Source organism: Musa acuminata, chromosome BXJ2-7 (assembly GCF_036884655.1).
Source record: "Musa acuminata AAA Group cultivar baxijiao chromosome BXJ2-7, Cavendish_Baxijiao_AAA, whole genome shotgun sequence".
Lineage (NCBI taxonomy): Eukaryota > Viridiplantae > Streptophyta > Magnoliopsida > Zingiberales > Musaceae > Musa > Musa acuminata.
The window spans coordinates 9,410,952-9,481,915 of record NC_088344.1 but is presented as its reverse complement, the minus strand read 5'-3'; the positions used below and the strand labels follow the sequence as shown (position 1 = coordinate 9,481,915).

At 38.2% G+C, this 70,964-nt stretch overlaps 9 protein-coding genes across 11 annotated transcripts in view; 4 read left to right on the top strand and 5 right to left on the bottom strand.

The window, feature by feature from the left end:
• Positions 1-24, bottom strand: part of LOC135617103 (transcription factor MYB20-like) — a 1,360-nt gene extending 1,336 nt beyond the window's left edge. Inside the window, exon 1 of the mRNA XM_065117019.1 lies at positions 1-24. This exon is cut by the window's left edge and continues 196 nt beyond it. Coding sequence (XP_064973091.1) covers positions 1-18 — 18 coding nt within the window. The 5' untranslated portion in view covers positions 19-24.
• Positions 25-6,762: 6,738 nt separating this feature from the next.
• On the bottom strand, positions 6,763-8,560 carry LOC135616108 (GDSL esterase/lipase At5g37690-like). The gene is made up of 6 exons (XM_065115285.1): positions 8,236-8,560; positions 8,009-8,136; positions 7,804-7,930; positions 7,618-7,730; positions 7,292-7,541; positions 6,763-7,165 (listed from the first exon to the last, which is right to left on the bottom strand). Exons 1-6 carry the CDS (start codon positions 8,558-8,560, stop codon positions 6,939-6,941), a joined length of 1,170 nt encoding a protein of 389 aa, XP_064971357.1. The 3' UTR covers positions 6,763-6,938.
• A 1,258-nt stretch (positions 8,561-9,818) lies between these two features.
• Positions 9,819-13,146, bottom strand: LOC135617102 (uncharacterized). The gene is made up of 2 exons (XM_065117018.1): positions 12,418-13,146; positions 9,819-10,195 (listed from the first exon to the last, which is right to left on the bottom strand). Exons 1-2 carry the CDS (start codon positions 13,129-13,131, stop codon positions 10,040-10,042), a joined length of 870 nt encoding a protein of 289 aa, XP_064973090.1. The 5' UTR covers positions 13,132-13,146; the 3' UTR covers positions 9,819-10,039.
• A 2,723-nt stretch (positions 13,147-15,869) lies between these two features.
• LOC103991494 (uncharacterized) lies at positions 15,870-21,412 on the bottom strand. Of its 2 annotated transcripts, none has more exons than XM_009410975.3 (5): positions 20,586-21,412; positions 19,911-19,969; positions 19,686-19,814; positions 16,821-16,956; positions 15,870-16,435 (listed from the first exon to the last, which is right to left on the bottom strand). In XM_009410975.3, the coding sequence occupies exons 1-5, from the start codon at positions 21,285-21,287 to the stop codon at positions 16,124-16,126; spliced, it is 1,338 nt and encodes a 445-aa protein (XP_009409250.2). In that variant the 5' UTR covers positions 21,288-21,412; the 3' UTR covers positions 15,870-16,123. The 2 variants fall into 2 exon arrangements, with proteins under 2 accessions (XP_009409250.2, XP_018684021.2); XM_018828476.2 differs by having other exon boundaries at positions 16,336-16,471; positions 20,586-21,411.
• Positions 21,413-25,375: 3,963 nt separating this feature from the next.
• On the top strand, positions 25,376-27,155 carry LOC135583357 (nudix hydrolase 21, chloroplastic-like). 2 transcript variants are annotated; one of them, XM_065117017.1, is made up of 5 exons: positions 25,376-25,713; positions 26,231-26,336; positions 26,442-26,510; positions 26,613-26,741; positions 26,833-27,155. In XM_065117017.1, exons 1-5 carry the CDS (start codon positions 25,637-25,639, stop codon positions 26,938-26,940), a joined length of 489 nt encoding a protein of 162 aa, XP_064973089.1. In that variant the 5' UTR covers positions 25,376-25,636; the 3' UTR covers positions 26,941-27,155. The 2 variants fall into 2 exon arrangements, with proteins under 2 accessions (XP_064973089.1, XP_064973088.1); XM_065117016.1 differs by having other exon boundaries at positions 25,377-25,713; positions 26,427-26,510.
• Positions 27,156-29,674: 2,519 nt separating this feature from the next.
• LOC135617101 (plasmodesmata-located protein 7-like) lies at positions 29,675-31,859 on the top strand. Its single transcript, XM_065117015.1, has 3 exons — positions 29,675-30,538; positions 31,316-31,418; positions 31,527-31,859. The coding sequence occupies exons 1-2, from the start codon at positions 29,752-29,754 to the stop codon at positions 31,414-31,416; spliced, it is 888 nt and encodes a 295-aa protein (XP_064973087.1). The 5' UTR covers positions 29,675-29,751; the 3' UTR covers positions 31,417-31,418; positions 31,527-31,859.
• Positions 31,860-43,671: 11,812 nt separating this feature from the next.
• On the top strand, positions 43,672-44,462 carry LOC135617100 (uncharacterized). Its single transcript, XM_065117014.1, has one exon. It carries the CDS (start codon positions 43,811-43,813, stop codon positions 44,204-44,206), a length of 396 nt encoding a protein of 131 aa, XP_064973086.1. The 5' UTR covers positions 43,672-43,810; the 3' UTR covers positions 44,207-44,462.
• A 1,466-nt stretch (positions 44,463-45,928) lies between these two features.
• LOC103991844 (pectinesterase-like) lies at positions 45,929-47,910 on the bottom strand. Its single transcript, XM_009411386.2, has 2 exons — positions 47,040-47,910; positions 45,929-46,626 (listed from the first exon to the last, which is right to left on the bottom strand). The coding sequence occupies exons 1-2, from the start codon at positions 47,908-47,910 to the stop codon at positions 45,929-45,931; spliced, it is 1,569 nt and encodes a 522-aa protein (XP_009409661.2).
• Positions 47,911-53,392: 5,482 nt separating this feature from the next.
• On the top strand, positions 53,393-55,418 carry LOC103972728 (pectinesterase). The gene is made up of 2 exons (XM_009387070.3): positions 53,393-54,296; positions 54,516-55,418. The coding sequence occupies exons 1-2, from the start codon at positions 53,420-53,422 to the stop codon at positions 55,205-55,207; spliced, it is 1,569 nt and encodes a 522-aa protein (XP_009385345.2). The 5' UTR covers positions 53,393-53,419; the 3' UTR covers positions 55,208-55,418.
• Positions 55,419-70,964: the final 15,546 nt, after the last annotated feature.

Here is a 70,964-nt window from a genome sequence, read left to right as displayed (position 1 = left end):
CAGCAATGGTGATGGCATGGCGAAGCCACCAGCTTCACCTTCCTTTATAGCGCCCTCGCTCAACCTTGCACCGTGCTTCGCAGTCCAAGTCGAAGGGACACGTGTTAACTGCGGATGGACGATTGCTTGTTCTCACGTGGGAACTTGGTTTTCGGATAGCGCCCTCCCATCTGCCATTGCTTGCTTGGTCTGCAAGGGCCCAAGGATGCGACTCAAAAGGCTGCCGCTACATTACGATTTCTCCTCAAGAGATGGTCAAAATTTTCTTCAAGAAATCAGGAAGAATACATGCTATTTTTACCTGATAACTTCACCTAACATAACCATTCCACTCCAAGTCCATCTTGCTATTGTTTTCAAAGTCCTTCTGGTCTCTTTTGGTCTCTCTGTTCTTTATTTTAATTTGATCATACTTGGGATGGATGGATTTAGGATGAATGGAAATTGTATGAACCAAGGTTCACCATACCGATGTGTACCACCCGGTACGGGCGGTACATACCGGTCCGAGAGGCGACCGGTACGCGGACCGCCCTCTACCGGACGGTACACCAAAAAAAGTATATATATTTCGACCGTTACCGCCCGATACCACTCGGTAACGGTCGAAATCGACCGGTACCACTCGGTAACGGTCGAAATCGACCGTTACCACACTGTAGCAGTGCTACAGTGCTCCAACGGTCAAATTGACCGTTGGAGCCATTTCTCCTTCTATTTAAACTAATCTTCTCTCCCCTATTTCATTATACTCTCTTAAACTCTCTCTCAAACATTTCTTTTCTCTCATAAACTCTATAAAACAACGATTTGTGAATTCAATCGAGGTAAATTTGGGAAGATTAAGAGGAAGAACTTTCTAATCAAGAGGTATGTATTCGTTTTCTTTAATTAAAGAGTAATTAAGTTATTTAATGCTGCGATTAGTTATTTTAATGATGATTTAATCAAAATTTGTTTGATTTTATATCAATTTAATGTCTTTAATACCTATTAGGGTATTTGTCATGTTTATAGTGGTGAAAGAGAAGTAATTAGTAAAAAAATTAACTATATTAATCATATAATTAGTGTAGATAAATGATAAGTTTATCATAATTTGAATTTTGAATCATATTGGATTAAAATTACATATTTAATGTTTCTTTTATGTGTTTAACATATATATGATGGTAAAATAAGTTTAATTATGTTTTATTAAAGTTATTTAATACTATAATTAGTTATTTTTACGATGATTTAATCAAAATTTGTTCGATTTTATGTGAATCCAATATCTTTAATATCTATTAGAGTATTTGCCATGTTTATAATGTTGAAAAAGAAATAATTAGTGAAAAATTAACTATATTAATCACATAATTAGTGTATCTAATGATTTTAATACTTCTTTTATGCACGTAACATATTTATGATAATAAAATATGATTAGTTATGTTTTAATAAAATTACTTAATATTGTGATTAGTGATTTATGATCGATATTTGGTCAATTTAATATGTTTATACTTTATAGTTTATTTGATTTAAATTTGATAGGATCATGGCACCAAAGGAACAGTCACACGATGATGCATGAGTTCATGCCCGAAAGCTAGATGGAAACCGTCATCATTGGCAATGTATTTATTGTGACTACATTGGTAAAGGTGGAGGAATAACTCGAGTAAAAATGCATTTGGCTGGTGGGTATCCTGACGTTGCAAAATGCAAGAAGGTTCCAACGGAGATCCGTAAATTATTTCAAAGCAAGATGAAACAAGCAAAAGAAGATGCATTAAAAAAGAAGGCAAGAGTTGAGGAAGAATATCATAGGGCTACACAGGAACCCGTTTATGATCAGTATGAGGGTTGCGGCGATGAAGTCGACCCGGATCTCACAACTGGGATTCGTGCATCATTGGAGCATCAGCATACGGTCGATGAAGCAATGAGGCATCGACGACCTGACTCACAATTAGAGCATGGCAGTGGTAGTGGAATCCAGAGGTCAACCAGCATGAGGCAACCAACTGCTCCTTCTCAGTTAGGCCGAACTAGTAGCATGAGGTATGGTGGACTCCGTGGTTTTATGAGAGGTCTTGGCAGGAGGTCCGCACCAGATATTGTTGATATTGATCCGCAAGCCTATCCCCCACAAACAGCGAAACAGACACGGATTGACGATGCATATACAAAAGAAAAAAAACGGGATATTGGGAAGGCAATCTCAAAATGGTTCAACTTTCATAGGATTCCAGCCAACACAGCCCAAGGTCCATATTATTAGAGCATGATCTCCTCTATTCAAAAGTCTAGCATGGGGATCCAACCTCCAACACCGAAGGAGATTCACGGCGTGTACTTAGATGAGGAGGTGGCAGAACTAAAGGATTGGATCAAATCCTTCAAGAGGCAATGGGATGAATATGGGGTGACATTGATGTGTGACAGTTGGACAGGACCAACAAGAATAAGTATCATCAACTTTCTTGTTTATTGCAATAGAAGAGTGGTGTTTCATAAGTCCGTTAATGTTTCTGAAAAGATCCAAGATACAAACTACATTGAGAGCTTGATGGACACTATGGTAGAGGAGATTGGACCACAGTATGTTGTCCAAATAATAACCGACAATGGAGCGAATTTCAAAAAAGCCGATTTGCAATTGATGGAAAAAAGAAAAACTTTGTTTTGGACTCCATGTACAGCTCATTGCATAGATCTAATGCTAAAGGATATTGGTGAGTTGGATGCGGTCAAGAAATGTGTAGCTCGAGCACAATCAATTACAAAGTTTATATATAATCATCATTGGGTCCACGCATTAATGTAAAAGTATGTAAATGGTGAGATACTTCGACCTGGAATTACTCGGTTTGCTACAAATTTTATTGCATTAAAATCATTACAGCAAAAAAGACATGGCTTGAAGGAAATGGCTAGCTCACAAGAGTGGTCTGAATCCAGATATTTGAAATTGAGTGATGGAAAGAAGATAGAAAAGGCCATTTTTTCATCTAGATTTTGGGAGACTATAGCAGAAATCATAAAAGGTGTGGAACCACTTTATATTGTCCTCCGTAAGGTCGATATGGACAAGCGTCCACAAATGTCGTATCTTAAATATATGCTGATTTCAGCAAGAGAGGAGGTCAGGAAAGCATTCAAAGATGATTTTAAGGTCGACCAATACGTACGAATCATTGATCGTCGGACCGAAGTTCATATGGATCAAGATATCCATAATGTAGGTAAATTCATATTCAAAAATACTTAATTTATTATTATTTAGATAATAAATTATCATACTAACAAAATTATGTTTTGCAGCGTATTATCTAAACCCGGCAATTCAATATCGATATGCTCTCGGAACGCAAAATAATTTCCTAACGACACTACGAAATGTTATATATCGACTCTTGCCAAACACTACCGAGGCAGCCGATGCTCTTATGGAGGGTCGATTATTTCGAGAAACAGTTGGTTCATTCTCTGACGTTGTAGCTATATCATGCCGTTACACTATGGATCCTGGTGAGGAAAAGTTATGCATATTGATTATCAATTATATTTAATGTTAATTATTTGTTATGCTAATAAAATCTTATTTATATCTTTTTGCAGTCGAGTGGTGGTTACAATTTGGAGGCGATGCACCACATTTAAGGAAGGTTGTCGTTCGTGTACTTTCACAGACAACAACATCTAGTGGTTGCGAACGTAATTGGTCAACGTTTGCATTGATTCATACGAAAGTCCGCAACAGACTCTCCTACAGACGGTTAGAGAAACTAGTATATGTCCATTATAATATGCGGCTAAAATTACGATGTGCTGAGTTGGATAAGGAGCCAGAGGAACCAGATATTGATCCCATTGACCTCCAATTCTACAACGAAGATTCAGAGCCAATGTTAGATTGGGTTGAAGCAGCAGAGAACCAAGAGGATCCTCTACTTGATGAGGCGGGAGATCCTCAGCGTCCTTCACGTTTTATCACCGAGGCAATAGAAGAAGAAGAAGCACAACCCCAACAGGTAGAAAATCCCCCTCGATTACAACATGGTATGAGTCAAACTGCTCGAGGAACTACCGATACCCAACGGTCACACTCGTCCGCCCAACGTGCAAAGGCAAAGGGGAAGGCAATAGCATCAATTGCATCGTTGGAAAGAATCGAGTCGGGCGACGAGACACCTTCACAATCACATTCTCTTTCTCGTTCGGTCCAGAGACATGACAGCAACACGGACAGTAGTGCCTCAACAGATGATGGCGGTGATACCGGGCAGTCGTTGGTCTCGTCTGCACAACTTGAGAGTGGTGAATGGATTGAGGAGCAATATTTTACACATGCCACTCAAGATTCAAATCATGGAACTCGACAAGGTACTGGTCAAGTTTATGCGCGAAAGGGAAAGGAGAAGGGGAAGGGGAAGGCAGTGGATGAATATGAACAAATGCGACAGAGCATACATGATATAGACACAGAAAGAGACTCATCGTATTCACAGCCATCGTATTATGAAGAATCATATGGGCAACAACAGTATGGTGATAGTTGGTCATCCTTCTCTGAGCAACAGCATGATACAGAACAACACCAATATATGCCTCAAGAGCTGCCTCGGACAAATATGATTTATGACGATCAATCTACGATCAGTACCACATTGATGCATCAATGGCATACGGTGTATCAATACACTATGTCATGGGATCAATTTCATGATTGGGTCCAACAAACGTATCATATTGATATGTATCGGATCGAGGACCCCGATCCACCACCCGTGGAGGCTCGTCGTTCGTTTTGGTGGTAGAATTAACAATCAGGTATATCTAGATATATGATTATTTAATTCATTTGAATTTTAGAGTTTATATTGTAACAAAATAGTCTAACAATTCAACTGATTTTTCTATAGATATTTCAATCTATAACGAGCTGAAATACGAACCTCGAACAAGACTACCTCAAAGCCCGAAAAAGATATGTGATGCTATTTTTATCTAATTTACATTGATTTTGCTAAACTTATACTATTACTATATTTATTTGTAACTTAAAAACTCTATCCTAACTTTTTTTTTAATTTTCAGGTATTTTCGGAGGGATAAATCGGTGAAATCAAGTGTACCGAGCGGTACACCTCGGTATACCGCTCGGTACGCCGTACCGTACTGTATCGAGCCAGCGTCGAAACGCTAGTATGGTACGGTTCGGCGAACCTTGGTATGAACATTGTTCCCACCTGACAGAGATAAAGAACGGACTGACGTCATCCTCTACCAAGTTCCATGAGAATGCAAAGAGAGGGAGTGTAAGAACACCCTTTTCATGCATTTCCAGATATTTGAAGTACAGGGCATCTTCTCAAACATGCAGATACCAAAGTCTTTCTTGCAGATGATAGATGAAGTGGAGATTTTGTTGATCGACTTGGACAAGTGGTTGCAGTTTATGAAATTGGATCTCTGATGTGTTTATTGCTTAGGAACCTAACTCCATTAGGGTGAATGAGAACTTGGAATCCTCTCACATGGCTGATTTCTTTCTTTCTTTCTTTCGTTCTTTCAGGGCAGACAATGAAACAGGAAAACTATCCTTTCTCGTATGTTTGATCCATTAGAATTACCTCAATCGAATTACCTATGGCTATTTATTTTGGTTAGCACTGTTGCTACTACTAAATATACTCATCAGCATCCGCGGAATAGAGGCACTTATCCATTGGGACTTGGAATTGTTTTTGGATGTACCGAAAGTAACAGCATTTCTGCTGGAAATTGTTTCAATGGGAATTTCCTATCTCACCAGATTGGCAACAATTGTTTTCGACGGTGTCCCATTTTGATCTGGTTTTTGTTCTTCAAACTAATCCGCACACTGAGTTCGTCCTTTTCTTTAGGTCGATAAATTTTGATTTGGATGAATATATATATTCTTCCAAATTAAAATCTTCATCCGTTTGACTTGAAACTTAGACGATGAAGGTTGGATTTAAAAGCGAACTCTGGAAGCGATCATATGTGGTCAGTTGTGGTGATGTTAGTGATGATAATGATGATGGTGGAGGTAGATGGGCACAGATAGAGGTGGAAGTGGTGGTGAAAGAGGTAGAACAGTGGTGCTCAGTAGTGACAATATGTGGTCACATGTCGTTGACAATGTGGGAGGATTCTCACTCTAGATTTGGGTCCCGAGAGTGTAGGTAACGTCAACCAGTGGAAGTGACAATAAATATATGCAAAATCTATCCACAAGACAATAAATCAAAAAAAGAACAGATCCGTGAGTACAGAAATTGAAAGATATTATTTTATTTTTTACATTTTTACATACAACAAAGTACAGAAATCATATTTTTACGTACAACAATGTAATACAACTAATTTACGTGAGTTATGTCTATAGTCCATGTCAAAAAAATGTTGAGCAGATTTCGTTTTCTCTAAGAACATCATGCCACATTTTCGCTGTGTGTGTCAGATCTCTCTATTTCTCCTATTAAAGTCTTCATGGTTTAGTTCTTCTTTGGATCAATTGGGCCAAAAGACTTACTTTTAGTAATGACCAATAATCATCTTATTATTGTTGATTTCTTGCAATTTTCAATTACATTTTACAATAATGATTTCTAGAAAAGAAATTCTAAGGATTCCACATTTCAATTTTATTAGATTCTATGGATATGTAGACCCAAGAGAGCTTACTGAGAAAAAGAACTTCTATAAACCATAATCAAGATATCAACTTGTAACAATCACCAAAAGTTCCACAGCGAAACATATAATTTACTATTAAAACTATAGTGTTTTTAACATATTTTAAGCCTTTTGTAGCACAAAAGTAATTCCCTTCTATGACTTGATTACGCTGCAAATTATAACCAGGACTTGAAGTGCACAAAGCCCTGTGAATTGAGGTGACCTCGCAACATAATGGCTAATCAAAGAGGGGAGGGGGAAGGAGCGATTCCAAACGCAGGATGAACTCGACCAACGTCTGGATCAGCGAATAGTTCATTGGCGATCACTTCATTTGCTGCGTCGGTTGGGTGATACGCATCCCAAAACACGTACTCCTTGCGATCGCTGCAGAGTCTCGAGTTCGGCAAGCAGAGGCCACCGACAGTGGTGTCCACATTGCAGCAAGACGTGTGGGAAACCTTGAATCCTGCACCAGTGCGAACAACTACAAGTCATCTCTACATCTTCATCATGCGACTGACTTCACCGAAGCATTGCAAATATACTTCACGTCCATGAATCATCAGATGCAATTACTATTGTCTTCTTTTACCATATTGTTCTGGGTGGTTGATGAGATCCAAAACGATGTCGTAGCAGTCTGCAAAAGCCATTTGGGCACCAGGCAGCTTGGAGTTGAGCCCAACGAGTAGCTTCTTTACGCGCGAGTTGAACTGCAGCACGTAGTCATTGACAAACTCCAAGCACTGCCCGTCGGCCGCCGTCGCCCTCTGCGATGGAATGCAGCCCATCGGCGCCAGTCCGTGGAAGACCACGTTCCTTGCCCCAAGCTTATACAACCTCTTTAAAGACCAAACATGTAGTTTTGGATCATCTATTCAACTAGTAAGAAGCCAGTCTTCGGGTTGGATCACGTACCGTTAACTGGGCTTCTAAGGTATCTATCAGGAGATCCTCGAATTGTGGGAGGGTATATATGTGTCCATCCGCTAAGACGGATTGCAAGTAGTTGTTTATGTAGTCATTGCTTCCTGAAAGGATTTAAGATGAATGGTTTGCTTTGAGTTCATGAAACTGGAAGAAGGAAGTCGAATTTAGTCATACCGAGGCCGATGAAATAAAGTGCATCGTTGCACAGTTTCTTAGTGGCCAGTTTTCCAATTTTACGTGTGATTGCAACCTTTGTCGTCTCAAAACAACTTATCTGATCGTCAAAGGAGAGTTTCTGGATCTGCAAATTAAGGACATTTGTATTAAGGATAGATACATGCAGCAGTTGATGTTGAGACAAGTGAAGAAGATGGCCTACAAAATATATTCCGGTCTCGTTGAGGATTCCTGCGCCACCAGAAGCATAATTGACACCTCGGAGGATAGCATCATCATTCATAGACAACGACAGGTATGGCGGAGGAGATGGAACCCCAAGCTTAGCAGCTGCACACCCATGACATAGAACCCGGTTAGCGTAAAGCAAGAAGCATGCATATATACGAGCTTCGTTAGGAGAAGTGGCCATCAATGCTGTCGACTCACATATGATGTCTCCTATGGTTCTCCCGTTGGTGAATCTCCCAGTGGGACGGCCATTATAGTAGTCGATTCCATACCACGGGTAGTCCGATTTCGCCAGGGAAAACGGGAGGTAATTGTTGTTGCCGACGTCCGACAGCGAGTCCCCGAAGGCAAATATGACGGCTTCGCCTGCACCGGCGGTGATGGTGGGGATGGAAGTGGTAGCGAAGAGGAGGGAAATGGTCACAGTAGCCAGAAGAGCTGCCATGTTCTTCCCGACCCTGGAACGTGATGCTGCGGAAGCTGGATGTGGAGATGGCAATTTATTGTGAGTGGATGGTGCCATGTGAAGCCATGCTCATGTCTCGAAGTTTGGCTTTTCTTCCTTAGTTCTTTCCTGGACTTGGTGGAGAGATTGTAACATGTATCATTCGTAAAAGAAAAAGAGGGGGAATTGGGTGAGGTGGTTGAGGATTTTAGCGAACAGTTGGTTGTCTTACTTGGAAATGTGGTGACAGTTAATGTCGGAAAGCTTGCACAATAAAACACACAGTTCTAATTTACTGGATTGCCATTACCCAATGAAGTGATGATTCAAGTATACACTTCAGCTTTTGGGACATTGTAGTGACACTTCCTTTTCAGGTTACTCGGAGAAAATTGGTCAGCAGGCAAAGTTTTCTGTAAACAATATAATGAAAAGGTTAAATTAATCTGGTGCTCCTGCACAAAAGTTTCCCAGATTCTCTTTGTTATAAGTTTGGGCTGGATCAAATGTCAAATTAGGCTACCAATACAAATCTATGTTTAGCTATGAACAAGAGTTAGGAAAGAATTTCTGTGTCTTAACCATACTCTAAATCTATGTGGCAAATCTTCTACATACTATGGGTGAATATACCTGCATTCCCTGAAGCCACTTCAAAGCTGCATACTATGGGTGATTGCCTTCTATCTTTTTTCAGTGTGATCATTCAAAGTTTATCTTTGCATTTTATAATACAGTATCTATCAATATTTATTAAAAAAACTATATATAAATGATCAGCTAAAATCCTCTACTAACTATTACACTTTGATGGCAGCATTATGATCACTAGTGGCCTGAATGAGGACCAATTCGAGGCTCAGTTCAGCCCTACTAACAGAACATATTTGCTTAGGACACAAGTTCTTCTAGATGGGATGGAGTCATCAACTTCTAGGACAAGTCCCCATTAGGAAATCTTATTCTGAAATTAGGACACAAAAGATGTGACCTAATTAAGGTTAAACCATACATTCTGATCTTGATTAAGGTTAAACCATAGCAAACCACATTGTGAGGTCATGAGGGCTCTCTGTTAGCATTTATGAGCCATAAAACTACCTAAAGAGTGCCTTTTCACATACTTTTGTGATACAATCAGTGTTCTGATAGGAGAAAAGAAAATAGACAAAGTAAATATGTTAAACTAAAGGAGTGCAACAATGAGATTAAGATCACATGACTCTTGTTTAAATAACATAAAATGGCTGAAGAAGACAAGATGGCAAAGCAGCCAGGGCTGCTTTAATTACCAAAGCTAAACCATTCTTGAGTTTTCAAATAGTAGACCTGTTCATGAATTGAATGGTTATTGGCAAAGCACTTGATGAACGATGCCTTTAGCAAGTTTAATACATTAAGAAAAAGACACAACAGCAGTGTTTTCGGTAGACCAAGAAAAAGAAAATAGGCAATACATGTCTTCACGTGCATTACAAATTTACAGGATCGTTTTTCACGCATTCGCTGCTACAGAATTTCATTCTATCTATACTTAGAACTACCAGCTAATTGCAATCAACGATCTATTGGTTCAACAGCTGTCCTGAAGAGAAGGATGTAGACCTTATCGATGGAGAAGTATAAGAAACCTCCCAAAGAATGTGTGACATACGAACCAAAACTTGTTCCGACAATGCAATGCCAAGCTGGACCATATGTTGAATCAAATTCCTGCTGATAGAAAAGAAAAACATGTCATGTACAATCTTCACAGCAAAAGCAGCAAACACCATGTTATATGGCCTATGAATTCCTCAAAAAATTGTCCCTCATCGGGCAACCCACTACCTGCCCGTCTTCCATCTAGTTGGTCCTTAAGTCTTCAAGATGAATAGAATTGCCCTTGTGGTGTAGCCTACAGGGTCTTCTACTAAAAAAAAGAGAATCACTATTTCTCTGATAGCCAGGTATATGAAATATAGGCTTTTAATTAATCCCAAAGGATATTCCTATCCAGATTCAGAACATCAGAGTTATTTGGAAATGAAGATTTAAAATCAGGTAAGAGTAAGACAGTGTGAATTTTTTATTTTTTTTTTTGAAGTAAAATCATTATAGCAGTATACAATACATCAGATAATGTAAAGGTCATGTTTGGGCTACTTCAGAGGATGCATTTCAACAAGAGTTACATGTGATGATTTAAGTGTTGTCAAACTGTAAAAAGGTTCACTAATTCAGAGTGGAGCTAACATTGTTGGTTCTTGGGTTATTTTAAAACTTGCATGCTAATGAAAGAACATGTGATGATTTAAGAAGCTTGGAAAATATTAGTTCTTTGAAGTAAACAGAAATACCACATTGTTTCTTCCACTACTGTATATGTTAGGTCTGTCTATCTTCTTCCTTTCATCTCATTTATCTTGCCTTATTAACATTCATACTTTCTTCAGAATATGCATAGCATCACCATGATTTAAAGTTCAAAACCACAAAGCCATGATGCCCATTTTTAATCTTTTGCAAGATTGGTTTTGAATTCCACATTCACCATGGAATTGCACAAAAATAAAAATAAAAAAGAAAAAACTATCTAAATCATGTTCCTAAGCATCTTGTTCACCGAAGCACTCAAGGCTTCCAAATCTTCTCTGAAATTCTGTCCCCCATAAATTTACCTTGACAAAGCTGGATCACTTGCAATCACTCTATAACTTAATTTAATGATAGTCCTAGATAAATTGGCAGTTTTGATACGTTGATCTTCTATTTGGCATGTGGAGCCAATTGTGCAGACATGTAGAATTCTTTGCATATCCATTAGCAATACTCCATTAAATGCACATTATCATCAAAACTACATCGGTTAATATTATGGACTAATAATGTCAACCCAGCCAGCTTGGTTCACATTTTGAACCAACCTGACTGGCCTAATTGAGGTCCTTCTCTCCTACCATTCAGAATATGCATAGCATCTTCAGAATTGCCTCATGTCATAGTCTGTCATTAAAATTCTTAATGAGATTCTAAGAAAGAAACGTACCTCTAGTCATAATAAATATACTACCATCAGACAAACTATTTGCCACTAAATTAAACAGAGATTCAACACCAATAAAACACTTTCCTATTAGAATCCTTCACAGTTAACTACATCACAAGTACAGCAATCTGGATGTTTTTTATTACAATAAAAAAACACCAAAGAGAACAACAGAAAAATTAATTTGACAAGAAGAGATACTCAAACTACTTACAAGACAGTCAAACATAACTTTAGACACGATTAAAAGCTAATCTAAGCTCAGGACACGGTAGAACCAATGTAATATGAATGAAATTTGTGAACATGCAACAAAGGGGAAGGCAGCACAGAATAAGACAATGGGTAACAAGGACTTGTATATCCGACAACACATTGATAGCAAATGGTTTGGACAAGGCCAGATGGTTAGCATTCTGTTAATAGCACTTTTACTCTTCCAATTCGATCAATATCAATAAGTTGATAGAACTTCAAGCAGAAAAAGATACCATTTGAAGTTTTCTTGGTGTCTTTAAGTGGGGTTGCTCTGCTATCACAACTTATTGATCAATATCAATAAGTTGATCGTTGTGTTTATGTCAAACTTGATAAGAAGATGTTCGAATCATGTTAAGAAAGAAACAAGATTAGTTTCAGATGGAAGAATAAATAAGCTGCTTTTTCTCATGATTTTTCTGCTGCAAATTTGTCAAACTAGCAGAATAGAAAGTATACTACGATTTCCCAAGGCTTAAAACCAAGGCCATGGGAGGTTCTTCTCAGAAAACACAAAAATCCACTAATAGCAGAGAATAATTAAACCGTCCATAGCAAACACACATCAAAAAGAGGCACAAACCCCTCTTTCAAACGAAAACAACTACATTAGATGGTTGAATAGAAAGTAGAGAGGGAAGAAACGTGCCTTCTTGAGGGCGCAGGCAAGCCGCTTGCTCTCGAGTTTGGGCATGGAGGCCAGCGTCTCGCGGGCGCACTTAAAAGCCCGCTTCTGCAATGCGAGGGGCATGTCGGCGGCTCTGACCTTGACGTTCGGCGGCTGCCGCTGCTCCTGGGGAGGATCGCCGTCGAAGACATCTCCATCTTTGACGCCCTTCTTCTCCTCGTCCTGTTTGTCCTCCACATCCTCCTTCTGCTTCCGCTGACGGGGTTCCTGGTGGTGGTGATGGTGTTGGGAGTGATCGTGCAGCTCCCTCTTCTCGGACTTGGCCGCCGCCTCCACGACCTCCTTCTTATCCTGATCGGCTTCCGATTTGACCTTGGTGCGCTGGATGAGCGAGCTCAGGTACTGGCTGCGCCGCTCCAGCTCCTCCGACGCCCCCTCCACCGCCGCTTTCTTCGCTGCTCCTCTCATCGCCTTGTGCGGCGGCCACCACGAAGCATTCCAAGAGAAAACAAGAAGAAGAAGAAGAAGAAACCGAAACCGATCAAAAAGAACGGGCGCGGCCCTCGTGTGCGGCGTGATGTCTCCTACTGGAGTTTGGTAGAAGATTTGGCATTGGCGTGGACCTGTCCTCCTCCTCCACCTTTGCCCCTTCCTATTTGCTTTGGGCTTTGGATTCACCTGACCATGGGAGGCTTGGGTGATGGTGACATGCCAGCGGCGGAAATTTACCGGCATACCACTCCGTTTGCTTGTTTGTTTATAGGCCTAAAAGACCCTAAACGGGTCGGGCACATCCGTTCGGATTCTCCACCCGCCTCATCACGATTTGAGACTTGTTGCAGCGACCATGATTGGCTCCTTTTAGCTCCGCGACAGCGCTGCTCGTCAGCGTCTCCAGCTCTGTGTCGTCCTCTGTCTGTGTTGTTGTACCGGAGAAGGGGTGGGTGGAAATGGAAGCTCGTCTTTTCGCCCAAGGTTAGGTTTTGAACAGGCGGCAGGAAGCCATTGACCCAAAAGTACGGCTAGTAGGGAATAGATCCAAGTCTCGATTTGGTTGAATTTGATTTTGACTTGAATAATGTGAAATACATCTTAAAATTATGCAACAAAACCGATATAGACTTCAATTTGATTGCTTCGCCTTTGAAGTATTATGGACCCGTGTGTTTTTACCATTACCAAAGGAAGTCCGTGGCCACCACTCAGCAAGCAAACCGCCTGCAATTATCACCTCGTCTGATGATGTCCTTTTTCAAGTTGCTCTCGTGTTCCTGTCGACATCGATGGGTGCCGTCGCGGAACGCGGGTTCCACCAGGGACCCCACTCGGTCAGCCCAAATCCTAGCCCATATGTAAGGCAGGACGAGCGAGGAGACCGGGTAAGGGAATCGGGTAATTCCTTCCCCCTCCTTGGTGTTTTTAAGAAAAATAAAATCACCTCATTCTATTATTAACAGCAAGTTGGATTAGAGAATTAGAGTTTCAGCTTATTTTGAACAAGATTACAAAAATAACCACACAAAAAAATAAAAAATAATATGTATGAAATAAAATTAGTGAATAGTAAGGATACCAAATAAATTTTCATAAAAATATTCTATTATATTCCAACCAATCCAACTGTTATTATCGAGAGAGAGAGAGAGAGAGAGAGAGAGAGAGAGAGAGGGAGTTCATTACCCCCCTTCGGTTTTGATGCCTTGGTTTCAGGTTGGGTGGGGACCCCACTTGCATTTGCATCAATTAGTGACCGTTATATGTATTTAAGAATGAATCTCGACCGCTAATCAGATCGAACTGATTCAAAAGTATTACGACAGAAGACCAATAATTTCGACTCAGTGGAAGGGGCCCTTTCCCGTTGCGTGTATTTAACGGAAGTGATGCTTCGATCTCGTCAGAACACCAGATGTTAGTGACCGTTGGTTTACCGATCGATTGAAAGAAGAGCATCATCGCATCGGATGCGGAAAACGAGCGGTATCGCGTGGATACTGATGCTTATCTCTGCCTATCTCTTCAATCTTCACATAATTCTCACTTGATTCGCTTGTGGAAACCAAGCCGTGTCGGATGAAATGTTTCGTGGGTACAGCTTCACACTAGTAGGGAAAGTATAATGCACGTTTCCGTAATTAGCGGGGAGGTTTCCTCGGCGGAGGAGCGTTACATTAATGAGACCTGAGACTGGCCCGGCCATCGAACTGGAAAAGGTCGAGGGATCGATGGAAGCCACCATATTAAAAGCATGCAAAGTCTGCAACGTTCGTAATATTCATTACGCAACAATTGTCATCCTCTTATACGATACGAATGCGCCACCGTCGTGTGCGGGTGCGCGGAGAGGAAAGGTAGAGGGGACAGGAGGAGTCGGAGCGATATTTGAACCGGCTGTCGGAAGGTGTACGTCCCGGTGGTTCTCACCCCATGTGGCCGAATCCCACGGCTGCCGCCGCTTCCACGGGGTGGTTGGGAATGGACGTCCTCATTGTTATTGCGTGCGTCTCGGAAGAGTTCAGATAATTCAGATGGTATGGATGTTGATCGTTACTAGTAAGATGGTATGAGTAGATGAAGTGTTGGCATTTACGTTTAGCAAAAGAAAGAAGTGCACCCCCGAGAAAATGAGCCGACGTCTCAAATGGAATGGGATGGGGGAATCATAAAATGAAAAAGGAAAGAGTTGGAAGAGAACAGTTGGCTTCTCTATCTCTAAATTAGAAACAGAAACATGGACCACTCCACTTTGCAGAAAGGTGGATGCTTTTAGGTCAGGACTGGCTCTTTCTATTCGCAAATAGACTAGTCGCATCAGGTCCGACTTATCTTGCGTACCATTGTCTGGCCGTGATAACCGCACGGAATGATTTTGGCATGGTATTATTGGCATGACCATCCAACAAATCATACAGATAAATTATCATTTATTGTTATCGGTGCGAGCATAAAAGCTCATGAGAAATTATCTATTTTAGATAATCTGAATATAATACTTGCTAACTAAGGTTTATATTGATGATGATAAATAATGACCTAACAGTTAGCTCTCTTTCCAACTCATGCTGATGATGACAAACGATGATAAAAGCTCACGATTATAACAAATGATAACTTATTAGCTAATGTTAGGAAAAAAAAAAAAGCATGAGTCTCTTGGGGCATTGAGAAGTACATTCAGCTCTATGTTGACCGAGGAGTAAGCAAATCAAGATCTTTAAGCCTCGATATCTTCCTCTACTTTCAAAGATATATCTTTTGGGATTCATTCAAGACAAATAAATTCTTGTAAACTATCATGCTAACAATGACAAATAATGACTCTTTACATACAAAGAAAGTTAGAAAATTATCTATTTTGAGTTTTAAATGACAAGTAAATATGAACATGAATTATTTTTTTGTTTGCTTTGGTCACACTGTCAAATGTCTTTTCAAATGACAAATGAACATTTATCAGAGTATAGGGAAACAAATGCATGTTTTCTTAAATGTAGAGATGCAATAGCAGCTCTAAACTGAATTTGAAGAGGTTCTTCTTGATGAGTTTACAACATCAAGTGGCTCAATTGAACCAGATTTCACAAATTGATTTCTTACAACAATGCCTCTTCAGCTTGGAAACAAAGCAATGTGATAAAATTCAGCACAAGCAACCACAAAATAGTGACTAATACATGACTATGAACATAGATACCAAAAAAGAGGAGGGAAAGCTATACCAAGCTTGCTAGCTATCGATGTTTATGTCTTTCTTCAAAATAAGGTTCCCTGATTCATTCTTGCTGAAGAGCTTCTCAACCAATTGGTCCCAGTTAGCTCTTCCACTGGATTTTGAGCCACCACCTGAAGTTGCACCCTGCTGACATTCAGAAGGAGCAGTAATGGTGGCTTCACTGGACTCTTCTGTCACGGCCACAGCATGAGGTATGTTCAGGCTCACTGCTTTTTCCAGAGCAGCCTTGTGTTCTTGCTCAAAACTCTGTTTCCTGTCCATCTTTTGCTGTCGTGGAGGTGTTTTAGGCTCCGTGTCCTTCAACAACTGCAAAATAACCCATCTTCAGGACCCCTGGAATTTCTGAAATTAGTCTAGAGTTAATAAGAATGTGGTCGTCAGTTAATATCTAAAATTCGAGCTAAGATGAATCTCATTGATAAATCTTGTGTACATATCAACCTTTGCTTGATTGATAATTTTCAATATGAATTCCTAATTTTGAAAAGGCCAAGAGTCATAATGGTTGAAAGGAAAACTTTTTTATTGTTGACATATATGAAGCCCACCAAATCAGGTAGTCCAGTTATATGATCAAAATCCTTACCAGCAAAGCAACAAAATAATTGGCCTTTACGATAATTTAAATTTACAAAAAATTGCTGATAGAAAGACCAGTTGGTATCGAAGATGAAGTAAATGAAGGTCTTACATCTAAAGCCTTCTGTGCTTCATGCTCTATCCATATAATTCCATGGTCCGATGTGGCACTACATGATAGTACGATGTGTTCAAATCTTCCTTCTATAGGAATGGCAGTCCTCACCACAGGAGGATATCTTCCGCATCTGCAACAACAAATATCAATCAAACTAATTATCCATCAACAAAAGATTTCTATAAAACGAAGGACAAGTGATGAAACATAAGTACATAATGCAATTATTCTTTTCTTGGCCTCGTGTGAATCCTACACCAGATCACATCACAACGAGTTGTAACTGATAATTGATTTAACATATCTTTAGAAGAGCAGCCCATGTATATGAGGCTTCTGCCAATGCAAGTTCTAGGGAGAGTCAATATATACAACTTCACCCCAAAAGGAAGAGACATTGTATTTAAAATCTACCAAATATATCTGCATCAATCAATTTGTTGGCTTGAAGCAAATCAGGAGGGAGGCATAGATAAATATAAATTACACATTAATAACACCAAACTCCAGATGAAGTTTAGCAGAAAAGATATATGACTACACATGAAAGTACCAGGAAATATTCAGGAGTCCAACCAACAGGAATAATTTTGCTAAGGAAGAGCCAAAATCTTGTTTGGGTTACCATAGTGACATAATGTGAGTGGAGACTCACTCACTGTCAAACCACTGGAGACTAATAAATATAAAAGAAAATAAGAATGTTCCCAAAGAATTGGAAGTGAGGAAGACCAGGCCCTGGGGGCCAATTTTGACTTGCAGGGATTGCCACACTCTGTTTTGACCTCTAATGATGAGACTTAATGTGTAATGATTTGTGTTAAATAAAGAAAAAATAGAAGAGCAGGCCTTCTGGTTGGCTGAATGATGTTGAAGCTTATACAATAAAAAATAAGCAGCCTCCCACATACATAATTAACAGGGGTTACTTTTGGAAAGATGAAAAGGAATTACTTTACAAGTGATGATATATGAAAGAAACAAGATGAAATAGTGCAGTTATAACCATTTATTTCTTTTGCAGCTTTCTTGCCTAGGCATAATGAAATATAAAAGAGTACAAATTTCACAACCAAATAGACTATCAATGACAAGTTAACGAAGTAATTGTCATTGCAGTTCAATCAGTTTAGCAACTTGAGCCACCGCCCATTCCCAGAGTCGCTTTGCAGAAATTGTGACCAGCTTGGTGAAAAAGTATCAGTGAGGACTGTTCCAATTTTGAAGCAAACAATGAAACTGATCTCTTTCTGAGAGAAATTTGAATTCTGATATCAACCTATGACAAAGTTAAAGCTAAAGCTCTCGAAGCAGGTCAATTCTCCCAGTGGTCCACATATGTAATGTTTCCAAAACTAGAACAGAGAACTGTAGATGGATGAATGACTAGAATGAGTCAGTCAGTCCAACCAGAAGGGTTAAGTGGATAATCTATGATAATTCCAAATTAAACACACAAACCTGTCTCAGGCAATAAGAAATCTAAGTTTTCTTGTTAGATACAAAAAGGAAATGATTCTTATCACAAAGCTAACCAGAATCCTAATATTAGATAACTTAAAAGGCATAAGATAATTGCATTTTTGATGAGCAGAAGGGATAATTAATGTGATGCATATAGAAACTTTCCAGAACTGGTGGCTGTTAGATAACTAAATATAAAGGGACATTAAAAACTTGCTTGATATATTTTTCTAGGAGTTCCCAAATGAACCAAAAGGTTAACTCATTTTCTATCTAGAAAGATTAAGAAAGGTATTGAAATGGAAGAATTGCAATTTGTCTCCAACATAAAGAAACATGTTTAGGTTGGACAACATCGATTCAGGACCGGTAGGTACAAGAAAATACATCTAAGTAATCAGAAGATAACAATAAACATTGGTCTAATGTCCACTGATACTCAATATAAGTCAAAAACACACAGGTTGCAGGATTACAAGCAACTATAGTTCCCAAAATGTATTAATAATGAAAGTTATTTTAGGCATCAAACAAAACAGAGTTGCATATCATAATTGTTATAATGATGACACTATAATTTGTTTATTACCTTCAATGCTCACCCAACATGTGTTTTAATGCATCATCAGAACATGATGCAAGAGCTATCTTGATATACCATAAATATGTACGAAAGGATAAAGGGACAAATAAAAAATAATGATAGGCAACAAAAGCACAAAGCAAAGACAAATAATATGAGCTTAAACACAAGAATGACGTAACAATTGGGTGAAAAAAAGTTTCTGGTGCACCATGATGTATCATTGCCTCTGTCGCCTAATGAACCTTAACTCTTAACTTTTTTTGTCAAAAAAACATAACTCTAATTGAACAGCCCATTTTCCTCGATGTATCTATCAAACAGAGTTTGAATACGTTATATCTATTGCTACACATTTTACTACAAAAATAAATTTCTCATTCAACCTAAGACTAATTACTTCAAATCCCAGATCAACTAATTTCTTCTCCCTCATGCAAAGTTAGATCTCAAATCACTTTATTATGTTCTAGTTAAGTTGAAACTAATCTACCAATCCAATTTTGGGAGAAAATTTTCACCTTTACGGTCAAAAACATTATATCATTTAGGTAGAAAGGAAAATAAACCAGCTTCTTTTTTCACCTCTCTAAAATGCATATATCAAGGATCTGTAACATCTTGCATCAAGTTGGCTATGAGGTTTATCTAATAGAATTAACAAAGTTCCACGATGATCATGAGTCCTGAAGAAAATAAAAATCGATAATTTGATTCGCAACATATCAAGAAAAATATCTTATTGCCAAGAAGACCTTCTTTATGGAAAGATATAAAAAAGCAATGCTTAAAATGTCAAACAGATCAACTACCTGCAGAACTTTCTCTCAACAATATGATACATTCGTCCAGGAGCATAAAGCCTTCTTGGATCACGAAGCTTTTTCTTCTCTGGTATAAATGTATCTCTCAAGCAAACCAAAAATAAGAAGCAGGGCAAGCTGTCCAAACCAAGAACACCTAGTTAATAATTGTTACAAATGTTTGCCATTCATCTGAGACAACCCCAAGGCTTGTGTAAGCAAGAGAACGCTCACCAGAAGATAGATCCAAAAATATGCTCCAAGGGTGTGGGTGTTCTTGGTAAAAAGTCATCCTGGAAGCAATAATATTATGTCAAGAGAAACATTTAGATAGATCGATTTATCTTATGGCACTTAATACTTAAAAACAGAACATATCAGACAAAATGAAGGTTCATATCAGTGCTTTTGTTGGGGAGCAAGGAAGAAGTTAGTCCCACCAGCTGTGAGAACGAAACTATTGAGAAGAAGAATCAGACTTTCAAAAAGATTTGCAAACTAATCACATATGTAAATTTTAATATCAGACAATAAATTGACCATAACTTAGTGCCAAAGCTGTTGGTATGAAACTATTCAAAAGTCATAGATTTAATCACTGGTTGCAATTCCCCCAACTAGCTAATGTACCAACAGCAAGCATATATCATTTAATCCAGTAACAATAATAACATTCAAGGACGTCGTTAGCCTACTCTCACCAACTACTAGTTGAAAAGGATATAGAATGACTTATCAATTTTGATCAGTTCACAAGTAATCTCCAAAGTAAGCAAAATTCTCAGATTTCCCCGTTTGATGAACCCGACGAGTTTTAAAGAAAATGCATTTCACAATCCCTTTTCTTCTATCCAAAGAAAGCAGCTGAAGAAGGTACGAAACGACATACAAATGGAGACACGCACTTGCCTGCAGGATGACGGAGTTGATGACATCGGCATACTTGACGGCGAGGTTGAGAGACATGCATCTGGCCGGGGCAATGGCGTAACATCTGATCTGGTTCCTGGGGATTCCACCAAACTGGTTGCGGTGGTTGACGACGATGATGGTCATGAGGGCGGCGATGCCGGAGCCGAGAGAGTGGCCGGCGAAGACGAGCTTGTACTCGGGGCCGAGCTTGCTCAGGAGGTCGCGGACGGTGTCGCCCTCGTGGTTGAGGAGCCAGGTCGCGGCCTGAAGGAGGCCGTGGTGGACGAATCCCCCATCGAACATCTGCTGCCCCAGGCGATTGTCGAGGAGGACCTTGTAGTCGCTCTCGCGGATGAGGTTGAGGCCACGGACGGCGAGGATGACCTCCTTGTGCTGGCGGTCGACATAGATGAGGTAAGGGGGACAGCAGCCATCGGGGATCTGATCGTATGGGACACGCTTGACGACGTCGGAAGGGTCCATGCGGTAGCCGCCGGCGGGGGCATACCGCGGGTTGGCGAGGTCTTCCTCGTACACGGCAAGCACCGCGCGGCAGGCGCGGGGTATGGGTTCGACATCCTCGGCGGCGGCCGGCGGCCACGCCTCGCTGTCATAGGCGCCCACGTAGGTGAGCCGCTTCCACGCCCATCGGGAGCACCCCAGGCACAGCACGCACTCCAGCCCGCACGACACCGACATCGCCGCCCTCCGGCGCTAGTCGCAAGCGGACCGATCTTAATTTAATGCGTGACCTTACAAAGAGCAAATAGAAAGACGAAAGCACAGTAAAAGGAGTGGCCAACGATCAGCAGCACGGTGGGGAAGGAGAAGGTTCCCGCTGTAAGAAATAAAAATTATTATAAGAAAATATTATCAAAGTATACACCGTAATATTAATCTATATAAGAAAACAGTTAGATTTTTTTTTTCTCTTTTTCTATTTTTAGATTACAGTAATTGATTTTCTCCTTTTCTTTATTTTTAGATTGCAGTAATTGATTTTCTCCTTTTCTTTATTTTTAGATTACAGTAATTGATTGATTAGTTTCCTATATAAGGTAATTAAAAAAATTTCTCTCATCGAGATCATCGTATCTTAATATAAATATTTTTTTATTAAAAAATAATTTTAATCAAAATTTAATATTTTAATCAGAACTCAATTTTAGAATCTAAAATTCTTTTGACAAATTAATTGATACGATATAAAATAATTTAAAATTAAAATAAATACAAAATTATTTAAAAATAATTTTTATCTAATTATATTTTAAAATTTTGAAAAGTATTTAAACACACATAAATTTTAAAAATAAATTAATAAATATAATAATATTATATTAAGTCTGACTAGTAATACGAATCATAATGGTTATATATCATTTTTATCATACCTCTTTTATGTATTGTTAGTCTTTTCTAATATAGTCTAAAATAACTCATATAATTTATTTTATTAAGATAATATTATTATCACATTCAAATATAATATATACATACATAAATATATATAATAATAAAAATAAATAATTTTAATTATATAAGTAAAAATATCAATTATAATGTTCGCTCAAATACATATTATTATATCTTTTATGGGTTACTCACAAATTCAATCATAAAAATATATATTTTTTAAAAACTTTAGGCTATAAGACCTTACAACGAGCAATATATATATTAGAATTGAAACTCAACTTCTTAATTGACATTAGTTGTTTTTAGACTTTTTCTCTAATGACCAAGTCTTTTATATACTTAGAATCGTTATATTATTTTCAATGATTTATTGAGTTTGACCATACTAAGTCATTAGATGTAATTTCATAATTATAAACCTTGATTAGTGACAAAGTATGCTACTAAATATCTTAGACTATCAATAATATATATTATAATATTCTTGTGAATTACACTTTTAGCTAATGTAAACATAAATAATAAGCAGACTTTTGACTATCAAAATAATTTATAAAATTATTATATAAAAATATCATCATTTAAAGTTGAGTTTTCTATATGTGAGCATATAGTTTTTTATCCTTTATAAATATATTATTTTATTCCTTTATAGCTTTTCAATATTTTATTCCTAAATAACTTCAAAATAGATATAATACATAAATAGATAAAAAAGTAGATATAATGCATAGATCTAGTTTATTTAATGTTCTATGATAACGTAGATTACTTTGATACAAATTATAAGAAATAAAAATTATTATACAAAAAAATTATATCAAAATTAAAATCAAGTATCATAGATCAAAGATAAAAGTTACATATATTTTGAACACGATAATTAATAGGATATCTTGGATGTTGTAAAATAAGACATCGTGATCTATATGCATCGTAAATCTACGTAAAGAAGTTAGTTTTTCTTTCTATTCTCTTTCAATTTTTGATACCACTATAATTAAGGAGTAGGTACGGGTGAGAGAAATAATTTATGATGATATGATCCCAGAAGATCTTGCCTATGATAAAAAGTCTAAGAAAAGTAGAGTTCATTGAGCAATAACCAATATAATTAAAATTCTATTATATTTTAATCAATTAATTAAGATCATAAAAACATTAACATTAATTTTATGCTGAAGTTACAGATGCATCCTCCCCACTTTTCACGTGTTCTTCAACTTTTTTTTAAACATGTATGTATCTACGATGACCTTTAGTTTATTTTATACACAAATCTTGTGCCTTAGCCTCATTTATCTCATCTAATCCGTGGCTGTCAGATCACAGTCCATCCTTGGAACATAGCTTATGAACCTAATGAGATAACATCATAAATCGACATCAATTATGAGCTGCTGCTGCAAATACACCACTATCTGTTATGGAACAGAGAATAACAAGGATACTACACGATAAAGAGATAAAAAGAGGAGGAGAAACGGACGCGTGAAGCGGACAGCCAAAGAATCAATGGTCATTTTCGTAGGTTTTGCGTCCCCCCTTCCCTATACAAAATGTATTACATAGCGAAGAAATTTCTTTAAAGTATGCCTTGCGTACCGATCAAGAGATCTCTTTACAGAACTTTCTTTGTTGTTAGTCCTTAGTAGAATCGTCGTCTTCCTAAAAATTATTCCCTGCACCAACTGTTGATCATATGCTTCAGCATCAAGTGCCAGTCACCACATGTCGCCAAATGTTTGGGTGGAACATGACGTTCTTTAGATCAAGTTGGTCTACGCCAGCTTGTCTCCAGTCATAAAGTATTAGAAAAAGCAAAGACAAGGAACACTTTGCCGGCGTCGACTTCCTCCATTCTCCATGCATTTGGTTCAAGTTTCCTGATGCTCTCCGATTAAGCTTCTAAAGGAAAGCATTCAATGAAATTTTAAGTCACAGCCACTCATGCAATAGACAGCTTCCAGGTAACAATAGGTTGTCACCCTTGTTACTCCCACAAATCTAGTCCATATCTATGTTTCTTAAAGAAATAAGTTTCATCGACCCACTCTCATATGAGGTGTCAACAGGAGGGGGCATATCTTTCATGAGAAAGATTGGAGAAGATGCAGTAGGTTCTGAAGGAACAGTGCGTCCAAAAACAACTGGATATAGGTGTATACGGTGATGGAGCATCAGCTTAGCGTATCAGTTTTGTTTCTGTTCTTTCAATCAACCCAAAGAAATGGGTTTTATCTGATTAAGTCTATAAAATTTTCTAGAGAACTTTTGTGGAGGAACTTTCATATAGCTTTGTGCAATGTTACTACAACGTTAGAGCAGAGTATGATGCATCACTATTCCAGTACCTATTGCCTGCTCTCCAAGACGAGCAGGCACTTGATATGATGGGAGAAGAGCGATCGGAAGCCAACTTTGAGCACGCCAAAATCCGTGTCTACGGTGCTTTCTTCTGATCATAATGAGCATGGCCTTGAAACACTTGTTGTGGCCCCATTCCAACACATACGAGTTTCCACAAGCCGGGAGATGATCGCTGAGACTACTGACATATAAGCGGTGATCTTTTGTAGGGATAGACGGACGGGCTCGTTCTTCCCGGGCTGCCGGGTTGGGCATCTGAACGCACTCGACAACAAGGTGGGCTCTCTACTGTTCTTGCTTTGGAGAAGTGATATATATATATATATATATATAAGGGAGTGCTATCAACATGACAATGATATGACATCACCAAACCATATCCAATCAAGTCAACCTAACATTCATTAGTGCCCCCAAAGATTATCCGGTGGGCGCACAAAGGGAGGATCTATTTATTTATCTTTGGACTCTCATAATTAAATTTATTTCTTTGAATTTCTTTTACTAACATAACATAAATATGAGAGAGATCTTGTTGGACTAGTTTTGTTAAGTCTCTAAACTTGATGAGACTATTGTATCAAGGGAGCAAGACATAACAACTAGCTCAATCCATTTATGAGAAATTTCCTATTAGATCAAAATAAGTTGAATGATATCATTCGAATCTGAATCGTTCGTAGATCAAGAGTTCTCGATTCAGACAGCTCATAGCGGACCCAGTTTGGTGGAGTTTCTTACATCGAGGTACTTATAATTTGCCACAATGATTTGGGAGTCATTATTGCGACGTGGGGCGCGCGGGACAAGCTTGCGACCACGGTGTCCGCCTCGGTCTCTCTATCCCCGCGGCGTCCATCTCAGCTGCCACCGCTCTCGTGGTACCGAGTACGCCCGTTGTTTACTAGTATCATAACACGTTTCTCTCTCCCACGTTGGCTTGTCGGCCCAACTAGCCGTAAGCGTCACACCCTCTGTGTCTCCTTATAAACTCCTCCTTTCGCCCGCAGTTCGATGCGTTAGGCTTATCCTTTCTTCTTCTGTATAACAACAAAAGCTGCTCGCGCCTGTTCGTGGCCTTCGTCTCGCTCTCTCGACCCGTCTTTGGTCTTTCGAGAGGATAAGCATAGCAGAAGGGGCGCATATTTCTCTCTTCCGTCTTTCCTTTTCGGGCTTCCTTCGAGCTGCATAGAAGTGGATATCCCAGTGCTTGTTTCTGTGAGGCCAAACGAAGCAGGTAGAGCGAAAGGAAGAAGAAGATGACGGTTGCTTTGGTGTCTCGTCAAGGAAGGCAATTGCAGCGCTACAACAGCTGCGGGAGCCGTCTTATTGTCGGGTGCGTTCTCTTCTTCTGATTGCTTCGACGATTTTGATTTCCTTTTGCAGTTCTCTTCCTGATGGATGTGAAGAAAGAATCACAAAAGAAATTTGATTTCCATCTTCGATTCATTTCGCTCGGTTGGTGATTGCTTCTCTCGTGATCACGACAGAAAGATGGCATCTCGATTGTTCTTGAAACCAATTATTGTGCCTTACTGTTGGGTTCATCAGAACACATCATCTTTTTTGTTCTTATTCTCAACTTTCCTTCTAAATGATAAGCTTAAATCTCACTCATGTGTGGTCCACATGTCCTTGCCATTCATTCTTCTAAGCAATGTTTCGCTTTCATACATCGGATGATGACAAATTGACACCAAACCGCCACCCCTTTTTTTTCGAGTGTTTGAGCTGGAAACTTACTGTTATTGCTGTACAACACCTTCTCTCCCTCCCAAGTAAAATGCCTGAGCAAGCTTGACCTACTCGGTCAACGTCATTGTCACCTGACGTTTCTTGCTTTGGTTGGGCAGGTGCATCCCGTACAGGGTCAAGACAATGCCATGTGACCCCGATCAAGCTGTCGAGGTTCTTGTTATTAGCTCCAGCAAGAAGAGACAAGAAATTATGTTCCCGAAGGTATATATAAGTAACAGATTTACTGTTTTCTGGAAATAATTGAACTTGATTTCAGTTGGATTATATATCTTTACGTCATACTTCTGACAGGGCGGTTGGGAACAGGATGAATCCATAATCCAAGCAGCTTATCGGGAAACATTTGAGGAAGCAGGTGTCTTAGGACATCTTGAGGTCAGTGTACAAACCTTCTTAGTGTATGTACTACACTCCATCCTTTCCAGCTTCGTACGGGGAGGAAGTTCGCTAACGAGGACTACCTTTCGTGGATCTCAGGATAGCCTTGGAATATGGAGATATAAGAGCAAAAGCCATGATAAGATTCACGAGGCCGTCATGTTCCCTTTGAATGTTACCGAAGAACTGTACTGCTGGCCTGAGAAGGCTATCCGAACACGGAAATGGGTGAGTAGAAGAAGATCGAACTGCTTCGTCTTTGTTTTCACTGGAAGATGAGGTGCCGAGTTGCTTACTCTATCGTCGCTTGGTGAAACAGATCAGTGTAGCGGAAGCAATGGCGGAGTGCAAGCACTCGTGGATGAAGGAAGCATTAGCTAGATTGGTGAAGCGTCTCTCGAGCGAGGATTTGGAGATGATCCCGTGACTGCACCGACGCCAAACTCTAGCTTCGTGTACATAAAACGAAATGAGGCCATCATCGGAGCTCAAACCATTTCAGGTGACCTCAAGTCTGATGTACGATATGTGTGGGCAAAGAGATTAGGAAAAGAGTGCAAATGTGTGTTTTCCCCCTTCCGTAGGGAAGTAGAACTCCTCCAATTAATTCGATGATGAAATGAAGGTGAAAGTGTTCATAAACCATGGAGTGTTTTCTGCGGTTCTCGTGCTTTTTTGTGTGCCCATGAGCACCTTTTACACATTATAAACCTCGGGAAGAGGGAACGACTCGATAAGTAACACCAATTGTTAGTTTGACAAGTCACATAGTCCTACATCGAGAAAATCAGACTTGTTATCTTCTATTGGAACTATAAATAAGAGCTTGAGTTTTGAAGTCAGATGCACCACAAGTGGCATCATAAGAAAAACCTAAGTGTTTGCTTTGGGTTTAAGTCCACACTCAGTTAAATAGTTTGGGCTTATAGTTGAGATTTTTCTTGTTTAGTATTTTTCGGGTGTTTTATGGCCTAGGAACATCTTCCTAAGGTATTTGTAATAGTCCCTTTTATAGTAGTGATTTGCTCCTCTTTCGTCCGTGGATGTAGGTCAAAGTCAATTGATCGAATCACGTAAATCTGGTGTTCTTGTCGCTTTTATCTTTTCCCGCTTTATTGTCTTGGGTTGTCAAAATTATCCTTTGGTAAATTTCCTGGGGCTAACTCTAATATCAATTAATTGGAGTTATGAGAAATGAGGCCCTTCGTCGTCGCCATGGATGGGAAGGAACACCGCCGCGCTCCGAGATGATGATGATATTAACAGATAAATGTTGGGCCTGGGCCGAGTCCATTCAAGCCCGAATATGATGATGTAACCGAGTTTGGACTCTACTGTTACGATAAATATTTTTTATATTTAAAATAATAACATAAATTAATTTGAGAAGATAATTTATTCGAATTCTGTCTTCATCATTAATTCTTAAAAAAAAATAAAAATATGAATTAGTTAGTGGCTGAAGTGATAACAAAAGAAAAGATCGAAAGGTAGCTGACTAAACATATAAACCTAAATAATCAATTAATATTCCCTTAATCACGATAGCTCTCAAGAAAGACAGGTGACGAAGTTGAAACTGTACCTGATGGGAACATGAAATCATGGCATAGAAAGTTGCATTTTAGTAACACAAGTCGCTGTCATGCATTATTATCTGTCTTTAGAACAGTGATTCTTTGGATATGCTCCAAAAGGAAAAAAAATGATAAGAAACCTCTAGAAATATTTGTTTATTCTTTAGGAGATAATCCAAAAGCATGAGAATCTTTCAAAATAATTTTGTATTGAAAGCTACTCTGATGACAAAAGCACTTTATCATTGAAACAGGAAAAAGGGGTGCTATGACAGTTTAAGCACTAAGATGGGATAACTTAAACCTCAGGTTAGGCCTCAACAAGAGAAGATAAAATATTCAAACCATAGTCTGCCAACGGATGGATGAAAACTATCACTAGCAAGAAGAAGACAATGTAGATAGATACCTCAGAACCCATTGAAGAAGAACCGGATTCACCGATCAAAATCAAAGATACTGAAAACTACTTAAACACCTGATTCGTAAGAGTGTGATCAGTCATCCAAAAGAAGAAGCTACGTGAGAGATTGCGATGATGATGCTACAAATTCCAGAGCATCACTTTAGGGATAAGGTGAGAGAAGGAAGAATTGTAATGTTAAATCTCTTCCTTAGTCTTGAAGACTTGCAATTCTAGCCTACAATAATTGTACTGGGACCCAAACCACCTCTCGACAATTGACAACCAATAACGTAGATCCCCATGGGAGTTAGGTGGCTATGTAAGGGAGACCTAGAGTCATTCGAAAGAATCACAAGTCAACTATGACCAAATATTATATAGTTATAGTGATAGAGTGAACACTTTGGGGATGAACTACAGTCAATAATCCAGTCATTTAGATATAAAATATCATGAGAATATTTCGCTCATGATATAGTTATAGTGATAGAGTGAACCTATAGACTTGAATTAATCTCGTAAGAATCTTATTTCCATATAGATTTTTTGTACATTGAGATTTGACCAAAGTCAGGTTGGTCATATTCACAGTATGATGTAGAATCATTAAGGATATAGGATTAAGGAGGATAACTTGATAGTTACTAGATTAACCTACCGAATGATTCATCCAAATAAGGTTGGGTTTGCTATACGGTTTCAGCTTTTCGCCTTACCTAAACACAAATGAAGTTTGAGTCAATATATTTGAGTGCTCATGCAATCAATCCCATAGTAGAAGTGATGTCCAGCACGTGTTATTATAACACCAGCAAGTGTCATGGATATCTGCAATCTTCCCGATCTAAATACTACATACTTAAACTGCTTCTAGAAGCCTATGGCAATATTTCTAAGGAGATATAGTATGAATTCCTCTTAAGACAATATCTTTTCCTAGATACAAATCAAATTAACTTTCACTAAACAAATCATTTTAACATTATTAATCAAACTGATATAAATTGACTGGATGTGAGTGTGAGAAAGTGGACTAACGAAGTTAAGAAAGCTCTCTAATTTGCAGGCTAAGCAACACATATGATCAGGTCAAGACAATGACCGAAAGTTCCTCTGAATTGGACCAATAATTTGTTTGTCCACCGCACAACCCACCTTCCATGCCGAGGAAGCATTTCCATGAAAGAAACTTGTTGCTATATATTTTAGTACCCCTCCTTCTTCCCAAGTGATTTGGCACACTCCCACCACCCTCATGCAGGTCCAGTGCTCCTCCCAAGAGCCAAACCATACAAAGGCGAAACACATGAAAGAGATGTCTGAGCTCTTCCCTATACTCGGTCTCCTCTTCTCCCTTATTTCCTCGACGACGATGGCGTCTTTCGATGACTATACCTCCTTTGTCTACGTTGGCTGCTCGCAGTCGAAGTACATCCTTGGTTCTCCCTACCAGTTCAACGTAGACTCTCTTTTGACGTCGGTCGCCAACGCCGCCACCTTCTCCTCATACAACAACTTCACCTCCTCTGCCGCTTCCGGTTCGTCCCCGGCCTACGGCCTCTTTCAGTGCCGCGTCGACCTCTCCGTCGCCGACTGCGCCTCTTGCGTCCGCTCCGCCCTGGATCAGCTCTCGTCCCTTTGTCCCTCTGCTTCCGGCGCCGGCGTTCAGCTCAAGGGCTGCTTCGTCCGCTACGGCAACGACTCCTTCCTCGGCGAACCCGACACCACTCTGCTCTATAAGAAGTGCGGCTCCGTCGTGCCTGGTGGCGGGTACAACTCCGACCTCCTCGGCATGCGTGATGCGGCCCTGTCCGGTCTCTCGGGAGGCGGAGGGAGCTACAGGGTCGGTGCCGGGGGGCACGTACGGGCGCTGGCGCAGTGCGTCGGCGATCAGAGCGTGAAGCAATGCAGCGATTGCGTGGCGGCTGCGGTGGCGCAACTAAAGGACGGCTGCGGGGTCGCTAATGCTGGAGATGCTTACCTTGGGAAGTGCTACGTCAGCTACTGGTCCGACGGAGTATATACTTCGAGGCACTATCACGGTAAGCGGCTTTACGTTAACTGGCGGTGGTCTGCCGTTGCTTTCTTTTGCTTGCTCTCTTAACACTTTGGGCTGTGTCTGAGTTAGGCTTGTTGTTTTGAGAACTTAAAGAACATTCTATGCTTTGTTTGGATGTTTCGGGGTTTATTTTATGTAAGTTTACAAGGAGATAGAGACTGCTGTTTCGTCTCTTGTAAGAATAATGCCCAGTGGGAGAGACTTCGATAATATTCTTTAGGAGAAAGAATATTAGTTAATTTGGGAAAATAAATGGACTATTTACATCGTCATTGCTTAGATCTACCACATTATGGCCATGTCAATTAAATTCACCGTTAAAAGATAGAACTATGGAACTCTCCTGTATTTGGCAGTGTCGTCAAATACTGACGAGTTGGCCATCAACACGTACGTTTGGATGAATATACTGTAAAGTCTCGTAGTGGCCAAGTTGCCGTCCACTTTTTCTCTCCATAATTCCCACGAACTTTACGATAAAGCTACTTCTTTCTTCCGGCCATACAACGCTGCTTTATCCCAAAAAGAAACTGGGAAAGCAAAGCGATCAAATAAAAAGAAGTCTTATACGCTTTTTGATGTCTCCAAAACTAATCGTTTGCCTTTTCAATATAACCATTGAATCCAGTGACAGCAGGATGAGATAGTAATGCATATGAATCACTCGGTAACATCTTGAGCTATCTAGTTAAGTTCTGCAGCTCTTTTGTTCTCTTTCAGTGGCCACTATTTAGATTGCTCGACTTGATCGAAATCTCAGGTGGTGTGAGTGGGAAAACTCTGGCGATCATAATAGGCGTCACGCTGGGACTCGTTATCATGATCATATTCTTATCCTTCATCCGAAGAACCGGAAAATGATGGTCATTTCTCATCACCACTTCAATTTCAAAATGTTATTCAACTTCAAAGAAAAAGGTCATTTAGTATCGACTCATCTTCCTGTACTTGTGCTTTTGTTTAAACTGCAGGTAAAGACTAGATGGAATGCCTCAACTTTTGATGGTGTCTGTGTTGGTTGCTTTTGGGCTTTGGCTCTTTCTAGCTTTTTGGGTTCTTTCGAGTAAAGTAGGAGGGGGTTGGAAAGATGCAAGTGATTATTTAGTGAGGAGGTCCCAAGCGCAAATCTTGCAGGGAATGGAATTTATTCATATGATGAGCGCTTATGTTTGTGCTGCTTCGGGTAGTGTCATGTGATAGCTTCAGTTATTCCAACATTTTATTTTTTTTATGCATGTTTAGATTAAAACAAATTGGATTCTTTTGTTCGCCAATTCAACCATTTCAAACTCATTTAACGTGGAGATGTCGTTTGCTAATTCTAGTTGGATATTGATTCAAAGACAATTGAGATCCTTCTTGGGCATCTATCCCAAGTCGATTTTAGTTAATATCATCTTTACCCAATTATGATAGTCCTTAAGTAAAACTGCATCGAACGCATTCCTGATAATATCTTTTTGATACTTAGGTTAGTATGAATTCGAAGGATTCAATTTATATTTTTGTGTGAGAGAGAGAGAGGGATATATTGGGAACCCTTTTATAGTAAACTTTGAATATTATTACTCTTGTAATAGACATCGGTTATGAAGAAGGTGGTACGCCTCCTCCATACTTAACCATAACAATGGTGCATCTAATCCAAAATGTGACAACTTAGTCCACATAGTCATGTGATGTTGTAGTGTCTATGGTGCTAAGATATTACCCGTATTAACTTACCGACACTAAAGCAAATCATGAGCTATTGGACGTTTGATTGTTTTGGCTATATGTTTATTATTGCACTATGTTTGGGATTGATTAGGTTGTGTGTCATCCAAAAATGCTTTGGGCCAATTCAATTATGAGATGCATTTTGAACTAATTCGATCACATATGTCATCGAGATATGTTTTAGAGTGATATAATCGTGTATGTCACCGAGATATGTTTTGAGTAGATTTGGCTATATATGTTATTGAAATACACATGGGGCCAATTTGATCGCATGTGTTGTCGAGGCTTTGGTTCAATTCGGTTGTGCATGTTGTCTAGATGTGCTTTATGTCAATTCGAACGTGCATGTCATCAGACATTGAGCTGATTCAAACATGCATTAGATTTGGCGAGTCATATGCGTGACTTTTCAAGCGAGATAGTTTCCCTCTAGTGTTGTGCCCACACATGCGAGGTGTCACCGTCGCCCTCTCTACCTAGTACTTAGCCATCCCTCTTAATTCAATCTCTAAGTGATGGGACCCCCTCCTTCTCAGGCTACTTGGTTATCCCCTTCATGATGCGTTGGAGGGAGCCGACATTGGCTTGGGGTGTCATGGACTTCGATTAAGACTATAAAGTCATCTCGCAAAATCTAGCTCTATCGGTCCTAATCTCATTGGCCATCTGCTTGTAGACCTCTATCTTATTCTGGAGCTTCATGATCAAACTGTTGGGAAATCTTGGGGCGACATCACATGCGCAGTAGAAGAACAAGAAAACAAAATCCCTAATTTTTGAAAAAGATGTTCGTTATCGTGTGAAGATTGGTGCGCAAAAATCCATAAAATAAACTACGTATATAATAGATTATGTTACTTAGGGAGATCGTATATCCTTATTTCCTTACAGATCTCTAGGAGAGGGTGAATGAGGTCAAGCATCCTCCTCTCTAGCGATGATCCACACAGTAGGGTTGTGACGATGCTCCTTAAAGCTCTAAGCCTGCTCTAAGGTGGAGAGGGGGAGGAGAATAGGAGAGGCAAGCAAAGACTCTAGCCTATGAATGACTGAATCTCTCCTATTTATAGAGGTCCCTTGTTAAACCTTAATGGATCCTCCCATAGTGGGTATTGGATCTATATCCAATTACCCAAGCCTTTTAGAGTGGATCTCTATCCAATAATCTCTCGTTGGCTCTTATTGGATCTCGTCCATGGGATCTAATAATTCAGGTGCTTATTGGATATCCAATAAGATAGGGGCTCTGACGGATATCTCATATCCGAACATCTACTCATTGTAATGCCTACCATGTGTGTGTGACCCTCTAGGCCCAATATCGAGCTGGTTGTGAGTCATACCTGTCAGAACTCCTTCTAACTTAGTGAACTATTATCTCTATAATAATTCACTCGACTCATTGACTACGGACGTACTAGGCCACTACGCCGTAGTCCCCAAACGATACAGGGGAATTTAATCCATTGGACATGTCTGTTCTCAATTATCATATACCTATAGTCCCTTATCCATCTAATATCCCAGAGACCGTATATAGGCCATGGTGCTGTCAGACCCATACGGTTTCTTCTTGAGTCTCGCTCTAATCGGATTCTCCTAGAGAACTCTTTCTCTCTCAATCCGAATGACCCTGGCTAGGGATTTGTCTGAGCAATAACATATGAGATATTCCTCTCATGATATCGAGAGTAGATGATCTGCTATTGATACTTAATAGCCCTCGTAAGGTCGGCTGTCACTTCCATTGACTGGCTGTACTAGATCTGGGACATCCAAACATATAAATCTGGTATCAAAGAGTGAAGCATTCATATAGGACATCCTTAATGTCTCAAGTCTAAGGACCAGATACACCACTAGGATTACGGAATCGCTATCTTACAATAAGGCTTCATCAACCATCAAGCATTCCATAAGCGGATCGATCAGTGAACTCATTCTCCAACGAGTACCTATACTGTATCCCTAGTGTCCCCACACGAACAGTTATGAGACCAGCTACATTCATCATATGGATGGGTATACAGCACACCAGTCTATCCGGTTATCATGATGTCCCTCTCGAGTAACCTATGACCGGGATTATTTAGGATCTGTGTTTAAAGGTGAATTGATCTCATTATCGTGATCTCATCACGATCCGATTCCCATTGCACAGATCCAAGGACATCACAATATATACATGCATATATGTAATAGTTAATATAAAGTGATAAATACTAAAATATAATAAGCAAAAAGATTTCGTGTCAAGTCACATGTACCCTCATTCATTCACATGATTGATTTGCTGGACACCTTAGCACGAACTCTATCCCATTTTTATCGAATGCTCTAGCTCCTCCACCAAAATCTAGAATCATGCCCCCTTCTCATTATAGAACTCTTACTTGGGCACCTTATTTTTGAGTTCATCCTTTTTTTTCTGACATGGCAGTCGAGGAAATCTAGGCATAATCTATCAACACTACCATGAGATGTTGATTCTACGTAAAGAGAAACAAGTTAGGGAGAAGAAATGTCAAGCATAAAAGGATTGTCGAGCTTTACCATGACAACGTAATTGTGTGAGTCTACCATAAGGTCCTCGGTAGGCCTCATATACAAACCCTTCACTAGCCTTGAGTGCGAGATGCTTCGATTCCACCGAGCGGCTTGACTGGTCCTTGTGATCTCCTAGGAGGGGGGTGATCACATCTTCTTCCCCCTCGGGCCACTATCGCCGACTCGCAATGGTATGAGTACTTTCGGATAGGGCAAACTACGAATATGTTAAGGGATGCAAGGCCACCTAGGTGGGCTAAGGAAGCTGAGGCTTGGATCCCTTTGGAGGTGGGGACTATTGTTCCTGCGCCCAATGCTCATCCCACCAACTCACAAGAATAGGAGGATTCGGTGGTCTGGATGACTCCCCCCTGACGATGGCAGGAGGGGAGGGCAACAGTGACACCTTGCACGTGCAAGCGTGACACGAAAGAGAAATTATCTTGCACAAAGAGCTATAATTGAGAATGGCCAAATTTGATGTGTGGTCGAATTTGTTCGAAGAACATTTTGGTAACATGTGCGACCAAATCGATCTAAAGCACATATCAATGACACGATAGCCAAATAGGTCCAAACGTAACTCAACAACACATGTTCAAATTCACCCAAAGCCTATTTTGATGACACATGATTAAATTGGCCCAAATTGCATATTGATGACATGCGTGACCGAGTCGACCCAAAATATATCTCAATGATAAACACTATCGAATCTGCTTGAAGTGTATCTCAATGACACTTCGACCAAACTAACCCAAAGTGCTAGGTCCAACCTAATCAACCTAAAGTGAAATGCAACGACAAATATGACCTGAACAACCGAATGTATAATAACTCATAATTTGCTTAAGTATTAGCAAGTTAATATGGATCAATTTCTGACTAGATTTCATTATGCTTAACGAACTAAAAAATAAACATGTGGCTGACACCTCATTGTCGATCGACACCTCATGATATATGATAGACACCTTAGTGCTATAAGATAGACACCTCAGTATCATATTGTCGACACCCTAGTATCACTTGGCTGACACCTTAGCATAAGATTTGTTAGAGTTAGTTCCAGAAAATTTACCACAAGATAATTTTGACAACCCAACAAAACAATAAAACGAAAAGAAAAAAACGAGACAAGAACACAAGAACACCAGATATATGTGGTTCGGTCAATTGACTTTGACCTACATCCACGGACGAAAGATGAGTAAATTACTACTGCAAAAGAGGGACAATTACAAATGCCTTAGGAAGATGTTCCTAGGCCATAAAACACTCGAAAATACTAAACAAGAAAAAACCAAACTATAAGTCCAAACTATTTAACTGAGTATGGACTTAAACCAAAGCAAACATTTAGGTTTTTCTTGTGGTGCCTCTTGTGATATCACTTGTAGTGCATCTGACTTCAAAGCCCAGACCCTTATTTATAGTTTCAAGATGAGACAACAAGTCTGATTTTCCCGATGTGGGACTATGGGACTTGCCAAACTAACAAATCTTCACCTTGGCATGTTCCAACAAAACTTGCTCCACCTTCTTTATAAAAGCCCCAACGGGCAATCACCAATAATGAACACTAACCAAGTATAAGCACTGCTTGAACTTGTGAATTGGAAGAGGCTTCGTAAGCATATCAGCTGAATCGTCCTTCGTATGAATTTTCTGAACAAGGACCTTCCCCTCAGCAATGGTATCACATTTGCATCTAATAATTTTCTTACCAGAAGGCGGCTTCACAAGATCCCAAGTTCTATTCCGATGGAGAGACTCAATTTCTTCATTCATCGCAATCAATCACTTAGCGAAATTATCATAAGAAACTGCATCTGAGTAGGAAGTAGGCTCACCAACTTCACTTGTCTCTTCTGCAACAGACAAAGCATATGCAACCAAATTTGCATATCTTTGTGGTGGTCGAATATCTCTCTGTGGTCTATCCTTGGCTATGGAATATTGCTCTTCCTCTGGATCATCTGTATCAGTAGATTCGGGACCACCTACTGGCATTCTTTGAGTAGAAGAATTAGACTGAAAAGAATTAGAACTACCAATCTCAAGCTCCACCTGCTTCTGCGCACTATCATTTGTACAACTAGTAGAATCCTCTTTGGAAGATAATATAAACAATTCATCAAAAGTAACATCTCTACTGATTATAAATTTTGGGGATTTGGGATCAGAACACCATAATCTGTATCCTTTCACCTTAGAAGCATACCCAAGGAAAATACACTTTTTAGCTCGAGGCTCTAATTTTCCTTCATTTACATGCATGTATGCTGGACACCCAAAAATTTTTAAATCAGAGTAATCAGCAGGAGTACCTGACCAAACTTCCTCCGGAGTTTTAAAGTTAAGTGCTGCAGAAGGAGCGCGGTTGACAACGTAATAGGCCATATTAATCGCCTCTGCCCAAAAGTCCTTTGTCAACCCTGCATTTGAGATCATACACCTCGCTCTCTCCAAGAGTATTCTGTCCATATGTTCGGCCACACCATTTTGCTGAGGCGTCATCCTAATAGTGCGATGCCGAACGATTCTTTCATTTTTGCAGAATTCTTCAAAATCCCCTTCACAAAATTTTATGCCATTATCTGTTCGAAGCCGCTTAATCTATTTACCTGTTTACTTCTCAATCAAAGCCTTCCATTGTTTAAATATTAGAAAAACATCATTTTTATGCTTTAGAAAATAAACCCAAACTTTCCTGGAATAATCATCAATGAAAGTCAACATATACCTAACACCACCCTTAGACTGAACATGAGATGGACCCCAAAGGTCTGAATGAATATAGTCAAGAGTACCTTTTGTTTTGTGAACTACCGAAAAAGTGAAGCTGACTCTTTTCTGCTTTCCAAAAATGCAGTGTTCACAAAAGTCCAGTGGCCCAGTACTCTGTCCGCAAAGTAGACCCCTTTTGCTCAATATGCTCAAACTTTTTTCGCTCATATGACCCAAACGCATATGCCATAATTTGGTGATGTCACAATTAGACAATGATGATGACGAAACTGCAACCGAACCTATGACAGTAGTTCCCTGCAGAATATATAAGCTACCAGACCTACAAGCTTTCATAACAATAAGGGCACTTCTAGAAACTTTCATAACTCCACATTCAGCTGTGTATTTACACCCAAGGGCCTCTAGGGTGCCTAAAGAGATAATATTCTTTTTTAAATCAGGAACATGTCTAACATTAGTGAGCGTCCTCACAATACCATCATGCATTTTAATTCGGATTGTGCCTCTACTAACAACATCACATGCGGCATTATTGCCCATCAAAACAATTCCACCATCACAAGATTCATATGTGGAAAATAAATCCCTATTGGGACACATGTGATAAGAACAACCTAAATCTAAAATCCATTCATTTTTAGACCTCGTCCTGTCATCAATAGCAGAAAAAATATTTCCAACAATCTCATCAGTTGCTACACTAACTTCAGCGGATTCAGTAGTTTTTTCAACAAATTTTTCCTTTTGCTTTAATTTATTTTTCAATTTAAAGCAATCAGATTTAATGTGCCCCATTTTATGACAATATCTGCATTCCAAATTTCTATGTCTGGATTTAGATCTAGATTTAGATCTACTACTGTCAAATTCTCTTTTATCCATTCTCCCCCTAACAACCAGACCCTCAGCCTGATTCTCTCTACTTTCCCCAGTGATATTCTTGTCTATCTGCTCCTTAGATTTCAATGCAAATTTAATTTCTTGATACAAAACTGTTTCTTTTTCATAAATCAAAGTATCACGGAAATGCTTAAAAGATTGGGGAAGAGAACATAAGAGTAACAAAGCCTTATCCTCATCATCAATTTTTGCATCTATATTCTCCAAATCCATAACCAAAGAATCAAACTTATCAAGATGTGAGAGTATAGATGTACCTTCAGTCATCCGAAGCATATATAGACTCTGCTTCAAGTAGAGATGATTTTCCACTGTCATCTTCATGTACAATGCTTTAAGCTTGTCCCACATGCTCTTAGCCGTAGTCTCCGTAGCTACCTCCCGTAAAACCTCGTTAGAGAGATTTAGAATGATGCTTGATCGAGCCTTCTTATCCATACCATGCTCTCGGCTCCCTATAGTACCAAATCAACTCCGTCTTGAGCCAGAATGACCTCCATCTTAAGTTGCCACAAACCGTGGTTCGGTCAATTGACTTTGACCTACATCCACGGACGAAAGAGGAGCAAATTACTACTACAAAAGAGGGATAATTACAAATGCCTTAGGAAGATGTTCCTAGGCCATAAAACACCCAAAAATACTAAATAAGAAAAAATCAAACTATAAGTCCAAACTATTTAACTGAGTATGGACTTAAACCAAAGCAAACACTTAGGTTTTTCTTGTGGTGCATCTTGTGATGTCACTTGTGATGCATCTGACTTCAAAGCCCAGGCCCTTATTTATAGTTCTAAGATGAGACAACAAGTCTGATTTTCCTGATGTGGGACTATGGGACTTACCAAACTAACAAGGTTAAATATGTCAAATGTTATCATATCCCGGATTCGATGCATCATGTTCATGATTAAGTCTAAAAGAGAAGCACAACCTTCTCCGTAACTAACATCTATCATGGGAGTAATGGTATTTGGAGTTTACTATAAAAAGATTTCTTAAGTGCATTTCTTTCTAGAAAATATAAACTTAATTCTTCGAATTTATACTTAGGCATGGAGAGTTATTGTTAAGAAACGTCCCAAGTTAGACAAAAATGATGTCGACTGAAATCGACTCAGGATCGATTTCAGTCGATTAGCTTTAAATCAATGTCTAACTAAAACAATCAAAAACTGACTTATACAATAAATCAATTCTTAATTCTTAATAGATTAATGATATAAAATCTTCTCAAATACTGAGATGATATATTCTTCATGAGATGTGCCATTTCAAAATCGAGTTTATCCAAATCTTGTATCAATTCTTATCGTACTCTCTATAAAGATGTTTCCTTCAAATCGACTATCAGATTTTTTTTTTTAATTTGAGTTAATTGTTACAATTGTTTTTGTTGTTGGTTTAGAATAAGATAGAAAGGTTTAGGATGCAAAGACATGATGAGGAGGCAGAAGCATCACGGAGAAGGGAGAAGAAAAATTAAGTAGGGTTTATGGGTCAGGTGATAAGGTATTGGTGCTGTTTGACACATTATTATTATTATTATTATTATTATTATTATTATTATTATTATTATTATTATTATTATTATTATTATTATTATTATTATTATTATTATTATTATTATTATTATTATTATTATTATTATTATTATTATTATTATTATTATTATTATTATTATTATTATTATTATTATTATTATTATTATTATTATTATTATTATTATTATTATTATTATTATTATTATTATTATTATTATTATTATTATTATTATTATTATTATTATTATTATTATTATTATTATTATTATTATTATTATTATTATTATTATTATTATTATTATTATTATTATTATTATTATTATTATTATTATTATTATTATTATTATTATTATTATTATTATTATTATTATTATTATTATTATTATTATTATTATTATTATTATTATTATTATTATTATTATTATTATTATTATTATTATTATTATTATTATTATTGTTATTATTGTTATTATTATTATTATTATTATTATTATTAAATAAAAAAATTATTTTAACTTATTTGAGGCCAAGACAGTATTCTCCATTTTCGAGATTTTGGATGGTTATTTATGTAAAATCAAGATTTCTATAGATATATCCATTATTGCTATTACTATTGTTCTAACTATTATGCTTTCTAAGGGATGTGTTTAAATTTATTGTCTAATTATTATAAATTTACATATATATATATCCATAAAGATCCTCTTGCTACAGAAGTATTAAGAGTTCGAATTATACATCTTGATACTAACATTTCTCTTTGATGCTGCAGTTGAGACAATAAAACATTAAATATTGAAGAAATTTTATTAATTTATTGGGGGATGAATCCGTCGTCTGATTCACACGAAAAATGAAAATGAACTTAGCTAAAACAGTACAGAAGAAATTCCTTTTATTGTCACTTGGGCTTCTAAGGCAAGGGGTAATAATATCAATCTACTTGCTCAATTAGCGCTAAATATTGAGTTAAGTTTGGATCTATCGAATGGCTGATTGATGAAGATTAGAAGTACGAAACGATGGTGTCATTACATAAGTAATGACCAGGCTGAACTTGATCTGTTAATCCTATAAAACGAAGGAATCTATACGTAAATCCCACCATCTTTTCATTTTCTTTTTTACGACGATTCTAATACCATGAACAAGAACAAATTGATCTGCAGCAGGAACTGCATATCACCCCTCTGATGCTTTAGCACAATATAAAGTTAGCAATGGATTATAATTGTTATCAGCTGATGTCAAACCGCCATAGGAGAGTTGATATTGCTTTGGTTGCTGTGGACTCTCGATGTGGTGTCAAACCCGGTATGCTTTCCCCTTGCAAGAAGACTCATGTCAGGAGGGGTTTTCGATGTGATTCTTTCGATGTTAAAATTAGCATTCGAAGATAAAAAGGGGAGGAGTAGAGAGAGTTCAACCCCATAGAGTTTTGCTCTCTTCTGATTCGATTTTAATTAGTGCGATAAGGTCGGGCTCTATCAAAGGGAACCTTGGTAAGCAACTAAACTACCTCAAGTTTGACAGTTTATTGGTGTGACGGATCGTAATAGCTTCTTGGTGAGTACCTCAAGAGTTCACTGGTGTGGTAGATGATAATAGCTTCTTGGTGACCGATGAGAATAACTTCTTGTTGAGTACCTCAAGAGTTTATTGGTGTGACGGATGATAATAGCTTGTTGGTGAGATAGACCAATGTTATGTAATAATTATGGGATTCAATCGTATTGCTTTCTAACTAATTGATTCTGTCTTAATTATGAATTTTATAAATATATGATAAGCCGATTCAAAACAGGTCATTCAATGATGATATTATAGTCTAATGGGATCTTGATCATAATGAATCTTATCATCATTATTATTTGACCTAGGGGCTAAACCGAATGTGACAAACGGATTGATAATCCAGAGAGGTGAGATTGAGTCACCGGTAAATCCCATCAATAACGAGGACATTAGGGTAAGATAGTAGTTAATCTTATTTTTAAAAAATATTAAAATAAAGCATATTGGTAGAACTATTTATGTCGCTCAATATTCTTTTCTCAAAAACTATTAACATCCTCAAGGAGGCGATGATGTCATCATGATTGAGGTCAATGTGATCTATCTTCTCTTCATTGAAAGTAATTTTCGGATCCCTCTCAAGTAGCTGATATTTTTTGACACGAAGGCTTTGATGACAACTGATGGGTCTGTATTAGTGATTTTCTGAGCTTTGTTTTTGAATCTAGAAATGAAATCAATAAGAGCTGCAGTCATGCATTTGGACCAACAATTACTAATGAAATATTTCTTGAAATCCTTTGCTAAGGAGTATCATCTACATGAAGAGTGGTAGACAAACAACAACACATCAAAGCCTCCTTTCTTTGGTAGAGGGTCATCTGGGCACAAAAAGTCACCGGGCACTCGAATGGATCAATGCTTATGTCCAATATTTCCAAAGTCCAAAAAGAAATTCCAACGGAATTAATTCATTTTGAATCTTTTGGATGAAGGATGTTCTCACAAGGCATCGATGGGTCATCGTTCTTTTGGAGATGGGATTCTCGATGCATGTTCTTCTGTCATCCATTTTCTTGGATTTGCATTTGCAAGGTAGGGTTCATGAGATTTATAGATCGGGTCTTCAACTTATGCAAAATATATTGTGAATAGCTTAAACCTTTGACTTTAGCCATAGGAAATTATGAAGCACAATCATTAGCCCTAAGAATCATTAATCTAAAATATTTGGACACATAGATTAGGTCGATCACAACATATTAGAAGGAGCCGTGATTGAAGCTACTATTAAGTGTGAGTAGTTAGGAACATCAATATCAATGTTAGGATGGATGGTATCTTCAATGTTCAATTTAGTATTTCGATATGGATAACAATATAATATAGAGTTTAATATTAAAAATCATACATATATTTTTCTTTTATAATCGATATCTTTATAATCATTAACGATTAAGGAAATATTTTTTAAATAAAAAATATTTAAAGAATAAATTATATCTCGATCACACCTAACGTGAAATATTTATCTGTTGGGTTCTTATTTTTTTTAATAATATAATTTCTAAATAAAAATGAATATTCTTCATATATATATATATATATATATATATATATATATATATATATATATATATATATATACTTTCAAAAAAGACATATTTGTGCATAAACGATACTATTTCGATTGAAAGGAATATAAATGTGCATAACAGCTCCGTTATATCAGCCTTTATTCTTTTTAGAATTTGTCATTGTTCATGACCGAAACCACATTTTGTCCGTTGGACCAATTCCTTGCTTCCTCGCGAAGGTAACCGGAAGGATGCCTTTAAAGATTGCCGCCGAGCGCCGCATCAGCGGTGGATCAAGTACTGCCCGCACACCTGGGCAAGCTGGCGAGTTCAAAGAACAGACGTGCCCATCATCGAACCGCGTTGCCGATCTCCTCCTCTTTCCAAATCAGTATAGTCTTTCCACACTCGGTTCTCCGATACGAATGAGTGTACCCCATATGCTATTGCTGAGGCCACAGGGACCACCTTGGGGAACCTCCAGTTGGGTGCGTCCGAAATGGTGTCGAAAGTACTCGTGGTTGCATTTCCTCGTTAAAAAGGAGACCCACGATTCATTTATTTCCTGCGGGCTCCCATCCGGACGAGGCGGAGAAAACAAAGTGGGCTTCTTTCTCCTCCGCGCAAGATTTGCTTTTACTAGTCCAGGGTTTCGCGTCGATCTCTAATCGATCCGATCGTTCGTTGATCCGGATGGCGTTGGAGTGGGTGGTGCTGGGCTACACGGCCGGGGCTGAGGCGATCATGCTGCTCTTCCTCACCCTCCCGGGCCTCGGCGGCCTCCGGCGGGGCCTCCTCACCGTCGTACGGGGCGCCCTGAAGCCGCTCCTTTCCGTGGTGCCCTTCTGCCTCTTCCTCCTCGCCGACATCTACTGGAAGTATGAGATGCGGCCGACTTGCGAGCAGGAACACGCCTGCACCCCCTCCGAGCACCTCCGGTACGAGAAGTCGATCATGAAGAGCCAGCGCAACGCCATCCTCATTGCCTCTGCCCTCCTCCTCTACTGGCTCCTCTTCTCCGTCACCAGCCTCCTCGGCCGCATTGACCAGCAAAACCAGCGCATCGAAAATCTCAAACGCTCTGAATAATCCCGTGATCGCTATATGCCAAACAGGAGAGTAGATTAGTCTTCGGATCGCCTTCAGTCTCGTCTTCTCGCCCTTTTTCTCTATCATCCGATTGTCAAAAAAAGATGTACTTGTGATTCGTACGCTCTGTTGTTGATCTGTGTGTCCAATCCAAGCGTTTTCGTCTCTATTGCATTTCAATTTACGTGCTACGTTGTCTGTTTGATGCTATTAAATACTGTCTTCTGGAAGAACTTTTACGTTTCTTCTTATTAAACTTGCGATCTACCTCCTCCATCAATTAATTCAGTTACATAGTGACGGCTGTATAATTAATACCTCTCTGTTTTTTTATGATGTAAATGTTATAAATCATTGAGTTCCGTCATTGAGAACTGTAGAAATCAGAGTCGTAGCCTCATTCTCCTTAATAAATGTAAGAAGGGCACACTCATTGAGACCTGTAGGAAAAAGATTTTGAAGAGAAATTTATAAGTTAAACAGGTGTTATATAGAGTAAAACAAACACCAAGTTCTGATACCTCGTTCCATCTTTCAACTTCGACACAGATGAGGTCGGGTTCGTGTCTCTGACAGCGGGCTATGAGGTCTAAGGCCACCTGCAAAACCCAGCATTCGATCTGCTCCTAGGCGCCAGAGGTCACCGAGCACAGGCCGGTTTCCCAGAAGGGCGACGTATACAGCTTTGGCGTTCTCCTACCGGAGCTGCTTACCGGCAAATCTCCCTGAAGCGGAGGCGCTCAAGGAGGACGACATGGACTTGCCGAAGTGGGTCGAATCTGTTGTCAGAGAGGACTCGTCTGGTGAGGTGTATGATCCAGAATTGTTAATTAGAATGTTGAAGTGGAAATGTGACAGCTATTGCAACTTGGCATCGATTCTGTTGCCAAAGATCCAATAAAGATAACATTTCTCATTAATTTTATATTAAAAATTAATAAAATTAAGATTGATTTATAAGATATCAATTGTTTTCATTCCGAAACGGTTCTCTATATTATCTTAATTAATCAATTCAAAATTTTTAATTAAGAATATCAAAATTTAGAAATAATAATGATAATTGATATTGTTTCATTTGATTCAATCAAACTAAATAACTCAACATTAATTTAATTAAGACTCAACTCAATCTGATTTGAATCAAGCGAGCCAAGGGTCCGAACCCAATATCTTGATCCATATATTAATAGATTGGGGGAGTACTCTATCTCCATATCACTTAACCTTGTTTCATTATCATTTATATTTTCATTTTTAACTCGACAGATCCTCATGCGTATTTATACGTCAGTTATCTCATCAAATCGGTGACAATTAGTATTAAAACATAATGTTGATTTTGATTTAGACTATGTTGAAGATTGATGAGTGTATCATTGTCAACTTCAACTTAAACATTTTGAATCGACTCAATAAAATTGGTATCTTGTATATATCTTATAGCTCAAAATCAATGATATTGATGTGATGAAGATTTCTTGCTTTCATTGCTTCAATTATTGCTCTGATTATTCTTGGATGCATAATAAATTTTACTTAGATTGCTACGCGTATATAAGTGACATTTGATCAATTGAAGGGTTGTGCTGCATGATCAGCGGAGTTTACAAACTACCAAAATATCTCAAGTACAAATTGATAAGAGGGAACTATCCAGGTGAGTGAGCTACACACCTATCCAGTAGTTGCATAGTGTAGCTCATTGTTTCCGCCAGCGTCCTATCCATAAAGCCCGGAGGCATAAGGGACCCCCGTGGTTCGAATCCACGAGTCACCGGACAAAAATTTTCCGGCGGTGAAAGGTTCGGCTTCCTGATCAGTTGTTAGGACATGGTAGCCTGGCCAATTTACTCGTTTGCTGGTATCAGCACGGTCGCCCTTGCTCTGGAACTCCGCATAGTACAAATTGCTCACGCTCATGTTCTTGTTCCACGCGAGCCACCCAGCAGGATCAACTAGGTCATCCAACCTTGACAGCAAGTAAACCGTTCGAGAGTACTGCTGCCATGGCCGGCCGAGAAAGGTCTGGAATGACCCCTGCACCGGCTTCAGGTCTGGCGCGGCCATGACAAAAGCGGCATGCATCACGATGCCAGTGTTCTCATGGAAGTCGTCTCGGCCCTGGGCCGTCACCGTGTTCTTCTGCCTGTCCATCGGCTTCCTCACATAAATCTTGGGGTTTTGGAACACCACGGCGGCGTCACCGAAGATGAAGTCCACCGTACCGTAGATGTCACAATTACGGTAGAACTGCCGGTTTGTGTGGACGTAGAGAGTGTCTTGGTATCCCTTGAAGCTGCAGCGGTAGAACACGGATCTGTCCGCAGACGAACGAAGTGCGACGGCTTGATGCTTCTCAGGTCCAGCCGTGTTCTCGAAGCCCATGTCTTGCCCAATGAAACCTTCGCCGTCGACACCTGCAGCAATTTTACGTGCATTTGTCGATGGTGACAGTTCTAAGAGCGAGCATTTTGACTTTCAATTTGACTATGACATTAGATCTATGTAGGAAGGTGGCCTCTGATTCTAATGTAATCTATGTTTAAGAAATTAGTCGAAAAGAATTGCAACCATTTAATGGAAACACATTGAATAATGCGAGGTAAGTTTACTACAATTATACAGAGTGAGCGTTATATCATGTATGATTTTTTTTTTCATTTATTTTATGAAAGAGGTAGGACAGCAAATGAGAAATATTTGAGGTGTTTCTGTATACATGAGTAACGCTTTTCATTATTCTGCAAAATATTACATGGGAAGTTCTAATCATCCACCCAAGTTCAATTATAAACCTCGTTAAGATCTTTATGAGAGAGAAAGAACTTACGAAAGGTAGCAGTATTGAACGTTGAGGTGCCATCTACGACGTTCTTACTACCGGTTACTATGGTGTCATCTTTCCCGTCTCCAACCATCATTAAGTTCACCATGTTCAGGGCGATATCGACGGTCTCACTGTAGACACCAGCCTTGACGTAGATCACAAATCTTGACGTGGTTTGCCGTAGGTTTACCGACGCCGCGACTGCTTCTGAGATGGTCTTGTAGTTCCCGGAGCCATCTTTAGCCACCACAAGATCGGGTTTTATGGTTACGCCCGTCTGGATAAGTTTGCGATCAGCTGCCTTTACCCACCGTGGAAACCCGTCGGATAGCAACCGGCGGTTCTTAGGAGGCGGGTTGTCCCTCGGCGTTGCTATGTTAACGGCGAGCATGTTGGAAAGTGATTCCGATAGGTGGTTGGTGACGAAGGACGAGGATGCTAAGGGGAAGGTGGAACCGAGCTCCACAAAGCCATCCCTGCACGTCCGTTCATTAGCCTTTGCGGCGCTTAGCCACGTCTGAGAGTCTTCGATGGACGAAGAAGAACGCATGGAGTGTTGAAGACGGATGATGGTGTCGTTATACAGCTTCAAGCAATCAGCCAATGCTGCCTTCGCCGGCTTGTCTAACAGAGTCATGTCCATGGATGATATTTGACGGAGGGCAAGGACGGTGCGGGCCGTGGTGGCCCGGAGGAGAACGTCGCGGAAGTCCGATTGGGAGATGGACTCAGCAATCTCATTTTCGAGCATCGAACTGCACACTTGAGGGTGAGGCGTTTGGTTACACCATGAGATTGGATCATTGGCGGCCACCTTGAGCACTAATAAGAAGTTGAAGTAGAGGATGACTAAATTTGCTAACAGCGTGGCCATGATGTGAAGTTCCGAAACAGAGGGAAAAGAAGGGTTTGAACGATTTGGCCGATTGCTACACTTTATATAGACTTGATGAAATGTTCTCTTCTCACGTCTTTTCTTTTCTAAATAGTAAGCATGAATTGTTAGGAACGATTTGATTTCTAATCTGAAGTACCATACGAAATCAACTTTAATTCTAAATTTATATCATTTTTTTACATTCCGAACAAATTAATTTGTTTACCGAGAAAATAAGCAAGATATTTGTATATAATTTGATAATTATTCTACATATTTATTACAATAAATAATCAGCTGTTTAGCACTATTGCCATTTCAAACGTTGCTTCAAGGTTTCAACTATTTTACTATTTTAAAATTAGGGCGATTTCCTATTAAAAAAGTCTCCCTTTTTTTAAAATGCTCCCTGTTTTTATTTATTTTCTAAATAATGTCTCTAGTTTTTAATTTCATAAATACCCTTACCTTTCCCTACCTTTGCCACTGTCATCGAATCACAAATGAGGAGGAGAGGAGGAGGAAGCGAAAAGGCAATAGCTTATGCTATTCGTGTCTCTTTCTCATCCTTTCTAAGTTTTATAGATGCTTGGACTGTTAAATCATGTTGCTCTTATAATTAGATAAGATATATAATATAATTAATTAGATTTTGATGACAAATATTAGTTAATAAAAAAAATTCATATTATAGTAAGATTTCTTAGGGGATACCATTGGTAGAAGGAACTCTCCCAATAATTTATTTTAGACCATCTACTCTCGCTTATATAAATAGACAGAACCTCTAAAGACTAAAGAACGATCTCATAAAGGACGTAGTTGAGAGATTATAGTTTTCATCTCAACCTCCCCGAACCATCAATATAAATAGTCATATGAAATGATAGAAAGAGAGGAGGAGAGTCTAGTTTTCCTTGCAGATTGACAGTGATTTTGGATCTAAAGATAGTGCCCTTACAGATCACATAGAGATCCTTTTTTCAGATGGCATCAAAAGGTACATATCGTAAAATCGATCGAATATTATTTGATTTCAATCCTAGCATAAAAGATTGTTTTTGCAGTACATAGAGAATCTTGAAATCAAATATTTTAGATTTATTATTTTCTGATTTACAATATTTGAATGATCCATATTTTGTTGATCTAAATTCTTACCTCTTCTATTTTATCGCTCGCTAACGGCGCGGTGTTAGATTCCTTATAACGCGATCTTCAATAATCATGAAGCAACGATGATCGTTGTGCAACACTATTACCAACCTCACTATATATGTACAACATATTTGTTGGCGATAATGACTACACCGGGCAACGTGTACTTCATAGCAACATCAATAGTTGTGAGCAACCATGCATTGCAACAGTTGTGGTCCAACCATGCCCAATCGAAAACTGCATCTAAGCAGCACCCAAGCGACGACCGCACGAGGGTAGAAGCCACGCATGGGCACAAGTTGTGCCCAGGCGACAACTACGCATGGGTAGAACCCGTGTCCAAACGACGACCACATGCGAGCATAAGCCGCGCACTAGGAAGGTAAGAAATATGTTTGTCCTTAAACAAGCTTCTAGACAATGATATATAAAGTTTCATGATATTATTATTTCTTTTAGATTTAAAGAAAATACTATTTATCAATGCATATATCTAAAGGTAAGTGGGAGCAAGTTTATTATACTAGTCTTGTATGTGGATGATATTTTACTTGCTAGTAGTGATCTTAGTTTATTGGACGAAACTAAGATATTTCTCAACAAAAACTTTAAGATGGTTAATATGAATAAGACAGCCTATGTTATTGACATTGTAATATTCAGGAATAGATCTCAAAAGTTATTAAGATTGTCTTAGAAAAGATATATTAATAGATTTAATATACAGTTTTGCTTAGCCAATAATACACCTATTACTAAAGATGAAAAATTCAACCCAGTGCCAAAAAAATGACTTAGAAAGGAATTAAATGAAGAATATTCCTGATGGGTGCATAGTTAGAAATATATTATATGCTCAAACTTGTATAAGATCAGTTTTAGAGTTGTAATACTAGATAGATACCAAAGCAACCTATAAATGAAACATTGAAAAGCTACAAAGAAAGTAATGAGATATTTATAAAGACAAAAGATTATATGCTTACATATAAGAGATCAGATCAGCTTGAAGTGATGAAATATTCAGATGTTAATTTTGTAAATTGAATGGATAGTAGGAAGTTCACTTTAGGATTTATATTCATGTTAGCTAGTGAAAAATTTCTTGGAAAAGTACAAAGCAATTGCTTATTGCATTATCAACAATGGAGGCTAAATTTATGACGAGGCCACAAATCAAGCTTTATGGTTGTGAAATTTCATCTCATAACTTGTGTGATTGACTCAATTGTCAGACCGTTAAAGATATTTTATGATAATACCACAACAGTTTTCTCCTCTAAGAATGGTAAGTACTCTAGTGGTTCCAAGCATATCAAAATAAAGAGAAAGAGTCTAAAAATAATGAGTGTCAATTGAGAACCTCAACACCACTGTAATGATTGTTTATCCATTTACTAAAGTTTTATAATATAAAATATTTAAATAATAAATTCTTAGAATAAGACTTGTAAGTGAGCCATAAAAGATATGGTGATGCATGTTTACGTAGATGCTATTATTGATATTTATTTTGTATAATTAAAATTATTTATTTTTGCTATCCTATTTATATTTATATTTATGTTTATGTATATTATAGGTAAATGTAATAACAAAACTATGTTGATAAGATAAATTATAGTGGATCATTATGGTCTATAACAAAAAAAATAACAATGTTGTGGTACATAGAAGAGAGTATGATATTGATGATATACAACTACTATGATTCGCATTGATAATTTAACTTAATATAATATTATTATATTTATTAGACTTATTGACTTAATTTTTAAAATTCATAGCCATATATAAAATGCTTTTTAAAATTTTTTTTAATCCAATTAGGTAAATTATTTTCAACCAAAATTTGATTTTAAATATCTTTTATATTTTATCAATTAATGGGCCAAGTGGAAGAATGTTAAATTATATGGCTCTTTATAATTAGATAAGATATATAATAGAACAAATTGAATTTTGATAACAGATATTGGCCAATAGAAAATAAGTCTATATTATATAATATGATTCCTTAGGGGATGTCTTTGATGAGAGAAACTCTTCTAATAATTTATCCTAGATCCTCTGTTCTCATATATAAATAGATAGGACCTCTAAGGGCTAAATAACTATCTTTAGATGACGTAGTTAAGATATTATAGGTTTTCTCTCAATCTCATTGAACCATCAATGTAAGTGATCATGTGAAAGGACAAAAAGAGAAAATGGATAAAAAGAGAAGAAGAGAATATAATTTTTTTTAGATAGTATCAAAATGTATGTATTATAAAACTGATGTAATATTATTTGATTTCAATTCTAGCATAAAAGATTATTTATGCATTACACACCTATAACATATAACATTTTTTCTTATCTCCTTAACAAAATTGAGACACAACTAAACTTGTGCTTCATTGAAAAGGCTTTAGATAGTTGAGTGGATAGTGTAGTTTTGTGCTTCGATGATTAAGACATTACCTTTTTGCATTTCTATGTATCTGATATGTGAATATTTCATGGAGCTACCAAACATAAGAGATTCAGTACGTACGATGGTGCATCCTAAAACTAGATCTTAGTTGACATTAAACATAGTTTTTCTTCCCTCAATACCTGACCAATTAATATATATTGCTTTCATTTGTATCAGCACAACTATACAGAATGAGATTTCCTTGTATAAAGTTATTAACAAAACGTCGCCTTTTCGTGGTGGTAATAGAAGTGGATAAAAACTTAGAATGATATGCAGGGATTTGACGGATGATTTATGCTTAGCAAAAGTATTGGGGTGTATTAGACCATCATCATGACAAATGGTATTACATCTGATCCGAGTAAGTATTGAAAATGATAAGAGACACCAACAGAAAAAAAAAAAAACAAAAAACTATTTGAGATAAGATTAGAGAGTGATAAATGATATTAGATTCTATCCGATGTGGTATTGGATATAACAAGATATTTGAACAGAAAATTACATGAGGAAATCTTATTTGAGACTAAAGGTTTGTAGATGAATGTACTGGATGACTGAAGGAGAGAATAGTGGCTCCTATTGCAGGCTTACTTGCCTCGAGGCATGCAAATGCTTGCAGTGCAGGTATTGGACAGGGTTAAATGATCCTTTAAAAAGAACCTCCCAGTCGTGCTTGCTGCATGCACATATGGCTTCCGTGAAGGAGGACGCAACACATTTGTCTTTGAATTCGGATTGTGAGCTACAAAATCAAAACCAAGTGGATATTTTAGCGAGTACTTATCCACAGATTTGCAGGAGCTGTAAGCAAAGGTATTTGTTTTGGAGGGCAGGAGCCATGCATGAGGTCTCATCACGCAGCACAGATAAGATGACCATCTTAAAGCTGAGTGGGGACAGTGACGATGTAAAAAGCTGATTACGACTCGTGCCAAACTTGGAATTCTCCAGGGAACCGACACGTAGGCGTTTCCTACCTCCTTCTCACTGAAGAGATTTGGTGTGCAGTAATTTTGGGTGAAGGGAAGGTTCTCTTACGATTTGGTCTCTTGCAGACCGAACTTGTGAGCTCAACATCTCAGTTTGACATGATTTCACCTGTGTGACTCCACGAATCAGGTTAGTGAAGCCCACATACGACGAGGAAGTTCACGGATTAATGGATCTATGCCAAGTTTGAAGAGATCCTCAAAGACAAAAACCAAAATAAGTTTCATTCAAGTTTCGAAACTTTTAGTATATGCGAAGCATGAAAATAGATTACCAAATGATTTAATATACACTTGATATAACATGTGATCTACATAAGCCATAAACTGTTTCAATCAATCAATCAATCAAGAGAGAACTCGAGCCAAAAGCGAACTGTTTACAGCTCGATGGACCACACGCCATATTTATCTCCAACGAACAGTGCACATTGTAGCTCTTCCATATGTGTCGAGAACACATACGGCTACTCATATAAGTGTTTGAGATGAGCGGTGGATGGTCACTGTCCGCGAGCAGCTTCGAGATGGTCGTCGTATTTGTGCTCTCTATGATAAGATGATGGCTACTGCTAAAAGATAGCCACAATTCCTTTCTGACCTCCAAATCCGTGGATAAGGGTCGCTACAGTGTCCGCTTGGTTTTGAATTCGATTACGGCCAACTCTGGGCTGAATTCAAATACAACGTGTTCGATTCATGCCGTGCAGTCCGAATCGAATTTATATTTCCCCTAAGATTAACTAACGCTGTCCATATGTGTTGTTCTACATGCGCATATACATGTCTCGAGGGCCCCAACGTTCTCGTAATGAAGCCTATATAAAGGACAGCCGTTCCCTCTTCTTGCAACCATCCAAGACATCCTTCTACAAACTTGTCGCTCCCAATGGCCATGCTTTCAGCACATTTATTCTCCCTGTTTCTCCTGTTGGTGGTCATGGGGGTTACCGGTAGTGGTGATCCGATACTATCATGTAGCCAAACACCTTACCCTCAGGTCTGCAGTTCATTGGTCAGCGGTGTCCCTCTCTTCGCGCAATCCGAAACCCAGTCAGGTTTTCGTGACCTACTCCTCCAGGCCACCTTGGACCGCACCCTGCTCGCCCACAAGCATGCATCAGCCATGAACCTCGCGCCGCTCGATGAGCCGGCCAAGGCCGCGTGGGCTGATTGCTTGGAGCTGTTTGAGGACACCATCGGCCATCTCAACCGCTCCCTGGGACACTCTTCGTCTGCCGAAGATGCTCAAACGTGGCTGAGTGCCGCGATGGCTAACCAACAGACGTGCAAAAATGGCTTCGGCGAGCTGGGAACTTCGTTCCCCTTCACATCCTCACTTTTCATGGCCAACAACATATCGGAGTCGCTTAGCAACTCGCTTGCCGTCAACAACGCGATGCCACGGGGCAAGGCACCGGGCAATCGCCGTTTGCTCTCCCAGGGGTTCCCAGGGTGGGTGAAAGCGGCGGATCGCAAGCTTCTTCAGTCGTCGAGCTCGACGATAAAAGCCAATCTGGTAGTGGCTAAAGATGGTTCCGGCGACTACAAGACCATCTCAGAAGCTGTCGCGGCTTCTGCAAAGCTAAGGAGTGGAACGTCAAGGTTCGTGATCCTTGTGAAATCTGGTATATACAACGAGAACGTAGTGATCACCAACTCCATGAAGAACATAATGATGATTGGAGACGGAATGGATGCCACCGTAGTCACAGGTAGCAAGAACGTTCAAGATGGCTCCACAACGTTCCGCTCTGCTACTTTCGGTAAGAGTCTCTCTATTCTCTCATAAATGTCTCCATCAAATTATTATATCGAAGTTAATACTTTCATCCATTACGCATCATGGTCGATATTGAAAGGCTTCAAATTGACGATTTGCTGTTTATAGAAGAAGATTGAATAATCTTCTACCGAAACTTCATGGTGTAACGCTCGTTCTCTACAAGTATGCCTCGATGACGCGTTTGTCTTACTGGTCGCAGCTGTCTCCGGTGGCGGTTTCATAGCACGGGACATGACCTTCCAGAACACGGCAGGACCCCAGAAACATCAGGCGGTCGCATTCCGTTCGGGGTCGGACCTCTCAGTGTTCTACCGCTGTAGCTTCAAAGGCTACCAAGACACTCTCTACGTGTACTCACAGCGACAATTCTACCGCAATTGTGACATATACGGCACCGTCGACTTCATCTTCGGCGACGCCGTCGTTGTATTCCAGAGCTGCAACATTTACGTGCGGAAGCCAATGAGCGGCCAGCAGAACACCGTCACTGCCCAAGGCCGAACCGACCCCAACGAGAACACCGGCATATCGATTCATAATTCTATAGTGACTGCGGCATCGGACCTCAGGCCAGTGCAGGGCTCGTTCAAGACATATCTCGGCAGGCCGTGGCAGAAGTACTCCAGGACAGTTATCATGAAGACATCGCTGGACAGCCTAATTAATCCGGCCGGGTGGCTGGAGTGGAGCGGGAGCTTTGGTTTGAGTACCTTGTATTATGCGGAGTACATGAACACGGGTGCAGGCGCTGACACCAGCAAGCGGGTGAATTGGCCAGGCTACCATGTCATAGCGAGTTCGTCAGAAGCCAGCAAATTCACCGTGGGAGGCTTCTTGTCCGGTGACTCGTGGATTCCGGCCACTGGGGTCCCTTTCAGTTTCGGCCTCTGATAGACACACCTTAAATTGTTCATTGAATGATTCGGCAAGTCAACATGTAAGAAGGTATACCTACCGATATGTAGTCGTCTGTTCCTGGACAGGCATATAGCTTACTTTTTCTTAAGTCTAATTGTACTAGTTTTGGTTTTCACTGTAATTCTTAATGTAACCTTATTTAATGGAAGTGATTGCTGGACTTAGATCTTTGAGCTACTATTCATCATTTAGTTCCCCATCATTATATGCAATTTGATCTGACAAATGCTGAAAATAAATCTACTGGGCCAATTGAATGGTTATGATGTGAAATAATGATCATGGATAGGCGGAGATCTTACCCAATTTGCTAGGCTTCCACAGATTGGCTAATAGAGCCAAATTGCGTTCATTATTTGTTTCTAAAATTCCGTCTACTGTTTTCTATTATCGATCAGAGGAGTCTTGCATTGCTTGACATATTTGTAGATAGAAATGGTACAAAGAGATTTAAGAGTTCCACAAGATTCATAGTAGTTGAACCAATTGCAGAATATGAAGCGACGATCAAGTTGCTCTGCATTCGACGATCAAGCTGCTCGTCTATCCTTTCTAACTAAACTCGGCAGCTGCTCATCGCATGATAATTTACTTTAGGTCTCATGTTTGACTCTTTTTCGTTTGGCCCATAAATAAACAATACAATAATTTTCTGATCCATGACAAAACTTGACGGGCTAATATTCAATCAGTTTATATGAATCATGGTAGACCCTGTTAAATTAGCCGTGTTTAACATAGTTCATGTTGTACAAATGATCTAATTAGGAGACCAGATCGATTCAATTGATGTCTTTCTTTTTTTGGTCAGCGGCAGTGATATTAAATAGATTGTTTGACTTTTCATGATGTTGATAAACTAGAATTCAATTGATGACCTATATATATATATATATATATATATATATATATATATATATATATATATATATATATATATATATATATATCAGGATAATTTTATAGACTTGAACCTAACACACAAACTTGTATGCATAACAGATTGTCCTGTTTGCCAACAACACTTCACACTATAGATAACAGTTTTAGCATTTCATCCAACCTTGGAACTTCTAAGAGCATTTTTTGAAAAGATAAATTCTTGGGTGTTAAAAACAGCAGTAAACTAATAGAGTGTACAATAACAGATATATATATATATATATATATATATATATATATATATATATATATATATATATATATATATGTATATTATTTACCAAAGGATTTCCTAAAGACCTTTTGGATATCAACCATCCACTACATGGATGGCCAATTATGAACATTAAGTTTCTATCTTGGTTTATTAGACATGCTATTGCAAAGACATCTTCTTCTACAATGGCACACACCCCAGCCAAATACATTACCTTTACTTGCATCCACTGTAAACACATTACATACGTGGTATTTATGCATAGTGGTCAAAGCAAATCTCAGTCAAGATGTCCCAGTCCTTGTTTACCACAGGACGGCAGCATTGTCTTTACTTGGTTAGTAATCAAAGCTTGCAATCCATGACGGTCATGAATAAACCATTGAGGTCGTGACATAGGAAAAAAAGATTGACAGTACTTTCAACCTTAGAAATCAACGTCAATCCCTAACTCTTGAAACGGGAGTCTTCTAAATTATTGCTCGAGGAAAAGCTGCATGTCTCAAAATCTTGCGCAGTATCCTCGTGTAATAAATGTCTCAAAGTCTTGAGCAGCATTTTCGCGTAATGAATGTTGAAAAGCTTGATGTTCCACAATGAAAGGACGGAGGTATGTAGTGTTTGCATGGAGATAAGCTACACGACCTGCCGTGTCGATGGCGTGCAAGAACTGAAACTAAAACTCAGCCACAGCACCAAACCCGAATAATTAAGGTGTACTTGATATGAGTGGATGATAACGTAAGTTGACCACTTATCCCATACGTATTTGTGGCTGTGGGTGGAGTGTTTGGCAAGTAGCTAACCAACTAAACATCTCCTGGATGCAGTTTGTGTGAGAGAGTAATGGCCTTGCAATGGTAGCACATGAGACGCAACCAATTGACAACTTGCCATGGCTAAAGCTAATTATGATAGCAGCGTCAAATAAGAGAGACTGGTGATCAATAGCTATGACTACGATTAAGCTGACTACTTACCCCTTTAATAACAGTGGCTGTGGGGGTAGTGTTTGGTATGCCATTAACCAACCAAGCAGCATCTCTTGACTGCATGTAGTGTTGCCGAGACAAGCGAAGATGAATTTATTGTTCTTGGTTAATGAGACAGACGACGTGGCCAATTGACAATTTGCGACTATCAGCTGATAATGATACTAAAGTTAAATAGCAGAGACTTGTGATCACCGGCTACGACTAGATAATTGCATGAGAAAATATTATTGATATTTTAGTTAATACTTTTGAAATGAAAATGATAATTTCTCAAAGTGTTACATGTATAAAGATCAAGGAGAAGTCTTTTGATTCCATCTCTCCGACACTGAGGTAAGTAACCCAAAAAAGATCGGTGTGATGATTAGTAAAAAGTACCCTCTTTTATAATTATATTAAAAGTAAATTTTTATACATAACAGTAAAGGGATGTTTATAATATTCTATAGAATATTCTTTGAGGGGTAGCCTTTAACAACCTCAATTTAGTCTTTTGTCCATGTATGTGATAATGGTAAAGACAACTTATAACTATCTGTTTTGGACTCATATTCATATGGGCAGATCAATGAGCGACAGTTTTTGTCTCCTTCTAATTTAGATATCACACAAAGGATATGTGTTAGATGGTAATTACTCGATGATATCCGCCTTGTCATTCCCCCGTTCCCCAAATGTATGCTTTAGGTGCTCTTTGGTGATGGTCTTAAAGCACATTGTTTGGTTCATCTGATATATTAATCTTACACTCCTTTCATCACTTCTTTGAGGAGGAGCAAGAGTAACCAATTAGCAAACTTTGGACATAACCAAAAGGAAGGTTGAGGAGCTCATCCTCCCTACCACAAGAAGTGTAGGGGTCAAGGTACTCGACCTAGGTGGAGAGGAGGTTGGTGCCTAACCTTTTCACCTTGGGCAAAGGACAAGGTCAGTGCTCAACCTACTTGCCTCGAGCAAAGAAGTGATTAGTTTTTAACTTTTCCACCTCAAGTAAAGGGAGAGATCAATACTCGACTTACCCACTTTGGGCAAAGGGATGGTCGACATCTGACCTCTCTACCTTAGGCAATGAGAGGGTCAACGCCCAACCTCTCTACCTTGGGCAAAAGGGCAGGTCGACACTCAACGTACCCATCTCGTATGAAGAGGAGGTCAGATTTTTTCGACCTCTATCCCTCGTGCAATCCTCATTTTAGGTGAATAGGGTTTTTTCGACTAGTAAACATTGTGCACCTCTTCCTTTGTGCCTATTACCATGACAAATTTCTTCTCACATGGGTCAGGTTTTTTCGACTCATACATGTTGGGCACATTTTGTATTGTGTCTCCCATCATACCGAGTTTTTTCTCATATAGGTTGAGTTTTCTTGACTCATATACCTCATTAACATCTCGCTTTGTGCCACTCATCATAGTGAGTTTCTTGTCATGTGGGTTAGGTTTTCTTGACTCACATTCTTTGAGTATATTTTATCTTGTGCCTCTTGTTGTGACTAGTTTTTTCTCATATGAGTTCGGTTTTCTAACTCACCTTAAGAAAATTTTACCTTTTGCCACTTATTATGATGAGTTTCTTTTCACATGGCTTAAGTTTTCTTGGTTGACACATCTTGAGCATATTTTACCTTGTGCCTCTCATCGTGATGTATTTTTTTTCATATGGGTTAGGCTTTGTTAACTCATGTACCTCAGGTATATCTTATCTTATGCCTCATTTCATGGTAGATTTCTCATCGTGTGGATTGAGTTTTCTCGACTCACGCATCTCGGACACATTTTGCCTTATGCCTCCAATCATATTATGTTTCTTTACATTTTTTGAGGTAGTATTCACACACCGAGCATCCTCATATCTTCTAAGGTATCCCTTCATTAGGAGCCCGATTGAGTTGATATAATCTTTTTAGAGTAATGAAATATTCTTTCCTCAACTAGCAATACCTACACCTTAAAAAAAAAAATTTATTACAACTAGTACCAAAGATGTGGTAGACTAAGGTTTGACACTCAGGACACAATTGTTGGGAACATGGGAGAGTATCACATGCATAGCGAAAAAATTAAATAGAAATTAATTTCCTAAAAATAGATTTATATCAAATCACCTATGACGATTAGGAGCAAAAAACTCATCAAATCAAAAATTACATAAGATGTAAGATGATCTCACATAAGGAAACTCGTATATCCCTGCTCTATATATCCTAATTAGTGGATGAAAGAGATCTCATGTTCTCCTCTCTAAAGATAATTCACATGACAGATGAAGCGACGATTCACCTCCTCTCGTGATATATTCTTTCCTCGCTTTTGTGCACCACCACCACGCAGCAAGGACAATCCTTCTTGTTGCTCTATCATACCAAAGAGAGGGTAATCAGTTAAGGAAGAACCATGAGAGAAGAGTCATGGGCAACGGCTAAGGAGTCCAGCCTTATAACCCTTTTAGTCCTACATCCCTTTTATAGAGAGCTCTTTTTGCTAACTCTAATTGATCATGTCCTATTGAGTATTAAATCTTTATCCAAGTATCCTAGCATATTTGATACTAGATATTTATTTAATTATCTCTGGCTTAATGAGCTTATTAGATATTACATGAGCTTATTAGATATTACATATTCAATCCTTTATTCGTCGTATCATCTATCATATATGTATGACCCTCTAGGCCCAATATCGAGTAGGTCATGAGTTTCATTTGTCAAAACTCCGTATTAGGCTACTACAACATAGTCCTCAGACAGTATAAGGATATTAAATCCACTAAACCTCAGTGCCCTCAATTACTCATTAGGACATCCTTGGTGTCTTCAAACTATATATAGAACTTGCATACATATAAGTTTAATATCAAAGAGTTTAATACTTACTCATATATGACATCCTTGGTATCAAAGAGTTGAGTACTCATATAAAACATCCTTGGTATCTCAAGTCTAAGGACCAAATACACTGTTGTTTGACGATGAGGTATCACAAACACACTGTTGTCTGACGATGAGGTATCATTAACCATCTAGTATTTTGTGAACGAATCATTCAGTGAACTCATTCTCCAATGAGCACATGCATTATTTCCCTAGTGTTCTCATACAAGCAGCTATGAGACCAGTTGCTTTCATCATATGGATGAGTATATATAGTATATCAGTCTCTTCAATTATCTCGATATCCCTCTTGAGTAATATATGACCAATAATATTTAGAGTCTGTATTTATAAGCGAATTAGTCTCATTATCATGATTCATTTCCTATTGTACAAATCCATGGATATCACAATATATCAATCAAACAATATAAAGTGAGAAAATATCATAATAATAATAACAACTAAAAAGATAATATAACATATCATATGTGTCATCACTTACATAATTGACTTACAAGGCATGTAACTAGTAACAATCACCCCGATCCAATCCCGAGGTATGCCTCAAGGGTAAAACTTCTTTAAATTTATATTTTGTCATGTCCTTGGCAACACAAGCCTTTTTATTATTTTAAGACGATAGATTTTATCTCGAATGACCTTGATAACTTGATAGGGCCCTTTCTAGTTTAGTGTTAGTTTATCTCATGATTAAAGTCATTGAATTTAGCTTCTTGAAGCACAAGTCCCCTAGCCTAACTCTCTTAGAACGAACACCTTAGTTGTAAAGCTTGGCCATTATTTTTTCTATACCTCGGCACACTTATGTGTGCTTTTGCTCTGACTTCACTGATTAGGTCGAGTTTGACTCGAATTCCTTCTTCAAAGATTATTTTCACTAAAATTCTCACCCCAATATGTTGGAAAGATTATCTCGAGTGGTAGGATAATGTTGGTGTTAAGGCTAAACTGAATGGTGACTCTCTCAATTTGGTCCTAGGTGTCTTCCAAGAGGCCTATAAGATACTTGATAGTTTATCTACTCAAGTGTCTTTTGCTCCAATAACCTATACTTTTGACCCTTTGAGAATAGCTTGGTTAGTAGGTCTAAGGATGAGCTACTAAGCTGGATTTTATCCGAACTCCATAAGACTGGAAAAACTCCTTAAACTTTGTATTGTTGAATTGAGTTCCATTGTCAATGATTATAACTCTTGAAATTCTGAAGCTTAAATCCCTTGACATGTTTCTCAATGATCAATGCTAGTGGCTCAACCTCTACCCACTTTATAAAATAGTCAACTTTAATGATGAGAAACATTCACTAGCTCAAGCCTTAAGGATGCCTATACTCCACTGAGTGAAGAATCCTCCCCAATTGATCAGACTCAATGGGAGTATCGGTTGATGTTGCATTCATGCAAATATCTAGAATTGATTATACTTTTGGGCATAAGCTATTGCATTTTTACAAGTGTCGACTAGTAAAACTCTTATTGAAGTACTTTGAAGGCGAGGTTTCATCCACTACTGTGCTCCAGGCAAAACCCTCATGTGCCTCGACCATCACCCACTCAAATTCTCGAAATGTTAGGCATATGAGAAATGGCTAGCTAAAAGACCTATGATATAAGTGATTATTAATGAGACAATATTATGATTGATGATGCTTGACTCTTCGAGCCGATGCAAGGTCTATCAAGAGTATTTTTTGTAGCGCATGATCTCTTCGATCCAACTTGGCTCTTTTCCGACTATAGTCACATGCTGCATATGTATGGTTCGGGCTGGCAACGTCTCGACTAGTGATTTGACCATCCATCATAGCTTGAGCCAATGTTAATATGGCAAGCACGTCGACTTAGGCGTCATCTTCACGGGAAACTTACAAGTTAAGTCAAGAGAAGTTATGAGTTAGTTTCTACACCTTAATGAGGTACTTTGTCATGGTCGTATCTAAGGCCTTATAGTTCCCCCTCACTTAGTTCACGACTAATTGTGAGTCACTAAATACTATCAAGTCCTAAATTTGAAGGTCTCTAGTAAGCCAAAGCCTTGAGAGAAGTGTCTCGTACTCAACTTTATTGTTTGAGATCTTGAACCCAAACTGAAGAGCTTACTCGTATAATTGATTATCCAAGTCTTTCATAATAAGTCCAATGCCACCTCCATTTAAGGTAGCAGATTCATCCATAAATAATTTCCATGCAGGTAAGGTATGCTAGTTAACCTCAGATAAAAAAAGAGTTGGTTCTAAGATAAGGTACGTTAGTGCTTAAGCCTTTATGATAATTCTTGTGACATATTAAATGTCAAACTCTCCTCTACTAACCACCTCAACAACCAACCTAAGGCATCGAACTGAGAAAGAATCTACCTAAGTGGTTGGTTAGTGATCACCTATACAACATATGCTTAAGAATAGGGGTGAAGCTTCATTGCTGCTAAGACTAGCGCAAATACGAGCCTCTCAATAGGGCATACAACTTCTCAGGTCCACTCAAAATGTTACTGACATAATAGATAGATTTTTGAACTCCTGCAACTTATACCAATATCAATTTGATAGCTTAGTCGATGGTAGTGAGGTAGACACTTAGAATTTTGTCTAGATAGAGAAAGTAAGTTGTGGCAACTTAGCAAGATGGTCCTTCAACTTCTTAAAAGTATCATGACATTCCTTGGTTCATAGAAAACCTTTTTGGATTCTTCAATACCTAAAAGAAGAGTAGACATATATTACTAAATTGGGATAAAAATCAATTGAACATTGCTAGTAACATGTTAATTATTGAACCTCTCTTATCAACCAAGATGGATGCATCTCTAATATGGCTCATCCCTTTTCCATGTTTATATCTATTCCTCTCTAATGGTTGATAAACCTGACAAACTTCCCCGAGTTAACTCCAAAGATGCACTTGGCTAGATTGAGTCACACGTTGAACCTTTCAAAACTTAAAATGTCTCAGTTAGATCCATTTTAATCCAAAAGATATGACTTGATAATAATTTATATCCTAGTCCATGATAAAGAAAAGTATGTTCTCGATTCTTTAGTATTATTCTAATTTGGTTATACTTTGAGAATGTATCAATAAAGGTGAGAAGCTCATGACACAAAGTAACACTAACCAGCTGATCAATTTGAAGAAGGAGGTAGCTATCATTTGGGCATGCTTTGTTATATTAGTATAGTCAATACACATATTCTCATTTTTATTAGATTTTTTAATAAATACAATGTTGATGAGTCATCGGGGTTACTATACTTTGGCAATAAATCCTGCTCTTAACAACTTATCTACCTCTTCACTAATTGCTTCTTGACAGTTATGGGCAAACTTATAAGGCCTTTGTTTCACTAGTCATGCCTCATGGAAAATGTCCAGGTGATGTTGAGCTATGTTAGGGTCAATTCTTATCATGTCTCTCGGAAACCATATGAACACCTTAGAATTCTCCCAAAGGAAGTTGATAAGTTACATCTACCTCTTCTCGAGAAGGGTTGCCCCGACCTTAATAGTTTAGTTGGGTTAGGCTTTGTCTAGGGGACCTTAATTAGCGATGCCACTTGCTTAAGATGTGAGGCGAACTTGGTTAAGTCTCCAAGGTCCATAGGTGGTAACTTGGGTCAGGTTTTCTTCAGCATGAAGATTGTCATCAGATAGCATTGACATGACTCCCTTAAGTTGCTTCTTAGCTTTCTAATATTGGTCCTCATCGGAAACCTTATTATTATGTGATAAGTCAAAACCATTGCTCTCATCCTATTCAATGTGGATCGGCCTATGGTTACATTATACACCAAAGGGATATCCACCATCATAAACTTAGTTAATATTGTTTTAGAGCATAGTTCGTCTGTAAATATGATGTGTAGATTCACAATCTCGAGAAACAAGATGGAGTCATCGGTGGATCCCATCAGCAAAGAAGTCATTGGGTAAGGTTATTAGTTGATAGCCTAAGTTTTCAAAAAGCATCAAAGTAGAAGATCTCAATAGAGCTACATGTGTCGATCATAACCCTTTTCACTCAAGCATTAATCATCATCACAAAGACCACTAAGGTATCATCGTGATTCAAGTCGAGGTACTCAATCTCTTCCTCTCTTTGAAAGTTATTTTTTGATTACTCTTCATCCTCAAGTATTTTTCAATGGTAGCTTGAGCATAAGTATTATAGGTTGAAGAGTTGTCTCCCTCCTAGGTAGGTCCACTAATGATGACATTAATCTATCTTTTCACCGGCCCTTGAGGTTGGGGTGAAAGTTTTTGGTACTTTCGAATGAACCGTCTGATATGTCCCCGACGTATGAGTTCTTCGATATGCTCTTCCAAGTCATGACATCTTTAGTGTCATGATCATAATCTTGATGAAACTAATAGTATTTGGATTTATCTATTTTTGTTAACGAGGTTTTCAATGGGTGGATCGTGAATAGTGATCGACCTGAGGTACGGTCGATCAATGCTTCCCCTTTTGACTATTAGAGCTCTCATTATATCTCCTCTAAACGTTGGTCCATCTCTCATAGTTGGATTCATAGGGAGTCCTTCGTTAAGTCCACTAATTGAGCCTTAGATGCAAGTGAGGTAGAATGAGGATGATGCAATCCATTGAAATCAACAAACATGGAACAAAGTGTCCCCTCGATTGGTAATTCGATAGGCCTTGGGCACTCTTGGGATGTTGGCATTATGTAAAAGTCGGAAAACCTCGATGTGTGCTAGTGGCGATGGAGTTAGGAATTGCAGGTGAGCTAGTGGTACCGCTTCTTAGGCCAATTGGGACAAAAACAAAGTAACGAGTTGTATCACGCTTGTTAGCATCTGCATTTACTGAGTGAGATTTAAGAACACCTCCATGGGGACAAGTAGGTAGCTTGAGATTATCTTTGAGAGTGAGAGACTCGGGTTATTAAATAGGCACCAGTATCTCATTTGTATTTGCACCAAGGTAGATGCATCGATGTATGAAAATTATGACTATTGTCTCCCCTTGGTAAAAGTACTATAGGTCGCGTAAAGTCTCTTTGTTCGAGCATTTATTAAGGGGATCGATGAGCGAGTGTTCTTGCAAAATCAAACCCTCCTCCTAATAACAAAAATGTTATAAGAATATGTTATTGACGTTCTGATCAGCCCAATATAGGTTTAGCTTATATGTATAATATTATCCAAGATACCTCCGAGATGAAAACGATAATCTCTCGAGATACCACCTATAATAAGATCGGAGTAATGAAATATTTGATCATGACTTGGTCCCTTTACACCTAAATTTATCGGAGAAAAGGAAATGTGATAATGAACAATAAAAAGTATCATCATTTGTAATTATATTAAGAGTAAGCTTTTATATCTGATAGTAAAATGATAAAAATATTTTATAAAATATTTTTTGAAAGAATAATTTTTAACCATCTCAATTTAACATTTTATCCAAATACATGAAAATAATAAAGATAACATATAACTATTTATTTTAAATTCATATTCACGTGGGCAGAGCAATGAAGAGAAACTTATTATCTCTTTCTTTAATATAAATATCATACAAAAGACATCTATCGAATGATAATAGGTGCAAGATGTCCCTCCTATCACTACCACTGCGTGAGCGGACCACTTACCCCGCGAACAAGTCGTGGTCATTGGTGTCGGGTTTGCTGGTCTTTCGTCGATCAACTACACATCATCCCTATGAATGCATTGTGTGGATCTGACGAGAGGTCGCCGTGCAGTTGTTGTACACGAGATGGTGACCCTTTGACATTTCCCATGGGACCGCGACCAGTTGACGATTTGCGCAGCTCAATGTGATCTAAGCATCAAAACCACTGAATCCAAAGCTACGACCGGTTGGATGTGACCACTTCGGCCGGATAAATCCTGACTGCAGTCCCGTGTGAGACGAGGGAGGTGCATGTACTTGGACACAAGAGGTAGCCGCTTAGTTGTCGCACAAGGACCTATAATTTGGCATCGCTGCATGCAGCGACCAGCGTCAAATACAAGAGACGTGCTCGTGACACAGCTAATTGGACATCACGGTCATGCCGGGTAGAAAACATTGTCTAAATCAATGTTGTCCGTGGAATCCCAATCTTCATCATGTTGGATCAGAAATAAATAGACACGAAAAAAATAAGAAGCCGATGGGGAGGCTCTTGGTTACCAGATAGCTTCATATTTCGTCCTAAATTCCTAACGCTAGAACAAGTTAGTGTTGTCTACATCCTGATCTTGTTTTAGAGTGATAAGTGTAGCATGATTTGGTCTCATCTGTCTCGGCATTACCAAACTCTATGTTAGGATTGTGCAGCGACCCTTTTTCCGCATGCATAAAAGAAGATAAATGGAATATGCACGACGAAAATAAGTATATTGCAAACAATAACCTGAAAATAATCATTGGGAACATGTTTCTTGAACAAGATCTATTGAAGATTCAAGTTCTATACAAGATCTGAATTGATGTATTATGTTCCAGGAAAGTCAGTAATCTTTAACCAAGTTGATCATTACATCACCTTCAAAATCAATCCACAAAATAAATTTTAATGTTAGTATAATTTGTTGTTATAATTAAAATAAGATATTCTATGATCATCATGTGCAAACTTATGAAAATTTAAGGTAAAGAAGTTGATTAAACTAATAGTATTTCATGGAAACCTCACCAATCAGTCTTCTGTCGATGTACTGTATTTGATAAACAAATATAGCCAAATATATTTGATAAAATGAATATTACATGTGACATATAAGCTTATGATAAAATTAGTTTATGTCTATACTTGAAAATATGAATCCATTTGCTACTATAAATTTTCACATAACATATATATATATATATATATATATATATATATATATATATATATATATATATATATATATATATATATATATATATATATATATATATCCAATTATTTAGATCTTTCATGTCTGTTACTCCCATCAACAACCATATGTCAAACCTTCCTACTAATTATAGTTATTGTCATCTGATTTAATTTTAAAAATCATAAATTCTAAATATCTAAAATATTCTTATTATTCTGCACTTTATTCCTTTTCTCTTTCCCTTCATCGCACTTAGCATCTTCTTTCTTCTTCATCGTACTCTTTGGTCGTGGAAGATAAAATGAAGAATCTAAAAAATACAATAATCATTGGAAAATAGTTATTAAGACAAAAACATATATGTAAAATTATTTTTTCCCTCGGCCAATTACATATTACCTCATATAATTAATTATTTATAGCATGACAGTCCTTATATTATCAAAGGTTACATTGAGATCTATATATTTATGAAAGTGAAACCTTTAACCTTATTTTTCCTTATGTCATTGATTTTACTGATGAAAATACCATAGGATTTATCAAGCATATGTTGATTCCATCTCATTTCGATTTATTATTGAGCACATCTAATATTTTCGTCAAGACGACATGAGAAGAAATAAAGTTAAATAATTTATTTTCATAAATATAAAGATCCTAATATAATTTTTAAAAGTACAAAGATTGAAATACTAAATATAACTAATTATATGTAATTAGCCCTCTTATATATAACAAACTTGAATCTATAACAAGTCATTACTAAGTTATCGTAAAAGTATGCTATTGGGAACAGTAATGGGCCAAGCATAGGCTGGATGAGACCGAATCTCAATTTGGACCCACGTATACAAAGCATTTGACCCAACTAAATCCAGATCAAGCTGAAGGCTTGATCAAGTTTATATTTAGGGGGGAGGGAATTGAAGAGTACTCGATAAACACAGACAGCTACTAGTGGCGATCTACACCAGCGGAGTTCAGACTGTGTAATTTTATGTGCAAGCGTAGCATCCTTTAAAACATGGCTATAACATACTTATCTAATTTCATGATTCTATTTTTATTATAAGGTTGCAACAAATACGGTCCAACTTATTAGTGGCTGATGAATCTTCATATATATATTATATATTTGACAACCGATATGTGAACTAATTAGCCAGGCATTTGAAGAAGCCATATATTAAGGGTTAAGGTTTTTTTTAGCCTTTCTGATTTTACCATGAACATTTTTAAGTCCTTATGATTTACTCTTATCTAAAATAATCTTTATATTTTTAAAAATATAGTATATAAGTCCCTTCCATCAAAACTGAGTTAACACGTGTTAGAGTTTGCTTACTTGACTTACAATAAATTATTAATATAATAACATATATAATTTAGGGTTAAGATCTATTTTAACCCTTGTAGTTTTGAACATGGACCTCTTAAACCTTGATGATTTACTCATATCTAAAATAACTCATACATTTTTTAAAACGTAACATATAAGCCCCTCCCATCAAGTTTGAGTTAACATATGTTAAAATCTGCTTACGTGACATGCTAACCCACAATAAACCATTAATAAATAGCAAGAGGAGGCATCATCGTGGAAGTGACCACCAATAGCAGCACCAAGCCATTGGTGCCTAGTAGGGCTTCGAAAGCTCCTAAGCTCGTTATTAATGTGGGAAAGGCTGCGTGCGTATGATACCCTGCTAGGCAATAACGACTTGGTGCTGCTATTAGTGGTCGCTTTCATGATGATGCCTCCCGCTATTGATGGAGATCTCAGTTTTTTTTTAACTTAAATTATATGTGTCATTATATTAATAGTTTATTGTGAGTCTGTATGTCACGTAATAGACTCTAACATCTATTAACTCAGACTTGACGAGAGAGGCTTATATATTATATTTTTGAAAATATAAGTTATTTTTTTAGACATGAGTAAACCATAAGGCTTGAGAGGTCCATGGCTAAAATTACATAGGTTAAAATGAACATTAACCATAAATTATATATATTATTATATCAATAACTTATTTTGAGTTAGCATGTCACGTAAATAGATTTTAACATCTGTTAAGTTAAACTTGACAAAAGGGATTTATATGTTATGTTTTTTAAAATATAGAAATTATTTTAGATATGAATAAACCATAAGAATTTAAAAGGATCAAAATCATAAAAGCTAAAATAGACCTTAGCCCTTATATTAATAGTAGATCAATTTATGTTACAAGGAGAATAAGCAATATTTGCCAACAAAATATGTTCATTAGTGATTCCTTTAGCTGTCAGTTTGTAAGGATGGGCGGGTCATAATAGATCAAATGTTGTAACTGAACTCAATCCTATTTATCACATCACTGAATGTTAAATGTCAAGAGGGGAAAAAAAAAAGAGAGGGGAAAGATAGAGGGGAGACTTTAGATGGATCCTTAGATGGATACTCGAAAGTTTGAAAGCTTTCAAAAGATTTACAAATTATAGATACAGCCTTTGGGTTTTTCTATTATGGCTTCGAATCTGAGATGGATTTGTTCGATGACCTCACTAAAGATTCTTAGTGCATCCGTGGCTAGGCTCTCACCCTAATACTATCGAAAGATTTTATTCCAACCATTCTGAAGTGGGTCTCATATGGTGTTAGACCTAAAGACACACATCATAGAGGAATCATCTTTGATCTTTTTATTAGGCCTTGTTTCTAAAATTCACCAACTAACATAGAAAATATGATACTATCAATGTATTTCTGGATTCTTGAGAAGAGAAGCCTCATCGAATTTCCAAAAGAGGTAAACCTTCTTTGATGGTGGAAGAAGAATGGATTAGTAATTAAAATATATTTTTATTTTGACCCAGAAAAGAAAAAAAAAAAGGATATGAATCTTAAAATAAGCCTCACATGTTTAGATGATTTCCTCTAGCACTCTTGTTTAGTATAAATATATTATTATAGTTTTCCTATAATAATAATTGATATTGTTACGAGTATTGTCAATTGATAAATCAGCCTGATTGATCCACTACCCAAGGTGCAAGTTAATCCAGGTGCTTCTTCCTAGCTGACGTGGGAAACTTGGTAAGGTGAGACTGCATAGATTGTCCAGTCATGAATCGTTCTGTTAGTGAGGACCCGATTCAGGATGGTCGGGCAGGTGAACTAGGATCTTCCTGATTGCAAGATTCCTCTTTGGGGAATGGGTTATCTGGGTGTCTTCAGGTAATCAGTGATCCTGCATGATAGGTCGGCGCTAGGGTTGCCTAGTGTCACCCCTTTGATGCTTAAGTTAATAAAGGGGGAAGACAACGGTATAAGCTGTATCACTAAGTTAGTGTATAGAGAGCCCCCGTCAACGTGAGCTGATGAGTTCGTCGAGATAAGATCATGTTAACCATCTGATCATTCTGGTTTCTGATCTTAATAAGGTAGGATGATTATCGTTATATATGAGGTACATCGGGATACACTACGATACTATCTTGAGGTTGGTGACTTGAAACCCTGTTTAGGTGTCGACCTTTATGACAAAATCATCCCTATTAATAACCAAAAAGGTTTTTTTTGTTATATACATAACACTTCTGATTTAGATCCATATTGAAAGTGAGCTAAGCATTTTGGATCTCAAGTTGTAATTGTCCATAAATAACTCTTTCTACTGTCTTTTTGGTATTATTAGGCAATTCAAAAAAATATAAAAGATGATTGTTCCTAAAAAAACATTTAGGATTATGGTGCAATAAAGCCAACCACAATGACCATAAGTTCCAATGTCGATCTCACATTGGTAGTGTGCAATAATGACAATCTAAAGAGACACTAACAAATGTAAACTAGAGATG

Excerpts from the sequence above, each read along its gene's own strand:
- LOC135617101 (XM_065117015.1), top strand. The coding sequence starts at position 29,752 with ATGCAGGTCCAGTGCTCCTCCCAAGAGCCAAACCATACAAAGGCGAAA. Across the intron at positions 30,539-31,315 it reads TACTTCGAGGCACTATCACG|GTGGTGTGAGTGGGAAAACT; the intron begins GTAAGCGGCTTT and ends TCGAAATCTCAG.
- LOC135617100 (XM_065117014.1), top strand. The coding sequence starts at position 43,811 with ATGGCGTTGGAGTGGGTGGTGCTGGGCTACACGGCCGGGGCTGAGGCG.
- LOC135616108 (XM_065115285.1), bottom strand. The coding sequence starts at position 8,560 with ATGGCACCATCCACTCACAATAAATTGCCATCTCCACATCCAGCTTCC. Across the intron at positions 7,931-8,008 it reads ACGAGACCGGAATATATTTT|ATCCAGAAACTCTCCTTTGA; the intron begins GTAGGCCATCTT and ends CTTAATTTGCAG. Across the intron at positions 7,166-7,291 it reads CAACCACCCAGAACAATATG|GATTCAAGGTTTCCCACACG; the intron begins GTAAAAGAAGAC and ends GCACTGGTGCAG.
- LOC103972728 (XM_009387070.3), top strand. The coding sequence starts at position 53,420 with ATGGCCATGCTTTCAGCACATTTATTCTCCCTGTTTCTCCTGTTGGTG. Across the intron at positions 54,297-54,515 it reads GTTCCGCTCTGCTACTTTCG|CTGTCTCCGGTGGCGGTTTC; the intron begins GTAAGAGTCTCT and ends TACTGGTCGCAG.
- LOC135583357 (XM_065117016.1), top strand. The coding sequence starts at position 25,637 with ATGACGGTTGCTTTGGTGTCTCGTCAAGGAAGGCAATTGCAGCGCTAC. Across the intron at positions 25,714-26,230 it reads GGGAGCCGTCTTATTGTCGG|GTGCATCCCGTACAGGGTCA; the intron begins GTGCGTTCTCTT and ends TTGGTTGGGCAG. Across the intron at positions 26,511-26,612 it reads GTGTCTTAGGACATCTTGAG|GATAGCCTTGGAATATGGAG; the intron begins GTCAGTGTACAA and ends CGTGGATCTCAG.
- LOC135617102 (XM_065117018.1), bottom strand. The coding sequence starts at position 13,131 with ATGCCGGTAAATTTCCGCCGCTGGCATGTCACCATCACCCAAGCCTCC. Across the intron at positions 10,196-12,417 it reads TTGCCTGCGCCCTCAAGAAG|GAATTTGATTCAACATATGG; the intron begins GCACGTTTCTTC and ends TTCTATCAGCAG.
- LOC103991844 (XM_009411386.2), bottom strand. The coding sequence starts at position 47,910 with ATGGCCACGCTGTTAGCAAATTTAGTCATCCTCTACTTCAACTTCTTA. Across the intron at positions 46,627-47,039 it reads GTTCAATACTGCTACCTTTC|GTGTCGACGGCGAAGGTTTC; the intron begins GTAAGTTCTTTC and ends AAATTGCTGCAG.
- LOC103991494 (XM_009410975.3), bottom strand. The coding sequence starts at position 21,287 with ATGTCGGTGTCGTGCGGGCTGGAGTGCGTGCTGTGCCTGGGGTGCTCC. Across the intron at positions 19,970-20,585 it reads TCAACTCCGTCATCCTGCAG|GATGACTTTTTACCAAGAAC; the intron begins GCAAGTGCGTGT and ends TATTGCTTCCAG. Across the intron at positions 16,436-16,820 it reads AAGCACAGAAGGCTTTAGAT|TTGTTGAAGGACACGGAGCC; the intron begins GTAAGACCTTCA and ends GTTATTTTGCAG.